General features: G+C 53.2%; 5 protein-coding genes across 9 annotated transcripts; 3 read left to right on the top strand and 2 right to left on the bottom strand.

Moving 5' to 3' along the window:
- Positions 1-12,832: 12,832 nt before the first annotated feature.
- On the top strand, positions 12,833-22,847 carry SRRM2 (serine/arginine repetitive matrix 2). Of its 2 annotated transcripts, XR_001883793.1 has the most exons (12): positions 12,833-13,910; positions 17,399-17,670; positions 18,539-18,646; positions 18,842-19,006; positions 19,527-19,604; positions 20,033-20,095; positions 20,188-20,220; positions 20,404-20,454; positions 20,621-20,713; positions 20,799-21,060; positions 21,355-21,553; positions 22,602-22,847. XR_001883793.1 is itself a non-coding variant. In XM_017863866.1 (10 exons), the coding sequence occupies exons 2-10, from the start codon at positions 17,429-17,431 to the stop codon at positions 20,839-20,841; spliced, it is 876 nt and encodes a 291-aa protein (XP_017719355.1). In that variant the 5' UTR covers positions 12,833-13,910; positions 17,399-17,428; the 3' UTR covers positions 20,842-21,891. The 2 variants fall into 2 exon arrangements, 1 of the variants encoding a protein (XP_017719355.1); XM_017863866.1 differs by lacking the exon at positions 22,602-22,847 and having other exon boundaries at positions 20,799-21,891.
- A 5,345-nt stretch (positions 22,848-28,192) lies between these two features.
- Positions 28,193-32,448, top strand: LOC108523333 (serine/arginine repetitive matrix protein 2-like). Of its 2 annotated transcripts, none has more exons than XM_017863868.1 (5): positions 28,193-29,312; positions 30,044-30,331; positions 30,669-31,506; positions 31,640-31,750; positions 31,897-32,448. In XM_017863868.1, the coding sequence occupies exons 1-3, from the start codon at positions 29,056-29,058 to the stop codon at positions 30,925-30,927; spliced, it is 804 nt and encodes a 267-aa protein (XP_017719357.1). In that variant the 5' UTR covers positions 28,193-29,055; the 3' UTR covers positions 30,928-31,506; positions 31,640-31,750; positions 31,897-32,448. The 2 variants fall into 2 exon arrangements, with proteins under 2 accessions (XP_017719357.1, XP_017719356.1); XM_017863867.1 differs by having other exon boundaries at positions 31,637-31,750.
- A 1-nt stretch (position 32,449) lies between these two features.
- Positions 32,450-38,911, bottom strand: ELOB (elongin B). Its single transcript, XM_017863852.1, has 3 exons — positions 38,669-38,911; positions 37,129-37,234; positions 32,450-33,127 (listed from the first exon to the last, which is right to left on the bottom strand). Exons 1-3 carry the CDS (start codon positions 38,909-38,911, stop codon positions 33,015-33,017), a joined length of 462 nt encoding a protein of 153 aa, XP_017719341.1. The 3' UTR covers positions 32,450-33,014.
- Positions 38,912-45,835: 6,924 nt separating this feature from the next.
- PRSS33 (serine protease 33) lies at positions 45,836-49,098 on the bottom strand. The gene is given in 6 exon segments (XM_017863865.1): positions 45,836-46,705; positions 46,910-47,079; positions 47,282-47,553; positions 47,706-47,868; positions 47,997-48,029; positions 48,394-49,098. Coding segments are annotated over 6 exon segments (930 nt in total). The 5' UTR covers positions 48,527-49,098; the 3' UTR covers positions 45,836-46,546.
- A 1,752-nt stretch (positions 49,099-50,850) lies between these two features.
- On the top strand, positions 50,851-60,334 carry PRSS41 (serine protease 41). Of its 3 annotated transcripts, XM_017863861.1 has the most exons (6): positions 50,851-51,835; positions 51,925-51,951; positions 52,220-52,385; positions 52,546-52,829; positions 59,391-59,548; positions 59,922-60,334. In XM_017863861.1, exons 1-6 carry the CDS (start codon positions 51,772-51,774, stop codon positions 60,138-60,140), a joined length of 918 nt encoding a protein of 305 aa, XP_017719350.1. In that variant the 5' UTR covers positions 50,851-51,771; the 3' UTR covers positions 60,141-60,334. The 3 variants fall into 3 exon arrangements, with proteins under 3 accessions (XP_017719350.1, XP_017719351.1, XP_017719349.1); XM_017863860.1 differs by lacking the exon at positions 50,851-51,835 and having other exon boundaries at positions 51,882-51,951; positions 52,034-52,385; XM_017863862.1 differs by lacking the exon at positions 50,851-51,835 and having other exon boundaries at positions 51,868-52,385; positions 59,885-60,013.
- The last annotated feature ends 7,003 nt before the right edge of the window (positions 60,335-67,337 follow it).

Below are 67,337 nucleotides of genomic sequence, written 5' to 3'. Positions count from 1 at the left end.
GCTCAGCAGGGAGAACAGGCCCTGAGCCAGGCCCCAACCCCCTCTGCCGGGACCTCCTGGTGACCTCAGGGCGGTGACTTTGCCTCTCTGAGCCCTACTTCCTACAGTCCATGGGGACCGCACCCTCCAACCCTAGGCTGGCCGGAGGAGCCAGGGGTACACGTGGAGGCTCCCAGAGCAGGACCAGCTAGCTGGTGGGGGCCTCACAATGCAAGCCAGGCACAGAGGGAGCTCCAGGGTCTGGCGAACAGTGTTTCTCTGAGTTCCCTGAAATTGCTTCCACCAGGCCTCTGTTCTCCCCAGCAGGGGAACAGAGACTGAGGGGCCCTCCAGGTTCCCTGAGAGCTCTAAGCATGTAGCCGGGGTCCCCCCATCTCTGGTGTCCTGGAATCTCAGCCCAGGGGGAAGCATTTTCATCCCCATGCCTTCTCACAGGGGCATGTTTTTCTTATGTAATCTGGAGCCCCCTGCCCACAGGGGAAATAGCCACTGTCCTGCTCCTGTCCCGGGGCCTGGTGGCTGGAAGTAGTCAGGGCCCAGCTGGTTGTAAGGTGAGATCTTGACCTTCACCCTAAGGCCCCTAAGGACAGGTCCTCTGAGTGTCTGCATGTCCTTACAGTGACAGCTCAGCCACACCGGGAAGAAAGCCCAAGACATCTTCCTTTCCTCACATCTGCAATCTTGGCAGGTCCCAATCTTGCAAGGAACACAGCTGGAGGGGTCACCTGGGACCTGAGCCTCCAGGGAGGGTAGCCCAAAGCCTTCTGGCTGCCCCCCAGCCCCTTCTCCTTTTGTCTGGGGAGCCTCCCCTTGGCCTCAGCTCCTCAACCATCAGAAGTTGCCTCTGCAGGCCTCGGGGAAGCTGCTCCAAGGCCCCTCACGACCAAGTGCTGGGGGCCATCATCTCCCAGCTTCCAGCCCTTCCCAGGCCACCTTCCCATCCCCAGGGCCCCTCGCCCCAGGCTGCAGCACATCAGGGGCCATCACAGAGGCTGTCCTTCACCTGCCCCTCCCACATCTTGCTCTCTGATGGCTCTGATGCATGAGGCAGCCACAGAAGGCTGGGGCTGAGACCAGGGAAGGCAGCCAGTCCTATCTGGCCCGACCTAGCCAGTGGCTGCAGTCCCTGAGTGCCAGCTTGTCTTACTCCTTCCAGCGTCAGCCCTGCCTGGACTCCTCCCAGGGCTCCTCTGGACCTGGGGGATGGCAACCACTCTCTCTGGAGTCAGGCCCTGAGCCTTCTCAGCCCTCCTGACTCCCTGTCACCTGATCTACCTTGCAAACAGTCTGTCCTCTGTGAGTACCTGCTGCAACTACCAGACCCTAGGCCCTCTTCACTGCCCCTGCTGTCCCCCTTAGCCTCTACAGCTGCCCCCATACTGAGCCCCAAGCCTTGGCCCCTTAACCCTCTCCTCCACTCCCTGGGCCCTCAGAAAACAGCTGTCAGTCTCCCAACCCCCATTCTTGTCCGCAGCCCATTTCCTCTGTGGCCCAGGGTCCTGACCTCACCACTCCCTGCTTCTGCAGAGCCCAAGGCAGGACCCGTGGGTGCTGAGGACCTGTTGTGGGACAAGCCAGGACAAGCCTGAGGCGCCTGTCCTCCTGCAGGGGACAGTGGAGCAGAGCCAGGGCCACCCCGGGGGGAGCTGGGTGCAGGGAAAGGGGCGGACTGGCCCTCACCCTGCTCTTGGCCACTGCCTCTCCAGGATCCCTTCCCGGGTCCCCTCCAGCCTCACCTTCCTTACCTGCCCTTTCCAGGGGCTGTCCTTGCCCTCTCCCTTTGGTCCCTGTGGCCCTTTCTAGAAGGAAAGCTTGATTTCCTCCCTCCAAACAATTCCCTGCTGCACTTAGGCCTGCCCTTAACTGAGAACCCCATGCCTCAGTCTCCATCCCCAGAGACTCCTCATCCTCGCTGACTAACCCGGCTGCTCAGCCCCGACCATGCACCACCTGTGCTGTCCCTGCTGGAGCAGCTCACCCACCTGGGGCCCCTGGTGGTCTCCACACGCTTGCCCTGGGCAGGAGGCTCCCTCTGTTCCATCACTGGCCCCCATACACTCTGGCTTAAGTCAGCCTGGAGGGGCTGGATAGCAGCTGTTTCCTGGCCCCACCCTTCTCTATGCCAGGAATAGCTTCATAGCGAAGGTGTGGCTTCTCTGGAAACACGTGATACGGGCCTACGCCGAACTTCCTTCTCAGGTGATCATGATATTTCATTTTATTTTGTGTATTTTTTTACCTGCTGTGACATCGAAGAGGAGAGAATGCTCCTGGTTCTGAGGTTAAGGGACAGAGTGCTGGCCGCTGGGCAGGCCTTCCTTGTGGCTGGTGGGGAAGGAACTTAGTGGAGTCCCAGGTGGCAGGGGCAGTACCAGGGACAGAGAGGAGGGGGCATCCAAGACCCCACAATGTCACCAACCAGGAACGTTAAGAGGAGTCCAAGCTTGTTGTGTGAACCCAGTTTCAGGTCCAGCCCCGCACCAACCTCCGTCTCAGGGTCTGCAGTCCTCTCCAAACTCATCATTATCGCTGCACCCGTGACTTTTGGTGGAACAGCCTTCCCTTGGGAGTTTTGTGTCTGGGGCCAGCAGTCCTGGGAGGCTTTCTGGAGGAGGCGAGACTTGGACCTGGGAGGGTAATGACCACAGGGCAGCCTAGGAAGGGCCCCTTGAGGGAAGATCTGGGAGGTTTGGGGTCAGGCTTCTCAGAGCTCAGGACGAGGTTCCTCTGCCCCCTTGCAGGCCAGGGACAGCAGGAGGGGGAAACCTCAGGGACCCAAGTGAGTTTGTCCCAAGGACTGGGGACCACATCGTGACAGAAAAGCAAAGGAAGCTGCCAGCCAATGCCCTCAAGCTCAGACGAAGCCACCTGCTCCCTAACCTAACCCTGACTCTAGCTCCTAGCAGGTGGGTCCCAGGTGGAGCCTCTTGGTGCGGAGAAGTAAACAGTGACACCACAGCAATGGACCTAGTGGTCACCCCTCACACCATAAGCCAAGCGACATGCCCGCGGCTGTTCCATCAACAGAGAAGTTTGAGCTGCCTGGGAATGCTGTGTGGCCACAGCCTCCACCGTGCTGGCTCTAGGCACAAAATGAAGCTGCCGAGTTCTTAGAACCACATGGTGAAACCCCATCTCTACTAAAAACACAAAAATTACGGCTGGGCGCGGTGGCTCACACCTGTAATCCCAGTACTTTGGGAGGCTGAGGTAGGCGGATCATGAGGTCAGGAGATGGAGACCATCCTGGCCAACATGGTGAAACCCCATCTCTACTAAAAATACAAAAATTAGCTGGGTGTGGTGGTGTGTGCCTATAGTCCCAGCTACTCAGGAGGCTGAGGTTGCAGTGAGCTGAGATCGCACCATTGCACTCCAGCCTAGCGACAGAGCCAGACTCTGTCTTAAAAAAAAAAAAGAAAAATTAGCTGGGTTGGTGGTGCACCTGTATTTCCAGCTACTCAGGAGGCTGAGGCAGGAGAATCACTTGAACCCAGGAGGTGGAGGTTGCAGTGAGCTGAGATTACACCACTGCACTCCTGCCTGGGTGACACAGTGAGACTCCATCTCAAGAAAAAAAAAAAGATTCCTCAGATCCATGAGGCAGACACTGGCAGCAGGGAGTCCATCCCATGGAGCTCATGGAGCTGCTGGCCTGGGCTTAGCAGGTGCCATGTCCACACCAGACTCTAAAGGGCTGGATCATGGGCCTTGGCAGAGGGCTGGGACACCTGGCATGGGGGGAGGGCACCATAATCTAATCCTCACAAAGATGCCATTGGAGTGGGGGCCAGGAGACCCAGGGCCTGGATAGACTAGAGCAGTGAGCAGAGGTCTTGGACAGGCTGGCCTGGACCCTCACGATGGCCCTGTCCCACTGAGTACAGGCTCCATACCAGATTCTGCCCTCTCTGCCCTTTGCAGGGACCTGCTGGTGGCCTCTGGGCAGGGACTTTGCCCCTCTGAGTTCTATCTCCCAGAGGCCTTAGGACCCCACCCTCTACCCCTGGGTTGGTGGGAGGAGCCAGGGGGAGACACGAAGTCTCTCATAGCAGAAGTGGCCAGTGTAGACCTCACTGTGAGGGCCAGGCATGCCGCACACGGGTCTAGGCTCTGGGGTACAAGGTCCCAGAGAGTCCCCCAGCACTGTTCCTGCTGGGCTTGGGATACCAGCCCAGGGATGGTGCCTGAGGGGTCCACAGACGCCTTTCTCATGGAAGGGAGGCTTTGCATTTTCTGTGCTGGAGATTATCCTTCATTCTAGAGCTGTGCAGCAGCCAAAGCTAGGGTATGGGGTGGCTGTGTTAGGAGGGAGGAGATGATTTCACTGTAAGTATGTAACTTATTTAGGAAAAGTATAAAGCGTCCTCGAAACCTTGCCGGCCAGCTGGACGCTGCGGGACGCTCTGCTTCTCCAGGCAAGGCTATGGCAATGCCTGACAGGACCGCAGGCCTTCTCCTGAGGCGCGTGGTTCTGCCACCAGCACGTCCACAGGCCTTCGCAGAATGGAGGCCCAGGGTGCACGGAGCAGGGAAAGTGCTGCTGGCCACAGCCCCTTGGCCAGGATACCCCCACCCCAGCAGTCTGTGGGTGTCTGGACCAGGATCTGCCCCTCAGAGGACCCCCACTGGGCTCCCGCCCTGATGCTCTGAAATCTGCTCCCTCCTGTACGACCCTGTGACCCTGTCACAGGACTTCATCCCAAGTCACCTCACCCTGGCTCCTCCACCATTAAGGTCCATGGTGTCCCCATGGGCTGCCAGAAGTCATTCAGGTGGTGGGGCATCTGGGGAGTGTTGGGAAAGCCGGGCCCCGTCCTCATACCTCACCAGGTGCCAGCAATGGATACAGATGGAAACATCCAGAGTGGCCATCCAGTGGAGGAAAATCTGGATGGATTCCTTTCTAGTTTGGGAGTGGGGAAGGCTTCCTAAGCACGGTGCAAAGCCAAGATGATTGCTTTCACTACTTATGAACTGAAATCTTCTGCAACAAAAAAAACAAACATCATTGGTAAAGTGTAAACGGATGCTGTCAACTGGAAATAAACATTTGGCAGGTCGCATGACAAACAGACCCAGTTTCCTGGGTATTTGCAGGCCTTTTGGAAAAAGAGAAGAGGAAGGCCAAAGACCCCAAATAAACAGAGTGAAGGGACCTGCGGCAGGGAGATTCCCTTGTGAACGCCACTACCCCCTGGTGAAGGGGAATCGAGGTAGAATGGAGGATGCTACTGCTGGTTTTCAGATGCGGAGAGTGTCCTGAGGATCTGGGGCCCCAGTGTGATCACAAGGGCCTTGAAATGTGCAAGGTCAGGCAGGAGCCTCAGAGCATGGAGAGGCAATAGGGGAGAGTCGTGTCCGCCACTACTGGCTTTGGGGATGAAGGCAGCTGTGAGATAAGGGTCTCAGGCAGCATTTGAAGCTGAAGGCAAGGAGATGGCTTCTGAGAGTCTCCAGGAAGCAACGCAGTCCTGGGGCACATGTGTTCCAGCTGGTGAGACCCCTGTTGGACTTCTAGCCCCAGAACTGTCAGGTCCGATGTTGGAGTTGTTTATGGCCACTTGGTTTGTGGGAATTGGCTGCGGCAACCACAGGAATCTCACGTGGGGGCTGCACACACAGTTCATAGGAAAGGAAAGTAAAACGACCTCTCTTGTACAGAGGATCCTCAACCTCACTTATTACAGGGAAACGTAAACTTCTTGGGGAGAGGGGCAAAAAGCAACACGCCCTGAACTAGTCATGGTGACTCATGCCTGTAATCCCAGCACTTTGGGAGGCCGAGGTGGGTGGATCACTTGAGGTCAGGAGTTTGAGACCAGCCTGGCCAATATGGTGAAACCCTGTCTCTATTAAAAATACAAAAATTAGCCAGGTGTGGTAGCATGTGCCTGTAATTCCAGCTACTTAGGAGGCTGAGGCATGAGAATTGCTTGAACCCGGGAGGCAGAGGTTGCAGTGAGCCAAGATCGCGCCACTGCACTCCAGCCTGGGCAACAGAGTGAGACTCAATCTCAAAAAAAAAAGCAACACACTCTGGTAGCAAAGTTTTGTTGAACAGGCATCTGGGCACCACAGGCAGGGAACAATTAGTACTATCTGTGGAGGGCAGAGTGACCCCATTAACCAGATCACAGATGTAATTATGCTGTGACAGAGATGTCCCTCCTGGCCAGGGCAGTGCAGCATGCTCCTGACACAGCTTGGCCTGTGCCATAAGGAAGGCAGCCAGCCACAGAGGAGTTTGTCCAAAGATACACAAGGCATGGGAGAAACCAACCCCAGGCTGACCTCCTGTGGTGAGATGGGTAAGGGGGAAGGGCAGCAAGCCAGACTCCTCCCAACACACTTTGTATTTTGAACTATTTGGAGTCACTCCCTATTAGAACATTTTGTGCTCAAAACACAGTGACTAGTCTGTCATCAAGTAAGGGTATTGGGGCCAGCCTTCTCTGGGGGCAGCAGATTGGGCCACTCAGGAGTTCACAAGCCCTCCTCAGCTCCGCAGGCACCTGCCTGGAGGGGTCTCTGCACATGGCATTCCTGCGTGGGCAAAATCAGCCACACTGGCCTGGAGGGAAGCTGGGGCTGGAAGAGGCAGGAATGGCAGCTTTGTATCACCGAGGAGGACATGAGCACTGACCACTGGAGCTGACCTGGAAGGTGCATGGGGCTCTGGGGTAGACCCAGCCCTGACACACAGGGCTTCAGGCACTGGAGATCTCACCTAGCAAACCTCGCACAGCACAGATGGAGAGGGAGTCTTTAGTGTACAATGGCCGATGAGACTCCTGCAGGAGAGGGACTGCATTTTGGCCTCCCTTGTGTCTCAGCCCCCTACTTCCTGCCCCTGCCTGGCAGTGCAAGCTCTCCTCTCCCCACATCTGCCTCCCACTGCTCCTACACCCCAGGTATGGAAAGGTCCCCTCTCCAGGGCCCCTGACGACTAGAATCCACACTCGCACCTACAGCCTTGAGTGGTGCTGTGCATGCAGCCCACTAGACGATCTTCCTCCCACGTTTAGGCACCTTGGGCACCCAATCCTGCAGACAGCAGCATGCTGAGCTGGGGGAGTGAGGACTCCCCTGAGGCTGTGGGTGCTTGTCACTTGCAGAAGGGCACTTGGAGGGATGGGCATGTGCCTCCTTAACAGGCCCATAGGTGCGGATTTGTGTGTTGGGACCATAAGCTCTGACTGCAGACAAACAGAATTTTAAAAACCGCGCTCACAGAGAGCTAAGCTGACAGCTTCCTAGCTCCTAGAAAGAAAAGCTGAACTGTGTGAAGGCTTCAGGCACTGTGCTGAGCGCTGTCCCTGCCAAGGGGAAGTGCATCGTACCCTGGCCCATGAGCCAAACCTGAGTCACAAAGGTTTCCACAGGCTCCTGGTGCAGCATCGAGGGGAGGGGGTGTCTGGCTGCAGTCACCAAGATGGAGCAGGGAAGCCGTCAGGGCTCCTGGGCGCTGCCTGGATGTGTCTGCCATCCACCTGCCCCTGGATCTCTGCACCCACCTACCAGCCTGATGACAATGCAGCCTGACATGGTGCGTTGAGCACCAGGAGAATGCAGAGCTCCCTTTTTTTTTTTTTTTTTTTGAGACACAGTCTCGCTCTGTAGCCCAGGCTGGAGTGCACTGGCATGATCTCGGCTCATTGCAGTCTCCACCTCCCACGTTCAAGAGATTCTCCTGCCTCAGCCTCCAGAGTAGATGGGATTATAGGCGCTCACCACCATGCCCAGATAATTTTTGTAATTTTAATAGAGATGGGGTTTCACTATGTTGCTCAGGCTGGTCTCCAACGCCTGACCTCAGGTGATCCACCTGCCTTGGCTTCCCAAAGTGCTGGGACTACAGGCATGAGCCACCACACTCAGCCGCAGAGCTCCTCTTTATTCTGTGATTCGTAAGATAATCATGTCATCATCCAGGTGGGCCCAATTTCATAATTAATGAATTTCAAATGAATTTAACTCATTTCCTGTAGATGGGCATTAGGCTTTTTTTCTGGGGGGGGGCGGGGACAGAGTCTCACTCTGTCACCCAGGCTGGAGTGCAGCAGCATGATCACGGCTCACTGCAGCCTCAACCTCCCAAGGCTCAGGTGATTCTCCTGCCTCAGCCTCCCAAGTAGCTGGGACTATAGATGCATACCACCATGCTTGGGTACTTTTTGTATTTTTAGTAGAGATGGGTTTCGCCATGTTGGCCAGGCTGCAATTTTTTTTTTTTCTTTTAGATGGGGAGTTTTACTCTTGTTGCCCAGACTGGAGTGTAATGGCGTGATCTCAACTCACTGCAACGTCCTGGGTTCAAGCGATTCTCCCGCCTCAGCCTCCTGAGTAGCTGGGATCACAGGCACGCGCCACCACGCCCTGCTAATTTTGTATTTTTAGTTGAGATGGGGTTTCTCCATGTTGGTCAGGCTGGTATCGAACTCCAAACCTTAGGTGATCTGCCCGCCTTGGCCTCCCAAAGTGCTGGGATTACAGGTGTGAGCCACCGCGCCCAACCTGCATTTTAAAAATCTGATGGGCCGGGCGCGGTGGCTCAAGCCTGTAATCCCAGCACTTTGGGAGGCCGAGATGGGCGGATCACGAGGTCAGGAGATCGAGACCATCCTGGCTAACACGGTGAAACCCCGTCTCTACTAAAAATACAAAAACTAGCCGGGCGAGGTGGCGGGCGCCTGTAGTCCCAGCTACTCGGGAGGCTGAGGCAGGAGAATGGCGTAAATCCGGGAGGCGGAGCTTGCAGTGAGCTGAGATCCGGCCACTGCACTCCAGCCCGGGCGACAGAGCGAGACTCCGCCTCAAAACAACAACAACAGCAACAACAAAATCTGATGAAGTTGTGCCAATAGTGCACGAACACGGACATATCTGAGTGGCTCCAGTCCTGCAGGGACACTCTGAGGAGGCTGCACTGCCGGGCGCTCTGCAGAGTGGGCCGAGACATCAGGCAGTTGAGGAAACATGTCTTTATATATCCATTACTTTATAACTTTTAAGTGATGGGTTTGTCTGATACATTTTTTATGTGTTTTTTTTTAAAGAGGTAGTTTTACATACAAAAGTGCCAAGCTTGGCAGTCATAATTCAGTTGGATTTTCGTAATTTACTTACTTTTCGTAGTGATGGGGTTTTGCTATTTTGCCTAGGCTGGTCTCGAACTCACTGGCTCAATCAAGCGATTCTCCAGCCTCAGCCTCCCCAGCAGCTGGGATCACAGGTGTGCTATTGTGCTAGGCTGTGAAATTTTGTAAACTTCACTTTGGGAGGCTGAGGTGGGCGGATCATGAGGTGAGGAGATGGAGACCATCCTGGCTAACATGGTGAAACCCCGTCTGTACTAAAATAAATACAAAAAATTAGCCGGGTGTGGTGGCAAGCACCTGTAGTCCCAGCTACTCGGGAGGCTGAGGCAAGAGAATGGCGTGAACCGGAAGGGCAGAGCTTGCAGTGAGCCAAGATAGCGCCACTGCACTCCAGCCCAGGAGACAGAGCAAGACTCCGTCTCAAAAAACAAAAACAAAAACAAAGAAATTTTGTGAATTTATGACTGTAACCTCTTTGAAGAGACTAGGAATCTTTTTTGTTGTTGTTGTTGTTGAGACGGAGTCTTGCTCTGTCGCCCAGGCTGAAGTGCAGTGGCCGGATCTCAGCTCACTGCAAGCTCCGCCTCCTGGGTTTTTACGCCATTCTCCTGCCTCAGCCTCCCAAGTAGCTGGGACTAGGAATCTTAAGAAAATGAGTGCTTTCTCTGTTTTTTTAGAGATGGAGGGGTGGGGAGAGTCTCACTATGTTGCCTGGGCCTCAAGCATCCCAAAGTGCTGGGATGACAGGCATGAGCCACCACACCTGGCCCCAATTAGTGCTTTGAACGCTGTCTAAATCCTTACATCACAGAGAACATCCCTCCTCCCCCCGCAGGAAAGAAAGAAAGTGGCTGGACGGTATCGACCTCACCAGGTGTGCTACATCAAGGCCAGAAAGAGCCGCTGAAGAAGGTGGTGCCCACAGGGCTTGGACACGGGCCATGCCAGCTGCACATGGAAGGCCATTTCTCACAGCACTCTGCTTGTCCTGGGCACAGGAACCAGATGTTTCAGGGGCTCAGAGCCAAGTACTTTTGGGGTCTGAGTACTGCACAGAGAGGGCCCAGGCACTTGTTCTGCTTGCCGTGTACCCCACCATGCCTGCGCTGAGGACCAGCCTCAGTCCATCCTGCCCAGAGGGGTGGGAGCACACATTGGGCCTGGAAGCCAGAAGCCCTCTCAGAGACACTGCTTGCAGCCCTGTGGGAAGGGTTGGATGGGGGCTAGGGTCTCCAGATAAAACGGTAATTCGAGAAACCCTCCCAGACAGCTGGGAGGTGGGAGGCTATGGCATTAACCCCAGGAAACTGTCCTTCCTGAAGGTCTGGACTCCCTCTGGAGGGCAGGATGCTTTTGTAGATATGGTCCTCAACCCTCTACTCTGTTCCCACCCTCCCTGGCACCTGTTCTGGCTGGTAATTGTCTAGTTATTTGTAATGTAAGCTCCCGGAAGTCAGTGTGCAAATGGGAAGGGCTCCACTCACCAAAGGCTTCCCAGTCCTGGGCCCCAGACCAGGCGGGTCTGGAGAAAGGCTTGCACCACAGGGTCCCTCACCAGGCCATGGAACTGGAAGCTGAAGGCCCACACAAGGCCACTGCCTGGGAGAACAAGCATAGGCAAGTGTGCCCGTCATGGATTGTCACAGAGCGGAGGGAAAAGAAGCCATGGGAAGGATCAGCCCTGGAAGACCCGATAAAGGAGTTGTGATGTCAACCTGAAGGTGTCTGGAAGAGTTTTAAGCAGTTCAGAAGTTTGCATTTCAGGAATATTAGTCCGAGGTGACAGCCACTAGGATGTCAACGATGGCTGTCTCTGGGGGTGGTGCCCCTGTGCGCTTTTTTCTTTTTGCTGATCTGTGTGTTTTCTGCAGTGAACGTAGTTTACCTGTGCATGTCACTTTCCTAGGACTACCATAACAAGTCACCACGAACTTGGTGGCTTCAAACCACAAAAGTGTTCCCCCACAGCTCTGGGGCCCAGAAGGTGGAGACCAAGGTGTGGACAGGGCTGTGCCCCCTCCGAAGGCTCTGGGAGAGGATCTGCAGGGCCTCTTCCAGCTTCTGGCTCCTCCTGAAGATCCCTGGCATGGGCACCGCTCCAATCTCTGCCTGGGTCTCCTACGGCCTTTCCCCGGGTGTCTGTGTCCTCTCGTCTTCTTGTAAGAATGTCAGTCATTGGATTTAGGAACTACCCTAAATTCATGATGATTTCATCTTCAGATCTTTAACTCAACTATATCTGCAAAATCCCTTATTCCAAATAAGGTCACCTTCTGAGTATCTAGGTGGTTGTGAAGTTTTGGGGCACCACCGTCCACTGCACTACAATGAATAATACAAATAAAGTTTAAAGGGAAATTAAAAAATCATTCTAGGGCTGGGTGCCATGGCTCACACCTGTAATCCCAGCACTTTGGGAGGGTAAGGCAGGAGGATAGTTTGAGACCAGGAGTTCGAGACCAGCCTGGGCAACACAGGGAGACACAATTTCTACAAAAAACTCCACCCACCTCTATCAAAAATACAAAAATTAGCTGGGTGGTGGCATGTACCTGTAATCCCAGCTACTTGGGAGGCTGAGGCACAAGAATTGTAGTGCGTGGAGATCGTGCCACTGCACTCCAGCCCGGGTTAGGAGTGAGACTGTCCCCAAAAAAGAAAAAAAAAAAAAAAAAAATAGACAAAAGAGACGAAGAGAAATTTCTCCAAAGAAGATGTACAAATGGCCAACAAGCACATGAAAAGATTCTCAGCATCGTCATCCATTAGGATACTGCAAACCATGTTTTGTCACTATTCACGGGCATTAAATGTGCTGATGCACGCACGAAACAGTTCATAAAAGGTATCAGTGGGGATACAGGAAAGGGTCTCATTGGAGGTGCTGGGGTCTTTAACCAGAAAGGCAAAGCCTTTGCCACTTTGCTACGCCACTCCCAAGGTGCCTCCGGCTTACAGAAGCACCGTCCACAGATGCAGAGTTCAGGCACTCAAACCAGCGATCAGAGCTCCTGCAGGAGATGGGGGTGGAGGGGGGAGGGTCTCCCGGCTCTAGCACCTGACATGAGTACATCCTCCTACAGGCAAGTGAAAAACAAAACTTAACGCCGGATGTGGGTCGGGCGTGGTGGCTCACGCCTGTAATATCAGCACTTTGGGAGGCTGAGGAGGGCAGATCACCTGAGGTCAGGAAACTGAGACAAGCCTGGCCAATATAGTGAAACCCCGTCTTTACTAAAATTTACAAAAATTAGCCGGGCATGGTGGCACACGCCTGTAATCCCAGCTATTCGGGAGACGGAGGCAGGAGAATCACTTGAAGCTGGGAGACAGAGGTTGCCTTGAGCCGAGATCACGCCGTTGCACTCCTGCCTGGGTGACAAGAGTGAAACTACGTCCAAAAAAAAAAAAAAAAAAAAAGCAACAAAAAAACAATTGCCAGATAGAGTGTTGTGCACTGGTAGTCCCAGCTACTTGGGAGGCTGAAGTCGGAGGATCGCTTGAGCTCCCAATTCGAGAACAGCCTGGGCAAGACCCTGCCTCTTATAATCACGCCCAAATCGTAATATCAAACATAAATCTTTGCACTCAAATGGACAGTTCATTACGTGGCACCGCGTCCTGTTGCGGATCAAGGCCACCTGAGTTGGTTAGGACAGCTAAGCCCACGTCTTGGGCTGTTCGCCACCGGTGGGGCTAGATATGATTTTGTGCCGGAGCGGCCCAGCGTCTTACAACTCTGCTGTGAGGGACGGGAGCTGATTATCAGGTCCAGAATCACGAGTTTAGAAACATTAACAGGAAGTACGGTACCATAAAGTGGAAACTTTAAGGTGCTTATTATTTTTCTCCTGACTTGTTCCTCTATGTGCCGCTCCAGGGGTATCACGTCCCGGGACCGGTGGGACCCTGGCCTGGCTGCCCTACCGGAAGCGAAGAGAACTCCACCCCCCAGGAGCAGCCGTCGGGCCTCAGCCCCGTCTACAGCGGGAGAGCGTGGCCCATGCCACAGGCAGCTGGTTGGGCCCCTGGTGCAAGTCTAGGGCCTGCAGCCAGTCTCGGGGGCTCCGGGGGTGCCCGCTGGCTGGGGTCAGAGGCGGCTTCTCTCGGGTACGGGAAGGCGGACTGCTGTGCAGCCGCGGGCTCGCTCGGGAAACCCACACTCACACAAAAGCGGCAGCACCACTGCGCCTAGGCTATCGTCTCCCAACATGGGGAGACAAAATGGCCGCCGCGCCCAGAGCCGAAATTACATCCGGGCTCCGCGACACGTCCGAACCACAACTCCCAGAATGCTCTGCCTCGACGGCGGGAGACGAGACGCGCTCGGGCGCCGCTTAGGTGGCGCTAGGCCCTGTGGCTCCTCCCTGCAGCGGAAGGCCTCCGAAAACGCGGCGTCTTAGGTCGCTTCCTCCATTCTTCGTTGCACTGGCCAACGGGACGCTTAGTCTTTTGGCAACGGGGTGAAACCTGCCTTGTGCCTGAAGAAACGATACTTCCCGGTGTGGCTTCGGCGCCTGCGCAAAAGCCTGCGGGACGCACTCCAGTTCCCGGCAGGCCCCGCGACGCGAGTTTGCGTGCTGACGCACGGAGTTAGTCGTGCTGACGTGCAGCGCGGCCCAGGCGGGGTGCGAGTGGCGCAGTCGGAGCCCGCTGCGGCCCCTGAGGAAGCCAGGAGGCGTCGGCGTCGGCTGAGGCGGGCGGACCGGCGAGGCGAGGCGGCGGTCTCAGACCCCGAGGGACTCGGGAGCTCGAGCAGCGGCGGCGGCAAGACCTCTCCCCCTCGGAGGCGGCGGGCGGAGGCGGCGGGTGAGAGGGTGAGGGAGCCAGCGAGCCGGGTGGGGGAGGGGCGGCGGCCTCGGCGCGAGGCCAAAGCGCGCGGAGAACGGCGCAGGCCGCCGAGCTCTTCCGCGCGCACGCGCACTCTCCGCCCTTCACTGGCGCGGACACCTTCGCCTCCCTTCCCCCTTCCCGCCGTTCTTGTCGCGCGCGGGCTTCGATCCCCCGTCCCTCCCCCATGACAACGGCGCTCGCGGCCGCCTGTACTGGGGTTCGCGAGCGCCCTTGGCGAGGTGGAAGCGCGCGCGCCTCGGCTTCACTCCTCCCCACCACACGTGCGGCCGAGGTGGCCTTCCCGCAACTGCCGCTTTCGGCCCTTAAGTAGCGGGGAAGCGGCGGCGGCGGGGGACGTGCTCCCGGACCTTTGCCCCAGGCTGCCGATCTCTTGTCCTCGGGCTTCTCTTCAGCGTTGGGCTGCCCGTGCCAGGGGCCTCCCAGACTGCGGGACGCCGCGCAGCCCCTCCCCATTCCGCAAGGCCGAAAATAGGCCCCGGCGCTGCGGGGAGGGCCTTGAACTCCGGGGCCGGATTTAAATGGTTTGGACTGCGCTATCAAGCCTTTGAGTTGTTAGTGGCGGGGAGAAACCCCAGATCTTAAAAATTGTGAAGAAAGTGAAGGCATTCAGTTTACATTTGTAAGGTAGACGGTTTCCTTTTTTCTTACACTTTTTTAACGTTTCCCGAGAATTCGTGTTAAAACTAAGGAGGCTTTTGGAGACCTTCGTTGGGAAGAAAACGCCGGAGTCGTATTTAAGTTTTCTGGTTGGTTTCAGGCGTTATTTGGCACATAGCTCTTCTGAAGCTTGGTTTCCACTCGGCTTCAGTTAGGACGAATCTGGATCAAAATTTCAGAGTGTTTTGTTGCCTTTCATTCTAAGTGCGTGGGCTTAGGGCTCTTCTAAAGCTGCTATTTTAGCTTTCTGGGTTCTTTGTGTCCACTCAGCCGCCCTGGAGCGCCCCGGTGCTGAGCTGGCTGTGCTTCCTGATGTCCATTTTCTTGGACAACCCTTGTCTCCCCTTTTGGTACCGTTTCCTTTTTTGCAAATTTTAATGTTGAATTTAAGGATATCTTTCTACTTCCTTGTTAGCTTGGCACTCTGATAGTTTCCCAACAGAAAAGGGTCTTTTTGTCTTCCTTTGTACCTTTTATTTTTTGCTTTTATCTTGGGTAACTTTTGCATATCCACTGTGGCCCCCGCTTTAAGAGTTTTATAAAATCGTTTGGTGATTTGTCTGTGGTGTTGATGTTCCTAATTTCCGTGTCTTAGCACCCCATTAGATGCTGTGGGGTCGTCGTATTTTTTTGTGGGGTAGGGGTGGCTCATTCCCTAAAAGTTCTCCGAAACATTGTGACCTAATATCCTTTGCTTAGCACCTACTGGTTTTCCTTCTTTTTTTTTTTTTCTTTTTTTTTTTTTTTGAGACGGAGTCTAGCTCTGTTGCCATTCTGGAGTGCAGTGGCGCGATCTCAGCTCACTGCATGCAACCTTCCGTCTCCCGGGTTCAAGCGATTCTTCTGCCTCAGCCGACGAAGTGGCTGGGATTACAGGAACGCGCCGCCGCCCAGCTAATTTTTGTATTTTTAGTAGAGACGGGGTTTCACCCTGTTGGCCAGGCTGGTGTCAATCTCCTGACCTGGTAATCCGCCCACCTCGGCCTCCCAAAGTGCTGGCTTTACAGGCGTGAGCCACGTTACCCGGCCTGGGTTTCCCTTCGGTTTTCCCTTCTTAGGGAGTGGGAGGATTTTTGTGTGAGGTGGTATGAAAGTGTGGGTGAATGGTTGAGCTGAAGAATTAATTGCAGGTCAAAAACATGCTGCAAAGGAAGCAGAAATTTGGTAGGGTAGGGAGAGGCAAAGAAGGACCTAGTTTTAAACTGGGGAGGATTGGAGCTAGGAGATGAAAATGAGGATTGGGATGTAGAGAAATTGATTTTTTGAGTTATAATGTTTTTCATTTTTTCCTGGATTTCTGCTTGCCTTTTCCAGGTTTAGCTTCTGTCACCTTGTACTTTCGATATTGGGTCTGCTACTGGGATTGGGTAGGGACCCATCCTTAGTCTAGGGTGAGGAGGTATGGGCTAGCACCCTTCTATATACTCTGTGTGCGTGCATGCAGTAGTATATTTTTCCAAACATTTGTATGATGCTTCTTCATTCTGGAATTTTCTAAATGCATCCTTCCCTTTTATCCAGTTCTTTTATGTCTTTGATTACTCTCTCCACTTTGCCTATTCCGTAGGGTTTTTTCTGAGTAGTTTTTCCTCATACATGTATGTTCTAGGAAATTATCTTGGAGAGGATGAGGATGAGAGAGTTTATGTAGCCAAGGAATCTCACTAGAAAACTGGGACTTGAGAATTTTCAGAGTCACATCAGGGTTGGGACTAGTTGAAAGGCTAGAACCTGGGACAAGGCATGGGGTTAACACAGGAAAGAAGGAAGCGGCAGGGCTGGGAGAAAAAAACTAGGAAGTGCTATCCAGGGGATTGGTGGGGAAGGCTAACAGTTGGACATTAATGAAAGTGGGGTGTAGAGAGGGTTTCTAGATTTAGAGCAAGGTATATGGAGAAAGTATGGGAACGGTTGGAACAGAGACTGGTTTGATGTGTTTAAATAGAGCAGAGTTGAAAGCAGATAATATTTGACAGCTGGCAAGACTTGGAGGAACTGCAAATTGTAAATCCTATTGAGAGGAAAGAAATTGGAGGAATAAAATATCAGGATGGTTGATAGGATCTTTAAATATTTGGAATCAAGGAAATGGCCCTTACCTGGGAGGTGAAGTATACGAAGATTATCCAAGGTTCATGTGTGTTTCTGATGCGCGTGCCGGCCTTTAGTTGGGGTGTGAGGCTGCACATTCTGAACCAACTAGTCTGCTGTTCAGATACCTAGGGGCTGTGTAGTTTATTTCGTATTTATATAGGGTGGTCTGAAATCCTTAGGTCAGTTTTTGGGAGAGTCTTTGGACATGGACTAGAGGCCCTTGGGTGCCACAGATCTGTGTCTGGTATTTGTTTTGCCCAGGAGGCCTTGGTTGGTTACTAGAGGTTAGAAATTAGAGTAGTTGGTAAGATGCCACTCGTGCATTTTGGGGCCAAAGGAGAATGAAAAGGGACAGTGTGGAGAGGTTTTAGAGGAACAAGATCCTTGTTTGCCTAGGGTGGAAAAAGAAGAAAATCTAGGTGCAGGGAGGGATTATTTAGAATTCTGTGCGAGGGCATTTAGAGAGAAAGGTGGTAAGAACTGGGCTGTGATTTGGTAGAAAGGAAATTTGGAAGGACGACGAAGTGGTTTTTTTGGGAGACCAGGAGGATGGTGGAGCATTATATAGCGAAGACTTAGTGTGAAGATAAATGTTGAAATAGGGACGAAGGAGAGCAGGGACTTGGGTGTGGGGCGGTAAGTGGTTAGTTTGGGGCCAGGGGCCTGACCCGTGTCTCCCCGCTCCCCCTCAGGAGCGGTGGTGCCCCCCCGGGCACGGGGCCATGTACAACGGGATCGGGCTGCCGACGCCCCGGGGCAGCGGCACCAACGGCTACGTCCAGCGCAACCTGTCCCTGGTGCGGGGCCGCCGGGGTGAGCGGCCTGACTACAAGGGAGAGGAGGAACTGCGGCGCCTGGAGGCTGCCCTGGTGAAGCGGCCTAATCCTGACATCCTGGACCACGAGCGCAAGCGGCGCGTCGAGCTGCGATGCCTCGAGCTGGAGGAGATGATGGAAGAGCAGGGGTGAGGGAGAGCTGGGGGAGAGTCAAGCACTGAATGAGTGCAGAGCTGGGGGTGTTAGGTGGGATGTAGGGAGCTTAGGGTGGTTGAAAAGAGGCCTGGCAAGGAGTTGTGGTAGGGGAGGAGGCAAATGAGCTCTAGAGAATTGAAAACAGTTAAGGGACAGTGCAGAGTGGGAAATGAGAAGGCTGTGTGTCTGAGGCGTAGATGGGAGCCTGAGGGATTAAATGGAGGCACATGGGAGAAGGGAGGGGCCGTTGAGGAACAAAAATGTGTTTCAAGGGAGAGATGGGAAAGCAGAGACCAGGTAGAGGAGCTAGGTAAGCTGATAGGTGTTGTCATTGGTAGAAAAGAAGAATGGATGTAAGGATTGAGACCTTGGAAAGTAGCATGGGCAGGAAAAGAGGAATTAGAAGAACATTTGAAGAAGAGGGAATCATGGGCTGGGAAGGGAAATTTTGGAAAAGGAGCACATTAAGGCAGAAAACTCTTTTAGAGCAGTGGTTTTAAACTTCAGCAATGGTGACCTTTTTATACAGTATCCCTCACTTTGGAATCCCAGGAAATGAAAGGCCCGTTCTTGTTGAAGTTGGGGAGGAGCACTTGAAACCCTGCTTGCTTAATTTTTTTCTTTGGCCCCTTAAGTGTAGCATATATAAAATCCACTGTTCTAGCGGGAGTAGTAAGTAGAGGGAAGAAAGATAATGGGAAAAGATTAGACTGAAGAGAAGGGACTTTTGGGTGACAGCGAGTGAAAAGTTCTGTGTGTGCATGGAGAGGGAAGGGCCCCTTTTGGGAATGAGGGAAATGGAAACCTGGGACTGGGGAAAGTGTCCTGTCAAGCTTAACCCTGAAGGGATTTGTTCTTCAGGTACGAGGAACAGCAAATTCAGGAGAAAGTGGCGACCTTTCGACTCATGTTGCTGGAGAAGGATGTGAACCCTGGGGGCAAGGAGGAGACCCCAGGGCAGAGGCCAGCGTGAGTGTTGCACTCCCCCTCGATGACTGGACTCTACTCTGGCTGCTGGCTGCCGCTCCTGTCCTTTTCCTTACGTGGGACTTCCTGCTTTCGTCTGCATTTCCCATGCCTTATTTGGCTCCTGCTTATACTTTGGTTCTGAATATGGCTCTGTCCTTTATATTTCCTTCAGACTTTTGCCCTTCTTTTCTCTAGGGTCACGGAGACTCACCAGTTGGCAGAATTGAATGAGAAGAAGAATGAAAGACTCCGTGCTGCCTTTGGCATCAGTGATTCTTACGTAGATGGCAGCTCTTTTGATCCTCAGCGTCGTGCCCGAGAAGCTAAACAGCCAGCTCCTGAGCCTCCCAAACCTTACAGGTATACAAGGGCAAGAAACCACTGTCAGCTTCTTTTCTTGATTGTAAGATCCTTGCTCTGTTTTTTTCGTTTTGTGGACTGATTTCTTCCCAGACTCTTCAGATTTTGTTTTTCTGAAGTTGAGGTGTCCAAGAAAATTTGTCCAAGGGCTAGCCACAGTGGGTCACGCCTGTAATTCCAGCATTTTGGGAAGCTCAGGCAGGAGATGACTTGAGGCCAGGAGTTTGAGACAAGCCTGGGCGATATAGTGAGACCCCATTTCTACAAAAAGAAAAAAAGCTGGGTGGTGGCACATGCCTGTAGTCCAAGCTACTTAGAGAGGTGGAGGCAGGAGGGTCTCTTGAGCCCACGAGTTGGAGGTTACAGTGTGAGCTATGATGCTGCCACTACACCCCAGCTGAGGCAACAGGGCGACACTATTTTTAAAATTTTTTAAAATATTTTTTTGAGACTGTCTTTTAAAGAAAAGAAAGGAACGTTTGCCCTAACACCCATCTCTGCTGCTTTTTATCTTTCCCAGCCTTGTTCGGGAGTCTAGCAGTTCTCGCTCACCAACCCCAAAGCAGAAGAAGAAAAAAAAGAAGAAAGATAGAGGACGGTAAGTTAGTTAGAAATTTACTTTGCTAGCCAGAGGACGAATCCTGTGTTCCACTCTCTCTCTGGAAGTGGACAGTTCTGGCTTCCACAAAGCAGGAGATAGTTGTCAGGGAGCGGGGACTTACCATTGAGGCCTCATCTTAAAGGAATATCTGAGTTTTGCAGTGGGGAAGTGTTGAAATTGCAATGCTGCCAATTAAGATCAGCCAGCAGCATTTTGGATTCTGGAATTTTCTTTCATTTTGAGGTTTGTTGACTTAAGGAGTTACTTGCTAGAGAAGGAAGAAAGGAGTCCTGGGCTTAGGTCTGGGGCATTACTGCTATTAGGATGTTCAGGTGTTTTAGAAACCTTTTTAGGGGAGAGATTGTAAGTGGGAGGGCCAGGAAAGAAGCCAAGCAGAATGATCTTGCTTCTGAATCCATCTTTAGCAGGTCAGAGAGCAGCTCTCCTCGACGGGAGAGAAAGAAAAGCTCAAAGAAGAAGAAGCACAGGTACGAGGTGTGAGTACTTGAGTGATTGGAGAAGGCTTGCTGAATTCAGGCAGAGGTGTTTTTTATGTTTTTTCTTCTCTTTTTTCCGACAGGTCAGAATCTGAGTCCAAGAAACGTAAGCATAGGTAAGAGCTCTTTAACTCATTGGGGGCACAGTGGCATGTAGAGTGGTGATTTCTTTTTCTTGGAGTGAAGCTCAATACCTTGATCTTTCTCCTGTTAACATTCCCTAACTCTTTCCATTTCACTTTTGGTTTTGTTTCCTTTTTTAAAAAAGTTACTTGTAACAACCTTTCCTTATTTCCCAGGTCTCCCACTCCAAAGAGCAAACGTAAATCTAAGGACAAAAAGCGAAAGCGGTAAGTGAATTTGTGGGGAATTTGCTTAGGAAGTAAGTGAACGCCACCTTAGTGGGAAGGGGTTGAATCAGTTATGTCCCTGACTGGTAAAGGGTTGAGGGGTAGGTGAGGAAAATCCAGGGCAGGTACAGCAGTACCCTGAGCTGTGGCGGTGGTCTTCCTTCAGGTCTCGAAGTACAACACCAGCCCCCAAGAGCCGCCGGGCCCACCGTTCAACTTCTGCTGACTCTGCTTCCTCCTCTGATACTTCCCGCAGTCGGTAAGGGGTAGTCCAGGAGGAAGGGAGGGAGAGGGAATGATGGGTTAATTAATTTAATATTTATTGAGCGCCCACGGTGTGCTAGGCGCTGCACAGACCATTCGGAAGACACGGTCCCTGCCCTCTAGGAGCTGACAGGCTAAAGCAACAGGATGGACAGACATATACATTTCCCCTTCTCTTTTTTTTTTGTTTTTGTTTATTTGTTATTTTTTGTTTCGTTCTGATGTATATGGACTGCCAGAATAGGGGGGGTGGTGGTTTGTTCGTGGTGTCTGGGGGAGGAAGGAATCCTTACCCTGGCTTCCTTAATCGGGGAAGGCTTCCTGAAGGAGGTGGGCTCAGAGGTGAGTTGTGAATGAAGTGGGTAGGGAGTGGGCTGGGTGGATGGTTTGGGGATGTTTGGGGGAGGTGAGTGAAGGGGTAGAGGGAGAACACTCTTTGGGATTGTGTTGGGAAGAGAAGAACCAAAGTGGACTGTACTTGCATTTCAGTGAATGATTTGAGTTACGCGACTAAGCAGGCTTTTTGGAAGAGGGTTGTACAGTTAGGAAAGGTGGATGGGAGTTGGGGAGGGGGTTTCCTATTCTCCCTTTGAGCTGATTTCCTTCCTCTCCCCCATCCTCAATTAACTCCTGTAGGTCTCGAAGTGCTGCAGCTAAAACTCATACAACTGCATTGACTGGGCGAAGTCCTTCCCCTACTTCAGGGCGGCGAGGGGAGGGAGATGCACCTTTCAGTGAACCAGGTACTACCAACGCACAACGGCCTAGTAGCCCGGAGCCTGCTACAAAACAGCCTAGCAGCCCTTATGAAGACAAAGATAAAGACAAGAAGGAGGTATGTTACTGAGTTGGTGATGTTCATTGGATTGCAAGTGTATAGATTTAGGATAAACTTGTGACGTGAAAGGGAGACGTAGTAACTTACTAAAATAAATTCAGTTATTTTTTTCTGCATTGATCTCCCAGTTCTCTTACTGTATCTGCAGAACTTTTAGTATTGTTACTAGACTGAATTGTGAACCCTTTAGAATCAAATCCTATTGGATATTAATAGGTTTTATATTGTGTCTTGTTTATACATAGAACTGGAACAAAAGTTGTATTTTATCTGTGTACGCCGTGTAATGCCTCTACTTTCTTTTCTTTTTTCATTAAATGCTAGTTATGTCTCACTAAAACTGTTTAATCCATTGGGTTGCCACCAATAGTTTGAATGAAACACTGGAATAGTTTTCTTTTCTAATTTTAAGCATTAATCTTTTCCTCTTGCTTTAGTGATTACAGTGTAAATTCTTGGCCTCTCTCATCAATTTTCCATGTCATCCAGGGTTACCTTTCCAAATTACAAGTTGGTTGACCTTGGAAACTTAACTGCTTCCTTACTGCTTTTGAATTATGTTTAAGGCTTTTAATAATCTGGTCTTTTTCTCATTTCCTGTACTCTACCCATCCTGGTCTGCTTTTTTACTCTTCAAACAAATCATGTTCTCACATCTTTATTCATGCTGTTTCTTTTCTTTTAATAGAGTTATTCTTCAAAGGTGAAGTTGCCATTCGCTATAGGAAACTGCTTATTTTTCCATTTAAAGATAGTTTTTTCCGCTTTCATAACATTTTGTAGTGGTATTTGTTGTTAAATGTAGTAGTGCGTTAGTTATTTGCATTTTGTGTTTCTTTCAGTTTTAAGATTCTCAGACTATCCATGTCTTCATATGTTTTCCCCACTGTCCTTTATATGATTCATTGTTATTGAATGAAAGTGATCGCTTGTGGTCAGGGGATGTGTAAAAGAAAAGTTAGTGGAAAGGGTGTTGGGATCTTAGGAGTGATGTGAAGTTTTGGCGTTTATGAATACCTATCCCTACTCTTTCTTTCACTCTTAGAAATCTGCAACTCGACCTAGCCCCTCTCCGGAAAGGAGCAGCACAGGCCCAGAACCACCTGCTCCCACTCCGCTCCTTGCTGAGCGACATGGCGGCTCCCCACAACTCCTTGCAACAACCCCCTTAAGCCAGGAGCCAGTGAACCCCCCATCTGAGGCCTCTCCCACTCGGGGCCGTTCACCACCTAAGTCTCCTGAGAAACTTCCCCAGTCTTCTTCCTCAGAGAGCAGCCCACCATCCCCTCAACCTACCAAAGTTTCTCGGCATGCCAGCTCTTCCCCAGAAAGTCCTAAACCTGCTCCAGCTCTGGGGTCCCACCGAGAAATTTCTTCTTCTCCCACATCCAAGAATCGCTCACATGGCCGAGCAAAACGGGATAAATCACATTCTCATACCCCTTCCCGTAGGATGGGGAGGTCCCGTAGCCCTGCCACCACTAAGAGAGGGCGATCTCGGTCTCGAACCCCTACAAAGAGAGGTCATTCTCGATCCCGATCTCCCCAGTGGCGTAGGTCCAGGTCTGCACAGAGGTGGGGAAGATCTAGAAGCCCCCAGCGACGTGGCCGCTCTAGGTCTCCTCAGCGACCAGGCTGGTCTAGGAGCAGAAATACCCAGAGAAGAGGCAGGTCTAGGTCAGCAAGGCGAGGGAGGTCCCACTCTAGATCCCCAGCCACTCGGGGCAGATCTCGTTCTAGAACACCAGCCCGGCGGGGCAGGTCACGCTCTAGAACACCTGCCAGGCGGAGATCACGATCCAGAACACCCACCAGGCGTAGGTCTCGGTCTAGAACACCAGCCCGGAGGGGCAGGTCTCGGTCTAGAACACCTGCTAGGCGCAGATCTAGGACCCGATCGCCAGTACGACGGAGGTCTCGTAGTAGATCACCAGCCAGGAGAAGTGGCAGGTCACGCTCTAGAACCCCAGCTAGACGTGGCCGCTCACGCTCCAGAACCCCAGCCAGACGTGGCCGCTCACGCTCTAGAACCCCAGCTAGACGCAGTGGTCGCTCACGCTCCAGAACACCAGCCAGGAGAGGGAGGTCTCGATCTAGGACACCAAGACGAGGAAGATCCCGCAGTAGAAGCTTAGTTAGACGTGGAAGATCTCACTCTAGATCACCTCAAAGAAGAGGTAGGTCTGGCTCATCTTCAGACCGGAAGAACAAATCCAGAACATCTCAGAGAAGAAGCAGGTCCAATTCAAGCCCAGAAATGAAGAAATCACGCATTTCTTCAAGGCGGAGCAGATCTCTGTCTTCACCACGGTCCAAAGCAAAATCTCGCTTGTCTTTGAGGCGCAGCCTTTCAGGGTCTTCCCCATGTCCTAAACAAAAGTCACAGACGCCACCCAGGCGCAGTCGCTCTGGATCCTCCCAACGTAAAGCTAAATCTAGAACGCCACCTAGACGCAGTCGCTCCAGTTCTTCTCCGCCACCTAAACAGAAATCTAAAACACCATCAAGACAAAGTCATTCCAGTTCATCTCCTCATTCTAAAGTGAAATCTGGAACACCACCGAGGCAAGGGTCCATAACAAGTCCCCAGGCCAATGAGCAATCTGTAACGCCACAAAGACGGAGCTGTTTTGAATCATCACCTGACCCTGAGTTGAAATCTAGGACCCCTTCTAGACATAGTTGCTCAGGGTCCTCTCCTCCTAGAGTGAAATCTAGCACACCTCCCAGACAGAGCCCATCTAGGTCATCATCTCCACAACCCAAAGTGAAGGCGGTAATATCACCAAGGCAAAGAAGCCATTCTGGCTCTTCTTCTCCAAGTCCTAGTAGGGTGACATCGAGAACAACTCCACGGCGAAGCAGATCAGTATCTCCCTGCTCCAACGTGGAATCCAGATTGTTGCCAAGATACAGTCATTCTAGGTCCTCCTCACCGGATACCAAAGTGAAAGCTGAAACACCGCCAAGACAGAGTCACTCAGGGTCTATTTCACCACACCCCAAAGTAAAGGCCCAAACTCCACCAGGGCCAAGTCTTTCTGGATCAAAGTCGCCATGTCCCCAAGAGAAGTCTAAAGACTCACTAGTTCAAAGTTGCCCTGGATCCTTCTCTCTGTGTGCAGGAGCAAAATCTAGCACACCACCAGGCGAGAGCTATTTTGGACTCTCATCTCTGCAGCTGAAAGGACAATCTCAAACTTCACCAGACCACGGATCTGATACTTCAAGTCCAGAAGTGAGACAGAGTCACTCAGAATCACCATCTCTGCAGAGCAAATCTCAAACATCGCCTAAGGGAGGGCAGTCCAGGTCTTCATCTCCAGTCACTGAGCTGGCATCCAGATCTCCAATAAGACAAGATAGAGGTGAGTTGTCAGCTAGTCCTACATTGAAATCCGGAATGTCTCCTGAGCTGAGCAGGTTCCAGTCTGATTCTTCTTCATATCCTACAGTGGACTCGAATTCTCTCTTGGGGCAGAGTAGATTGGAGACTTCTGAATCAAAAGAAAAAATGGCCTTACTCCCTCAGGAGGATGCTACTGCCTCACCTCCTAGACAAAGAGACAAATTTAGTCCCTTTCCAGTACAGGATAGACCTGAGTCTTCACTAGTGTTCAAAGACACACCTAGAACCCTGTCAAGGGAAAGAAGTGGTGCTGGATCATCTCCAGAAACAAAAGAGCAAAATAGTGCATTGCCTACATCAAGCCAAGATGAAGAGTTAATGGAGGTGGTAGAGAAGTCTGAAGAACCCACAAGCCAAGTCCTGTCTCATTTGTCTTCAGAACTTAAAGAAATGTCTGCAAGTAACTTTGAATCATCTCCTGAAGTAGAAGAAAGGCCTGCTGTGTCTTTGACTCTTGATCAGAGCCAGTCACAGGCTTCTTTGGAAGCAGTAGAAATTCCTGCAATGGCCTCATCTTGGGGTGGGCCACAGTTTTCTCCAGAACATAAACAACTGTCTAACTCCCCACTCAGGGAGAACAGCTTTGATTCATCTTTAGAATTTAGAAACTCAGGCCCACTTGGTACAGAAATGAATACTGGATTTTCTTCCGAGGTTAAAGAAGATTTGAATGGACCTTTTCTTAATCAGCTGGAAACAGATCCATCTCTAGACATGAAAGAACAATCGACAAGATCCTCTAGACGCAGCAGTTCTGAGTTATCCCCAGATGCAGTGGAAAAGGCAGGGATGTCTTCAAATCAGAGCGTCTCTTCACCTGTGCTTGATGCTGTACCGAGAACACCCTCGAGAGAAAGAAGTAGTTCTGCATCTTCTCCTGAAATGAAAGATGGTTTACCCAGAACTCCATCAAGGAGAAGCAGGTCTGGGTCTTCTCCAGGACTTAGAGATGGGTCTGGGACTCCCTCGAGGCACAGCCTGTCTGGGTCCTCTCCTGGAATGAAAGATATACCTAGAACACCATCCAGAGGGAGAAGCGAATGTGATTCTTCGCCAGAACCGAAAGCTTTGCCTCAGACTCCTAGGCCGAGGAGTCGTTCTCCATCATCCCCAGAGCTCAACAACAAGTGTCTTACCCCCCAGAGAGAAAGAAGTGGGTCAGAATCATCAGTTGATCAGAAACCTGTGGCTCGGACTCCCTTGGGGCAGAGAAGTCGTTCGGCATCCTCTCAAGAACTTGATGTGAAACCCAGTGCATCCCCTCAGGAAAGAAGTGAGTCAGACTCTTCTCCAGATTCTAAAGCCAAGACTCGAACCCCACTTCGGCAGAGGAGTCGCTCTGGATCATCTCCAGAGGTTGACAGCAAATCTCGACCTTCTCCTCGGCGCAGTAGGTCTGGTTCCTCCCCTGAAGTGAAAGATAAGCCAAGAGCAGCACCGAGGGCACAGAGTGGTTCTGATTCCTCTCCTGAACCTAAAGCTCCAGCCCCTCGGGCCCTTCCCAGACGAAGCAGATCAGGTTCGTCAAGCAAAGGTAGGGGCCCTTCTCCTGAAGGAAGCAGCAGTACCGAGTCCTCTCCTGAACATCCGCCCAAATCCAGAACTGCTCGCAGAGGTTCCAGGTCATCACCAGAGCCCAAGACCAAGTCTCGTACACCACCTCGACGTCGCAGCTCTCGATCATCTCCTGAGCTAACGAGGAAGGCCAGACTCTCCCGTAGAAGCCGTTCTGCCTCATCCTCACCAGAAACTCGCTCTCGAACTCCCCCAAGGCGCCGGAGAAGTCCTTCAGTGTCTTCCCCGGAGCCAGTCGAAAAGTCGAGGTCTTCACGCCGACGGCGCTCAGCTTCATCTCCACGCACTAAGACAACCTCAAGGAGAGGCCGCTCTCCTTCACCAAAGCCTCGTGGACTACAGAGGTCCCGTTCCCGCTCAAGGAGAGAGAAAACCAGAACAACCCGACGTCGAGATAGGTCTGGATCTTCTCAGTCAACCTCTCGGCGAAGACAGCGGAGCCGGTCAAGGTCACGGGTTACTCGGCGACGGAGGGGAGGCTCTGGTTATCACTCAAGGTCCCCTGCCCGGCAGGAAAGTTCCCGGACCTCCTCTCGACGCCGAAGAGGCCGCTCTCGGACACCCCCAACCAGTCGGAAGCGTTCTCGCTCACGGACATCACCAGCCCCGTGGAAACGCTCTAGATCTCGAGCCTCTCCAGCCACTCACCGGCGATCCAGGTCCAGAACCCCCCTGATAAGCCGACGTAGGTCTAGGTCTCGAACTTCACCAGTCAGCCGGAGACGGTCAAGGTCCAGGACTTCAGTGACTCGACGAAGATCCCGGTCAAGAGCATCCCCAGTGAGCAGAAGGCGATCCAGATCCAGAACACCCCCAGTAACCCGTCGTCGTTCAAGGTCCAGAACACCAACAACACGCCGGCGCTCCCGTTCTAGAACTCCACCAGTGACACGCAGAAGGTCCAGATCTAGGACTCCACCAGTAACCAGGAGGCGATCTCGAAGCAGAACTTCACCTATCACTCGCAGAAGATCAAGATCCAGAACATCGCCGGTCACCCGAAGGAGGTCTCGATCTCGCACATCTCCAGTAACTCGAAGAAGGTCCCGCTCTCGAACCTCACCAGTGACACGCCGCCGCTCTAGGTCCCGGACACCTGCAGCTATTCGGCGCCGCTCTAGGTCTCGAACGCCGCTGTTGCCACGCAAACGTTCTCGAAGTCGCTCACCACTTGCTATCCGCCGCCGCTCCAGATCCCGTACTCCACGAACAGCTCGGGGCAAACGGTCATTGACAAGATCTCCTCCAGCCATCCGCAGGCGTTCTGCATCTGGAAGTAGTTCTGATCGTTCACGGTCTGCTACTCCTCCAGCAACAAGAAATCATTCTGGTTCGCGGACACCTCCAGTAGCACTCAACAGCTCCAGAATGAGCTGCTTTAGTCGTCCTAGCATGTCCCCAACACCTCTTGACCGCTGCAGATCACCTGGAATGCTTGAACCCCTTGGCAGCTCTAGAACACCCATGTCTGTCCTGCAGCAAGCCGGTGGCTCCATGATGGATGGTCCAGGTCCCCGAATACCTGACCACCAGAGAACATCTGTGCCAGAAAATCATGCTCAGTCCAGGATTGCACTTGCCCTGACCGCTATCAGTCTTGGCACTGCTCGGCCTCCTCCGTCCATGTCTGCTGCTGGCCTTGCTGCAAGAATGTCCCAGGTTCCAGCCCCAGTGCCTCTCATGAGTCTCAGAACCGCCCCAGCAGCCAACCTTGCCAGCAGGATTCCTGCAGCCTCTGCGGCAGCCATGAACCTAGCCAGCGCTAGGACACCTGCCATCCCAACAGCAGTGAACTTGGCTGACACTCGAACGCCAGCTGCAGCAGCGGCCATGAACTTGGCCAGCCCCAGAACAGCGGTGGCACCTTCGGCTGTGAACCTGGCTGACCCTCGCACTCCCACAGCCCCAGCTGTGAACCTAGCAGGGGCCAGAACCCCAGCTGCCTTGGCAGCTCTGAGTCTCACAGGCTCTGGCACCCCACCAACTGCTGCAAACTATCCCTCCAGCTCCAGAACACCACAGGCTCCAGCCTCTGCAAACCTGGTGGGTCCTCGGTCTGCACATGCCACAGCTCCTGTGAATATTGCTGGCTCCAGAACCGCTGCAGCCTTGGCCCCCGCAAGCTCCTCTCCAGTGTCTAGGATGGCTCCAACATTGTCTTTGGGTGCCCAAACCTCACCAGCCCAGGGTGCCCCTCTCTGGCCTACGAGCGGTGTCTAGTGGCAGAACCTCACCAGCCGCTCCTTGACCGAGCCAGTCCAGGAACACCACGTCTGCCCCAAGCCAGTCTAGAATGACCTCTGAACGCTCCTCCCTTATCCTCTAGGATGGGCCAGGGCTCCTTCACAGTCTCTTCTTCCTCCAGCACAGGATTCAGCCAAGGTCTCCTGTGCCTTCTGCTTTTTCAGACCAGTCCCGTTCTTTGATTGCCCAGACCACCCCCATAGCAGGGTCTCAGTCCCTTTCCTCTGGGGCAGTGGCAACGACCACGTCCTCTGCTGGTGACCACAATGGCATGCTCTCTGTCCCTGCCCCTGGGGTGCCCCACTCTGATGTGGGGGAGCCACCTGCCTCTACTGGGGCCCAGCAGCCTTCTGCATTAGCCGCCCTGCAGCCAGCAAAGGAGCGGCGGAGTTCCTCCTCCTCCTCCTCCTCGTCGAGCTCTTCTTCCTCCTCCTCCTCATCGTCGTCCTCGTCTTCCTCCTCTGGCTCCAGTTCTAGTGACTCGGAGGGCTCTAGCCTTCCTGTGCAACCTGAGGTGGCACTGAAGAGGTGAGGGAGCTTGACTTTAGCATCCTTCAGTGGGGAGGTATTGGGGATGGGTTGGGAGTGGGGAGGGAGAAACCGTGTCACAGGTGCTTGACTCTTGGAGGAGGTATGGGGATCTTGACCCTCAGGCTGGGGGTAGAAGAGAATGCTGGGGCGGGGGCGGAGGGTGGAGGAATGGGACAGATAAAAGTCTCCGAAGGTTCATTCTCTAGAGGATAATGATAAGTTTTCCGTCTCTACAGAGGACAGAACTAGAGGAAATGGACTTAATTTTACAGCAGGAGGGATGGCAGTTAGACCTCAAGAGGAACTCCCTGGGCTGGAAGGATCTTCAGAGGTCATCCCATCCCTCTCCCTGCCTCCAGGCAGGACGGCCCCTTCCCCAGCCAACCTGCACTCACAGGGGCCTCCCCAAGCTGCGGCTCTCCGAGGAAGGAGACTACCCAGCTTCAGCTTCCACACCTGAGCCCAGAGGCCTTATTCTTCCATCAGGGACATTCTTGAGGTTTAACCTTGATCCCTTATGCTGCGGGCCCCAGCCTGTTGCTTCTGTTAGCAGAGGTTGGGTCAGCTCGCACCACTGCTCTCCAGAGAATTGCTGGCTCACAGGGCTTGGAGAGCTCCCAGCGCCTTTCTCAGGCACCCCTCCCCCCACTGCCGTTCCTCCAGGCCAAGGAAGGTAGGGTTGGGGCTGGGGCAGCTTGTCTCCTTGTGACACTCCTCTCCTCCCACAGGGTCCCCAGCCCCACCCCAGCCCCAAAGGAGGCTGTTCGAGAGGGACGTCCTCCGGAGCCAACCCCAGCCAAACGGAAGAGGCGCTCTAGCAGTTCCAGTTCCAGCTCCTCCTCTTCATCCTCCTCCTCCTCCTCCTCCTCTTCTTCTTCGTCCTCCTCTTCCTCTTCTTCCTCTTCCTCCTCCTCTTCCTCCTCCTCCTCTTCTTCCTCCCCTTCCCCTGCTAAGCCTGGCCCTCAGGCCTTGCCCAAACCTGCAAGCCCCAAGAAGCCACCCCCTGGCGAGCGGAGGTGAGTGCTGCCTTGCCTGAGATGGAAGGAGGGTGGGGGAGTGACTTATCCAGAGACGGGGCCCTGGGGTGTGAGCTCCCCGCTGGGTGTCTCACGTGACCTTGGGCATCTGGTCGTGGGGGAAGAGGCACTTGTTCTCTCCCCCGCTCATTGCACCTTGTTCTGGCGAAGGGCTGCGCCATCCACGGGCGCTCAGGCCAGGACTGGGGGGTCCTTGGTTTCTTCCTCTCCCTCTCTCAACACATAGCCTGGTCCCAGGGTTCTAGCTTTGTCTCCCTGTTGCTACTGCCAGGGCTCTGGTCTGGCCACCATCATCTTCTCCCGACTCTGTCCACAGCCTCCTCCCTGTCTCCCCGCCTCCACGCCATTCTCTTCCACATGTAGCCAGAGGGACCTTTCTAAAACGCACATCTGGCTACTTCCCTCCACTCCACAAATCCTTCAGGACGCCCTGTGGCCTGCAGGACAAAGCCCCACCTCTGCGGGAGTGGCGTGTGAGGCTCTTCACCAACGGGCCTTGCCCGCCCTGTGTTCTCCTCCTGCCCGCCCCCACACATGCCCTGTGCTCCAGCCACACCCAGCGCCTTGCAGTCTAAGGAGAGCCCATGCCTTTGGACATGCTGTTCCTTCTGCCTGGAATTTCCTTGTCCGCCTGGTGAACTCCTCGTTCTGCAAGACTCCGCTCAAACAGCACCTTCGAGAAGACTGCCCTGCCCCTTCCCTGCCCTGCCCCATGTCCCCTTTCCTTGGGTCCCCAGAGCCACGCACATCCAGCCCTGCTTCCCACACACGGGGCCGTGCGTGCCTGCCTTCACCACTGAGCTCCTTCAAGGGCAGGGACTGTCTTTTATCTTTGCATCCCCCGCTGCACCCTGTGCCTGCCCACTGGGCACTCGGTGGATGGTGTGCGGGCGGATGGGTGAGTGAGCGGACAAAGGTGGGTCTGAGGCCGGCCCTGTGTGGTGTGAGGTTTGGTGGTCAGGACCTGGGCGGGTGGTCCTGAGTGCTGGCCGGTGTGCTTGAAAGGGCGTGGTGCTATTGGATCCTACTGTGTTCCCCAGGTCCCGCAGTCCCCGGAAGCCAATAGACTCCCTTAGGGACTCTCGGTCCCTCAGCTACTCGCCTGTGGAGCGTCGCCGTCCCTCGCCCCAGCCCTCGCCACGGGACCAGCAGAGGTAAGGCCAGCTGCAGGTGTCAGCACCCAGCCTTGTCTGGCTGCCACTGCTTTCTACCAAGAAAACTTTGTGGATCTGTGGTGCCTGAGGTGGTGCCACTTTGTGGCCTGATGTCTGTCCTGTGTTGCAGCAGCAGCAGTGAGCGGGGTTCCCGGAGAGGCCAGCGTGGGGACAGCCGATCCCCCAGCCACAAGCGCAGGAGGGAGACACCTAGCCCTCGGCCCATGAGACACCGCTCCTCCAGGTGCGCATCCTCCTGGAAGGCTGAGGCCGCCTTCTGGGAGCCAGTTGTGGTGGTGGTGGGTGGCAGCCCCATTTTGGGAGTGGCCCAGAAGCTGGCCTTGAGGACTAGGGTCAGAACTCCCTTTTGACCCGGATTTTCTGTTGCAGGTCTCCATAAATTGTCTTTGGGGGATTCCACCAGACCCCAATGCTCTGGAGCCACAGGGAGTGTCCCTTCTTCCCCAGCAGAGCCGTGGGAGGGTCCTTGTCTGCTCTCCTTTAAACCTTAGCAGCCCTCGGATGAAGGGCTTCCTTTCCCTCTCCTTTTTTTTCTTTGTTCCTGTGAAATGTTAATCTCTGTGAGTTCTTCCTGGTTCACGTGTTCTGGGGGGTTTGGGGTGGGAGGGAATGCAGATGGGAGTTGGGGGAGGGGAGGATACAGTTCAGGACACCCCAGCCTGGAGTCAGGGCCTGGGAGGCATGGCCCCAGTTGTATCCAAAAGTTCCCAGGGGTGACTGTGATGGTGGTTGGGACTGGAGGTTGTATAAGGTGTTCTTGGAAGGAAGGGGCAGGAGTTGGAATTAGTTGGTCCCTCCTGCCCCCCATGAGGTTGTGTACCCCTCCCCCCAACTTTTCACGTTTCTTAAAGGCATTTTGGTTTTTTAAAATCTGTACAGCAAGAGCAACTTTTCTGTCAAATAAAATGAGAAATGCAGGAACTGGGTCTGTAGACTGTTTATTAAAGGTGTGGTAAGGGGGCAGCCACCTCCCTCCCTGATTACAGCCCCCAGTGTGGGTGGACCTGTGTGGGTCCGCTTTGGGGTTCCCTCATTGAACGTACTGTCAAACCAGGACACAGGCTCCAGCTTGTATTTCTGCTCTTGGCCATTGTCCTCAGGACAAGAGGCCCCTGGAAGTGGACATGCAGAGTGTGGGGTGGGGTCACTTAGAAGGAAAAAGGCCTAAAACTGGAATCTGTTGTCCCTGAGGCTTCCTGTGGTCTTTGTGTCCCTCCCCCTGGAGTGGTTGGTGTGGCTGGCTAACTGCTAACAATGGCTTGGGTCTCAAGGCAACCCAGGTACCCATGGTGTCTTTAAGCAGCAGGCTGGGCCAAGTTCTCAGCCAGGATCTGGGAGACAGGACAGCACAGGAACTGCCAAGCACAAGCCCCAAAAGGAGCCCACAGGGAGTGGGACCCATCCCAGGGAGGGTCGGGAAAAAGAGGCAGCAACCAGGAAGACTCCCAAATCTCTTTTATTGGGGGGAATGGGCCTCTTGGGGATCCTCACTGCACGGCTTGTTCATTGGCACTGCTTCCCGAGTCCTGGGGCTTCATCACATCGGGCAGCTCAGGTGGGCTGGAGAACGGCTCGATGCACAGGGCCTCAAAGGTGTCATCTGTGGAGGAAGGAGCAGAGCTGGAAGGAAATACCCCAATTCTTGCCCCAACTGGGGCCTTGGTGTTCATGGGTGATCATCTGCAGCTTTGGGGATCTCCATGCGAACACTTGTCCACACAGCTGGTCTCCAGAGAGCTGACCTCCGTGTTCCAGCTGCCCCGTGGCCCCATGGCAATGTCTCCTACCCCTGTAGGCCCAACCTGAAGGTCCCCAGCCCTTCCCACTGACCATGCTGAGGCCCCTTTCCTCATCTTCCATGTCCACTAGTGAGTCTGAGAGCTGACCACCTGCAGCCAGCATCACCCTTCACCCAGAATGTATATCCTTGTTTCCTTCACACACTTTGGGAGGAGCTCGAGGCCATCCTGGCTAACACTAAACCCCGTCTCTACTAAAAATACGGAAAAAATTAGCCAGGCATGGTGGCGGGCGCCTGTAATCCCAGCACTTTGGGAGGACGAGGTGGGCGGATCACAAGGTCAGAAGATGGAGACCATTCTGGCTAACACGGTGAAACCCCGTCTCTACTAAAAATACAAAAAAAGTAGCCGGGTGTGGTGGCAGGTGACTATAGTCCCAGCTACTCGGGAGGCTGAGGCAAGAGAATGACGTGAACCCGGGAGGCGGAGCTCGCAGTGAGCCGAGATCGGCCACTGCATTCCAACCTGGGCGACACAGCAAGACTCCGTTTCAAAAACAAAAACAAAAAACTAGACTATTCCTCCCCTGCTTAAAACCTTCAGGCCGGGCGCGGTGGCTCAAGCCTGTAATCCCAGCACTTTGGGAGGCCGAGACGGGCGGATCACGAGGTCAGGAGATCGAGACCATCCTGGCTAACACGGTGAAACCCCGTCTCTACTAAAATACACAAAAAACTAGCCGGGCGAGGTGGCAGGCGCCTGTAGTCCCAGCTACTCGGGAGGCTGAGGCAGGAGAATGGCGTAAACCCGGGAGGCGGAGCTTGCAGTGAGCTGAGATCCAGCCACTGCACTTCAGCCTGGGCGACAGAGCGAGACTCCGTCTCAAAAAAAAAAAAAAAAAAAACCTTCCAGTGGCTTCCCATCATGCCCTGAACACCATCAAGTCCTTGCTGTCTGTCTCTCCCTCTGCCTCCCATGCTCTCAGGCTCTGGCTCTCGATTCTTTCCTAACTCAGACCTTCGCACTTGATGGTCCCAGCACTCGGAATGGCTGGTTGTTTCTGGACTTTCAGGGTCCAACTCGGGTCCCCTCCTCAGATGAACCTCCAATCCACCCACCCCCAAAAGTCAAGACATCCTGACATCCTGGGCGTGGGGGCACTTACCACTGGACAAATTGCCCTTTTGACTGGCTCCAGGAAAGCAAAGGCCTTCCCTGTCTTGTCCCTACTGTCACCCCAACACACAGCAAACAAACCCACAGCTTTTCTCCTGTGCTCTCTTCCAGCTAGGAGACCCATCTCTGCTTGGCTCAGGGTTCTCAACTGATCAGGCATCACAGGGAAAGCTGGCATGCCTGATGACAGTTCTGCTGTCACAACTGGGGAGTTGGGGTGTTCCAACGCTATCTAGTGGGTAGAGGTCTGGGATACGGCTCCACATGCCATGGTGCACAAGGCAACCCACACAGTAATCCAGCCCAATGTGTCCACTGTGCCAAGGTTCAGAAACTGACGCAGCTTAATCTAATGCATCTTCCAAGCCACAAACCTGTGACCATTCGTGCCTTCACTACCTCCCTGTTTCGTGATGAGCCTGGACAATGCCCTTTAACATTTGATTTGAAACACTGTCTTATCTTCTTGAGTGGTAAGCTTGGGGGAGGGGAGAGGCGGAGGGTGGGGCACCCATTCAAGGCCTAGGAATAACATGATGATGGGTTGAGTTGCACCCAGGAAGTGTGTTTCTGCAAGCAGTCCATGGGGAAGCAAAGAGCTCACGGCCCATGCTGTACCCCTATCAAGATAGCCATCACCTGCAAGAGGGCTGATGTGACCTGGGATCCAGAGTCACCACCACATTCCATGCCATACTAAGGGTTGTGGGGGAAAAACAAGTCACCTTCCTTAGCCTTGATTTTCTCACCTGCAAAATGGGTCTATCAATATCTTCCAAGTCACAGCAAACCTCTAGCGTACCACTGTTCAAATTAGAGAAAGTGACACTTCTGGGGGAAGCAGACCAGATATGCTCTTGGCACTCACTTGCTGTCTTCAGAAAGGCACCCCTGGGCCAGGAGCCAAGGCTCAAGCCTCTAATCTCAGCACTCTGGGAGGCTGGGATGGACGATCACCTGAGGTCAGGAGTTTGAGACCAGGCTGACTTAACAAGGTGAAACCCCATCTCTACTAAAAATACAAAGATTAGCTGGGCGTGGTGGCGCATGCCTGTAATTCCAGCTACTCAGGCCACTGAGGCAGGAGAATCTCTTGAACCCGGGAGGTGGAGGCTGCAGTGGGCTGGGATGGCACCACTGCACTCCGGCCTAGCCAACAGAGCGAGACTCTGTCTCAGAAACAACAACAACAAAATGCACCCATGTACAGGGCACGACCTGTATGTCTGTGCCAGCCCTGCACCTAACTTTTTTTTTTTTTTTTTTTGAGGTGGAGTCTCGCTCTGTCGCCCAGACTGGAGTGCAGTGGCCGGATCTCAGCTCACTGCAAGCTCCGCCTCCCGGGTTCATGCCATTCTCCTGCCTCAGCCTCCGGAGTAGCTGGGACTACAGGCGCCCGCCACCACGCCCGGCTAGTTTTTTGTATTTCTTAGTAGAGACGGCGTTTCACCATGTTAGCCAGGATGGTCTCGATCTCCAGACCTCGTGATCCACCCGCCTCGGCCTCCCAAAGTGCTGGGATTACAGGCTTGAGCCACTGCGCCCGGCTGCACCTAACTCTTAACATCACCATCTGGGCAGAAAGAGCCCACAGAAAGGCTCTGAAGCTTCCTATCTGTTGGGCACTGGCAGCAGGCCAGACCTGGGGTGCATGAGGACTCATACCACCTTGCTGTGAAGCCAGTGTCATCACACCCCTTTAAGAAGGGAAAACCGGGGCCAGGAGGGCAAGGTAGCTGGCTAGAGGATATAGATGCTGAGACTGAGGCCTAGCCTGAACTTATGGAATGGAAAGGTGAAGCTAGGACTGTACTCTTCCTCTTCAACCTCTGCTATGTTTCCTTATAGGCAGAAAAATATTAATAATTCTTTATAACTTGGATAAAGTTTTCTCAGCCATCCACACAGCTGCTGGGTCCACAGCTGTGAAAACACAGCTCTATAACCTCTATTCAAGTTCCCAGAGACAAAACATTTAAAATCTCCCCTCCCTTTCTCTTGGATGGAAGAAGATACCCTGGCGAGTAGTAAACCACTCCCTAATCCCCAGGTTTCTAAAGCTTGGGCAGGGGTGGGGTATGGCTGATGGAAGCACAGGCTCTGGATCTCAATCCTAGATGTGGCAGTCCCAGCAGGTGACCTAACCTCCCAGGGCTCACTTCACTGAACCTGAAAACAGGCAAAATCCAAATCTCAACCACATAGAGATGCAGAGGGATTCAGTGATACACAGAATAGAGCTTGGCATGATGTCTGACTCCAGCAAGGGCCCGGCAGCCAGCATCCTAACCATGGCTCCCTGTGTGACTGCTGGTAAGCCTGTGTCCTCATCTGCAGAACAGGGATCATGGTATGTGGACCTCCCAGGGCCACTGAGAGGATGAGACAGGGCAGTGGAAGCCACACACAGAGCAACACACAGAGCACGGAGCCAGGAACTCAGCGCCTATAAATGTGAGCTGGCTTCGGGAAATAAGCTTCGGTTTCTGTAAGCATCTCATTTGGTTGCTTCTTTAAAAAAAAAAAAAATGAGGAAACAAACACATTGTGAAAGGATATTGCTAGCTCTTTAGGCACGAGGAAGACACTGCCCTGAAGGTTTCAACTCTAGGTTCCCTGATGACCCTCTTTGGAACGGTGTCCCCAACCTGCTTGGCTGCCACCCAGCCCAGTCCCCTCTCACCTGCCCGGAAGGCCAGCCCCACTGTGGCTGGGGCCTGTGGCCGTGCTGTTTGACTGGTGAAGCCACACTCGCCCAGGGTCTTGCCATCATCCAAGAGTTGGTCATCCTAAGGAGAGAAGCAGGATCTTGGGAGAGGTCCCATGTCGGGCAAGTCCCAAAGACCTCTGACCAGCAACTACACAGGAAGTCCAAGGAGGAAGAGAGTTCCCTCAGTGTGGCCCAGGACCACCGCTCTGCTTGTCAAATACACAGATTCCAGGGTTATATCCAAGAACTTCTAAGTCAGAACCTCCCAGGGTAGGGCTTTTAGAATCCGGTTTTATCCAAATTCTCCAGGCAAATCTAATTTGAGGAGCTAAGCTAATCTGGAGATAGGCAGACCTGGGTTTCAATCCCAGCTCTGACACCTTGGACAAGGCATTCGAACATTTTTTTTATTTTAGAGACAGGGTCTCGCTATGTTGCCCAGGCGTATAGTGGCACAGACCCTACATAAGTGCTATCATAGCACCCTCCAGCTTGGAACTCCTGGGCTCAAGCAATTCTGCCTCAGCCTTCAGAGTAGCTGGGACTACAGGACCATGCCACCGCTCCTGGCTGGTAGTTGAGCCTTCTGATGCAAAGTTTCCTCATCTGTAAACTAGGAATTACCAGAATTCTCAATTCATAGGGCCACCAGAGGGTTTCAATGAGCTCGGAAGGAACATAAAGCACTAAGTAGACATGTGGCACATGGGACATGCACAGGCAACGGCCATTTAATATTCGCTAAGTGCCAGTAGTTATCAGTGAGGAAAGGCCTTTGGAGACCATGAGAGCTGAGGCTCTGAGCCTGGAGCTAAAAGTCAGTTTCCCAGTTTCCAGCTCTAGAATCTGATCAATGCACTTAGGCGACAACCTCACAATGTTGGGAGGCGTAAATCAGAGGCTGATGCATCTGATTTCCCAATGCAGACCCCAAACCCCAAGCCATTCTAACTGAATAATCTCAGTTCGTTTGCAAGGGGAAAGGGGGTCTTCTAGAACATCAGCAGGAGGTCGGGAGGTAATAACAAACGGTTGCTTGGTGAAGAACGAGTGGGACCAGACTTTCTTTGCATTAACTGAGTCCGCCACCCTCCACCCCAAGGAGTGTCCCGGGGGACAGCGTGATTCCGATGGGCCTGCGAAGAAAGCTGGGAATTAAGGGGTCGTGGTTCGAACCCTGGCGCTGCCAATGACCTTCGGCTAACGGGTTAAGAGACCAAGCCGAACCTCAATTTCGTCAACTGCACGGCGCGGGCGATACCGTTGCAGGGGTTGGATGCCACGGTGCCCTCGGAGCCCAGGGTCCAGCACGAGGTCTAAACATCGCCCCTGGACCGGAGATCCCCGCGGCGAGCGCAGCTCGCGCTTCACCCGCACAACGGATGTCCCAGCCCGCAGCTCGGGCGCCCGCAGGCGTCGCCGGCCGCCACTGTTTACATCGCAGACAGCGTCGGCATCAGCCCCGTGCCCGGCGCTGGGTACCCGCTCCCCTAGGCCCGCCCGCGAGACCCACCTTGTACAGCCGCTGCTCGTCAGGAGGCCGCTTGAGGATGCCCTCGACGATGCGCTTCAGCTCGAACACCGTGCTGGATTCCTTGGCGTCCGTGAAGATGGTGGTCTTGTGGCGCCGGATCATGAGGAACACGTCCTGGGGGCGGCGGGCCGGCGTGAGCAAGAAGCCCAGGCCCCCCGCGCGCCAGCCGCCCCCCGCCGCCGGCCCGGCCCGGCCGCCCCTCCCCCACGCCCGCTCACACATCGGCGCGGCTGCCTTCCCCTCGACGCGCGGCGTCGGCTCCGCGCACCGCCCCCGTTCCCGGCAGCCCGCGCGTGCCCCGGCATGCCCCGCGCCGCCCCGCCTTCCCCGGCGCTGCTCCGCCCCGTGCCACCCCGCAGCCGCCGCCATTTTAAGTGATCTGGAAGCGGGCGGTTCCTAGGGTCGTGCGTCCGCCATCTCCACCCCGGGGATAGCCGTCGGAGGCGGTGGCGCCCTCTCGGGAGTGGCCGAGGCGAGGTCTCCGTGTTGGTGCGGTTCGGCGGGCTCCAGGCTCCGGCACAGCGAGCCCGGGGCCGCCTTGTCGCCTGATAGTCGTGGCCGCCATCTTGGGCAGGCTCCGCATTTTGGGCCTCTGCCGCCGTGCTGGAGACAGTCGCCCCCGCTCCCTGCCCCGACCTGGATGCGAGGACTGTCGCGGCTCAGAGGGGCTTATGACCTGTGAGGAGCCCTGGGGGCTGCTGTTGGGCTTAGGGGTGGCCCGGGCGAACTCCTTGGGCTAGGAGGCACGGGAGCGGTTGGCTACCGCTTTCCCCAGGAGGAGGGAAGGGGCAGCTCCTTGCCCCAGGAGTCCTGGGCGCCTGTCCGCCTTCCCGCTCGGCTGCGTTTCGGCTCTGAAAAGACCTAGAGACTTGATTTTCCTGGCTGGCCGCTCTTTCCACCAAGGCCCCCTTTCCTGAATGCTGGACACTATCCTGCATCGCCCCAAGTTGCATTTATATGAGAGCTAGGGTCCCCCACTTGACCTCTCCCTTGCAGAGAGACACCCCAGGCTGGGTCGTGCTGGGCTGGTGTCGGAGGCGGCGTTCGAGAGATGAGCCAGAGGGTGACCCTGGACGCCAAACCGCCCTGCAGTCCGAGCTGCGCTTTGACGGCTGTTGAGAGTGGGCGGAACGTGGGGGGTGCCGCTGCTGCCTCGGCATCTAGAGTGGCTAAGGAGCGTCACTGGGTTCCGCTGCTGATTGCCGCCATGGGCCGTTAACCTCATCGAAGCCCAGTTTCCTCTTCTTCTGGATGGGAGAGGAACAGTTTGTGAACTGCGTAGAATCTCAGCAAGTCTTAGCGCTGCATGTTTGTTTTCTAAGCTGTAGTTCTAGTTATTGTTACTTTTGACTTGTGGCCTCTGGGTCCTCCCTGGGGAGTCCCCCAAAGTCCCTTCCCTCCTGTAACTTCACTGCGCTTCACTGCAGCCCCTACCCCTGCTCCCAGGGTCCTCAGCATCCCAGTCCCTGCAGAACCTGTCTTGCTCCATTACTTGTGTCCTGAGGCATTGGACAGATAATTGTTGGGAAGAGCTCTTGGCCAGGCTAAAAAGATTTATTTTGGCCGGGCGCAGTGGCTCATGCCTGTAATCCAGCACTTTGGGAGGCCAAGGCGAGTGGATCACGAGGTCAGGAGATCGAGACCATCCTGGCTAACACGGTGAAACCCCGTCAGTACTAAAAATACAAAAAATTAGCGGGGCGAGGTGGCGGGCGCCTGTAGTCCCAGCTACTCCGGAGGCTGAGGCAGGAGAATGGCGTGAACCCGGGAGGCGGAGCTTGCAGTGAGCTGAGATTGCGCCACTGCACTCCAGCCTGGGCGATGGAGCGAGACTCCGTCTCAAAAAAAAAAAAAAAAAAAAAAAAGATGTATTTCTTAGTCCCAGTGTCTGGCTGGGCGTGGTGGCTCACGCCTGTAATCCCAGCAGTTTGGGAGGCTGAGGGAGGTGGATCACTTGAGCCCAGAAGTTCAAGACCAGCTTGACCAACAAGGTGAAACCCCGTGTGCACTAAAAATACAAACAAAATTAGGTGGGCGTGGTGGCGCACGCCTGTTGTCCCAGCTACTCAGGAGGCTGAGGCAGGAGGGTTGCTTAAACCTGGAGGCACAGGTTGCAGTGAGCTGAGATCGCGCCACTGCACACCATCCTGGCCACAGAGTGAGACGCTGTCTCCAATTAATCCCAGTGTCTTTATGTACATAGAACTGGCAACTTTAAATCCTGTACCTCTGTGGAGGGAGAGTGAAGGAAGGGTGTGGATAGTGGGGGCCAGGAAGTTCTCAGGTAGCCCAGCAGCCCACCCAGTAGTCAAAGGGTGTAGGTACAGGAGGGGCCCTCTCCACAGGGAGACGCCTGGATCCCTACTCCATCCAGGCTTCATCGGCAGAGACCAGGGGTGGACACCTCACCTGTGGGGGCCGTCACAGCTGATGCCCCAGCTCAGGATGTCCACCAGAAACCAGGGGTCCCTTGGAGTCACCATCCTCTTAAGGATGTTGCCTGTCCTCCAGAGAGCAGAACACTGGGTTCAAACCCCAGCTCCTACTGGCAAAGCCGGGGGCCTCCAGTTGGTTGTTGCCATCCGTGAAGTGGGGATACACAGCGTGGAGCCCTTAGGACGTTGGGGAGTGTGCCTCTACTCGCCGCACATCAGCTCATAAATATAACAACAATTGCATTCATGTGCTGATGCTCAGTGAGCAGTGGCACGGTTCTGTAGCTGGCGCGGTGAATGGTGCCTGTCTGCTGTCAGAGATCACCTGGACCCAGCATGAGTCCTTGCCCCCAGAGGGGGTCTCCGCACACCCCATGACGCTGTCCTCCCTGTGGACTAACTACATGAGGAGATGACAGGCCTTGGTGTTATTCAGTGCAGTGGGAATGGGGTCAGGAGGGATTTTCCGGGAGCAGAGCCACTCACTGGCCTAGCCTGGGGTCTCCACTTTTGGAAGTGTGGTCTTGTGGGGTCCAGGTTCTCCTTCCTTAAGGGCCTTTACAAGGAATGGTAGTGTCCAGTGGTGGAGAGGAGCTGGCTGGCTGCGCCTGCTGCTCCACACAGGAGTGTCCTCCTGGGCTCCTTTCCTCAACTGGCCTTCACCTCTCCGCCTCACAGACTTCACTCGGAGAATCCGCCTTGTAGCCTGTCTTCTGCTCCCTCCCATCTACCTTTTGTTTTTTTTTTTTTTTTTGAGACGGAGTCTTGCCCTGTCGCCCAGGCTGGAGTGCAGTGGTGTGATCGTGGCTCACTGCAGTTCCCGCCTCCTGGATTCTCCTGCCTCAGCGTCCTGAGTAGCTGGGATTACAGGCATACACCACCATGCCCGGCTAATTTTTTTGTATATTTTGTAGTGACGGGGTTTCACCATGTTGACTAGTCTCAAACCCCTGGGCTTGTGATCCTCCTGCCTCAGCCTTCCAAAATGCTGGGATTACAGGCGTGAGCCACCATGCCCAGCATCCGTCTGCCTTCTATCTCCTTCACTCCCCACCCCAGACAGGGTGTTGTGTTATGATGGGGAAGGCCCTTGTGTCTTTCAGGTGTGTGAGATAGACCAGGGAAACAATCTGTCTTCTTTCACGTGCCCCCAAGCAGGACTCGAATCTTCCCTGGGCCTTTCTGATTGGGAGTCTTAAGACTCTCCCCAGAGAGGGCCCCGCCCTATTCCCTGGGAAAAGAATGCTGACAAAACCCTACAGGACAGAGTTTGGAGAGTTTCTCCATAGCTCAACTCGTGTGGTCCCCAGAGGGTGACACTGCAGGGATGAATGGGAGCTCTGGGCCCCTCCCCAGCACCTCAACCTGCTCTTTGCTTCATCTCGATGCTTTGTAACATCCTTTATGATAAACCAGTGAGTGTGTTTCCCTGAGTTCTCTGAGTCGCTCTAACAAATTAATTGAAAAGAGTCATGGGAACACCAACCTGAAGCCAGTTGGTCAAAAGTTCCGAAGCCCAAACTTGCAGCTGGGGAATGGGGAGGCAGTCCTGTGAGCCCCAACCTGTGGGACCTGAGGCTGGCGCTGGGCAGATAGTGTTGGAATTGAATTGAGGACACCCTGCTGGTGTGCAGTGCTTAGTCGGGGGGGGAACCCCACAACTGTTTGTCACAGGAGTCTTCTGTGTTGATAATTGTGGTTTTGGTATGAGAGTGTTGGGGACCTCTGCTTACCAGGCCTCTGGTTTAATAAAACAACTAGAGTGATCCATCTTAAAATGTGTAGCTAAGCACTCACACGGCATCTATAAGGCTCCTGCTGTCTGAAAATAGCCACATTCTTTTTGAGACAGGGTCTCCCTCTGTCATCCAGACTGGAGTGCAGTAGCCTGATACTGGCTCAAACAATCCTCCCACCTCAGCCCCTGGAGTAGCTGGGACTACAGGCATGCACCACCACATCCGGCTAATTTTTGCAGTTTTTGTAGGGATGGGGTTTCGCCATGTTGCCCAGGCTGGTGTCAAACAGCTCAAGCAATCCTCCTGCCTCAGCCTCCCAAAGTGCTGGGACTACAGGCGGGAACCACCACATCCGGCCTAAAATGACCACCTCCTAAGCTGGCCACCAATTAAGATTATGAAATGTTTATGGCCATACAGGACATCTCCCACAAGGCCCTAGAAAGTGCACACGTCCTGAGAATGCAACCTGCTCTACTAGGATAGCGTCGGTAAGCAGGCTAAGGCAGAGGATGCACAGTCACCGATGGCAGCAAAAGCCCCGACCTTCAGTGAGCACATCTGCACATTCCAGGTTTATTTACCATTTCTTGTAGTTTCTCTCTCTTTATTTTTTTTTTTGGAGACAAAAGTCTCACTCTGTTGCCCAGGCTGGAGTGCAATGGCGTGATCTTGGCTCACTGCAACCTCCGCCTCCTGAGTTCAAGTGATTCTCCTGCCTCAGCCTCCTGAGTAGCTGGGATTACAGGTGTGTGCCACCACACCTGGCTAATTTTTATATTTTTAGTAGAAACGGGATTTTACCATGTTAGCCAGGCTGGTCTCGAACTCCTGACCTCAGGTGATCCCCCCACTCCTCAGCTTCCCAAAGTGCTGGGATTACAGGCTTGAGCCACCATGCCCGGACTGTAGTTTCTTATAAGCAGAGACACTAACCAAAGATGGTGAGTTCTTCCCCCTGCTCTCTGAGCACGCCTGCTCTGTGATGGAGTCCTTTCTAATCAACTTGCTTCTCACTGTGCTCTGTGGCTCACCTTGAATTCCTTCCCACGTGAGATCCAAGAACCCTCTCTTGAGGTCTGGATCGGGACCTTCTTTTCAGGCAACAGGAGTAGAGGAAAAACATGATTTGAGAGAGATTTTCCCTACACACAGATCTTGCTCTGTAGCCCAGGCTGGAGTGCAGTGGCGTGATCATTACGGCAGCCTTGAAATCCTGGGTTCAGGCGATCCCACCTCACCCTCCCAAGTAACTGAGACTACAGGCACGGGCCACCATGCCTGGCTAATTTAATTTTTTGTAGAGATGGGGGTTTCACTGTGTTGCCCAGGCTGGTCTCAATTTTCTGGCCTCAAGCAATCATCCTGCCTTGGTCTACCAAAACACGGATTACAAGCATGAACCACTGTGCCTGGCCTACTTTTCTTGTTTTTGTGTTAATACATAGTAGTTATTCATGACCACTAGTTAGCAATGTGCCTTATTTGTAGAGTGTTTTATAGCTACTTTTGTCCCCAAAAGGGATGTGACATAACTGTTAGTGTGGGATTTGAGTTCAAATGTGGCTCCGCTACTTAGCAGCTGTGGGCCGGTGGCCATGTTACCTAACCTGTCTGGGCCTGTTTCCCTCCTGTGAGATGAGTGTCTCCTTCGAGGGCTCTCAGGTCTGCTGAGAGCATGTACATACCTGGCACAGTGCACACACTCAGCAGGCATAACAGTCACCGCCTTGGCCGACATCTGGACCGCTAGCAGCCATGGGAGAGCAGGTGTTATCAGGTCAGATTACGGAGGGGGACACGGGCCCCATCCTGTGGGGTCAGTGGCACAGGGCTGACAAGAGCTGCCGCCCGTCTGGTACCGCAGGCTGTTGTGCCAGGAGCAGGCCAGAAGGAGGGGTGTGGGGAGGCTGCCCTGTTGGGGTGGGAGGGAGCGGAGAGAGTGGAGGACCTCTGCTTTTCCCAGAATCAGACCGCCTGGGCTGGAGTCCCAGTCTACCAACCTTGCCGGCGGTGTGACTTTTCGGACTTGTTTTTCTCATCTGACAAATGGGGACAAGCCACCTCACAGAGCCTCCTGTGGTAATTCAATGAGGTGATGGAATAAAGCCCTCCCTCTGCATGATGTCTGGTGAGGGCTTGATGAGGGGCTGTGATTTTTTCTCTTTAATGATCCTCCCTTCCCTGCCCAGCTCCACTCCCTTCTGCCTCCTTAGCTGGGCCTGCAGGCTGGCCTGCCATAGCCATGCCCTGTCGTCCTGGGCACCTGGTCCCTCATGACCCCACCAACAGTGGCCAATATGTACTACAGTGTGGCCTGTTCTCCACCTGGGGGACAGAGCAGCCTTGAGCACCCTTCCTGCCCCACTTGGCCTGGCCTACCCATGACCATCTAGTACAGCCCACTTCCCCGGCTCCCCAGGAGAAAAGAAGAGGGAGGCAATGCTCAGGCCTGTGCCTGGACCTAAAGGGGCTGCGCCTTTGAAGTTTGCCTTCCCTTGTTTTCTCTTCTGCCGACAGCCGCTGTCAGCTCCAGAGTAGGTTTTGAGTTTTCCAGGTTTTGTTTCTTTCTGCAGCTGTGGAAACTGACCTCTATTGGAATGGGTGGTCCTGGCTCTGGAGACAAGGACATGGCAGAGAGGGGACAGGATGCCAGGCACCAGGCTGCAAGGGGACCCCACGGGTGGGCAAGGCCGTCGGCGTCCGGATGCAGGTGTCAGTAGGGTGACCTGGGCCCCAGGGTCACCCTGGGAGTGAATGGTGGCCAGAAACAATGAGAACAGAATCTGGGCCTGCCCCAGGGCTCCTGACTCCTCCTCAGCTGAGGATTTGATGCCAAATGCCCAGCCTCTTGGAGTACGTGGGGAGGTGGCCACGCTGGCCAACCCACCTTTCCCACTGGGACACCTCCATCACAGTGGAGCAAAATCTGTATTAGTTTTTATTGCTGTATAAATGTCAGCACAAATGGAGCAGCTTAAAACACACGTTTATTAAGTCACAACTTTGTAGGTCAGGAGTCCGGGTGGCTCAGCTAGGTTCTCTGCCTAGGGTCTTTTTAGGTTGAAATGAAGGAGTTGGACAGTGGGGCTCTTATCTGGTGGCTGGTGAAGAACTTACTTCCCAGCTCTTTCAGGGTGCTGCCAGAATCCAGTGCCTTGCGGCTGTGGGTCTGAGGGTTCCGATTCCCTGCCGGCTGTCGGCAGGGGCTGCTCTCTGCTCCTAGAGGCTGCTCATGGGCTGTGTTCCCCGTGTCCTCAAAGCCAGCTATGGAGGATCTCCCTGGTGTCAAATCTCTGTCATGCTGTGAATATGACTTTCTCCAGAAAAAGATGGACACACAGGCCAGATGGGCAGCAGTTGGTCTGCCCACCGCTGCGTGCCTTGCACCCAGCCCTGGCCAGGGCCGAGAAAAGTCAATACAAGCCAGGAAGGGAGGGGGAAGTGTCACCCTCTGGGACTCATGGCAGATCCCTGGAAGAGGGTTGGTGGAGTCAGATCTGGTGAGCCCCAAAGAGGAGAGGAGGCAGGAGGTGGGGAGTGGGGGTTGGGGGTGGCCTTTAGCTTTATTAGGCATCTTGGCCTCAAGGCAGAAGAGATGTGGGGTATGGGCAGATCCTCGGATGAACCAGGAGACTGAGGGACCCCAGCAGCTGGCTCCAGGTCAGCCTCACTGGCTAGCATTAGAAGCTTACGTGAGCCTGAATCCAGGGGCTGTATGTGGCCACGTTGGTGTAGACACCTGGACGGTTGGGCAGGGCACAACCCTTGCCCCAGCTCACCGTGCCCACCAGGACCCAGGTCCCAGACTGCAGGCAGGTCAGGGGTCCCCCAGAATCACCCTGCAGGAGAAAGAGGAGCCTAAGTCTCAGCCCTCCCAGGACCTCAGAACAGTTCTCAGGGTTCCAAACCCCTGGGGTGGTGCCTCTGGGTTGGGGTCCAGGACCCTGAGCCTGAGTTGGTATGTCCTGGGTCCTGGAGTTTAGGGAGGCAGGGTGCTAGGCACAGGGATGGGACTCTGGAGGCTGGGGAGGTGGGGTGCACACCTGGCAGGTGTCCTTGTGGCCCTGGGGGTAGCTGGCACACAGGCTCCCAGGCAGCACAATGGGCTCTGCCAGGGGCACCTCTGCGCCCACGTGGTAGAGGTGGTTGCAGGTGGGCTAGTCCAGCAGCAGCACCCTTACTCCCTGTAGCAGTTGCCACTCTGGGAGGGGCACTGGGGGAAGAGGAGGAACCTCTGAAAGGAAGGCGTGGAGCCAGGGTCAGTGGGAGAAGCTGAGTTCTGAGTGAGAGGAGGTTTGGTTCCCGAGAAGCTGCGCTGGGTCTTGGATTGGGGCAGTGAGGGACTGGGATTTCCAGTCAGTTGGAGGAGGAGATGGGGGCTCCCCATGCCTCGGAGCCCCGCCCTCCTGCCTTACCACCTGGGCGGAGGCTGCCCCAGCCACTGACCCAGCATGGTGTGCCGGGCGGCGGGCGGGCGCCGGGCATGGGTAGGCAGACGGGCTGGACGCAAGCGCTCAGGGGCACCGGGCGACGCAGCTGCAGCAGTGTCAGGTTGCCGTGGGCCCCGTCCTCGTAGTAGTCTGGGGGCAGCAGCACCCGTCGCACGGGCACCGAGAGTGTGCGGGGTAAGGTGGGGCCCAGATGCAGCGCCCCCAGGCGCACGCGGTACTCAGCTGGCAGTGCCCTCCTGTAGGACAGGAGCGGGGGGCTACTTCCAGCACCCGGTCCTCGACCCCCTCCAGCCCGCTTCGACCCCAACGCCTCTGCCAGGCCACGCCCGGTTCTCCACGGGCCTTGCCTTCCTTGCACACCCCGCCTGGGCCCTCGGTGAGTGCTGACCTGGAGAAGGAGTGCGCTGCTGTCAGCACCCACTGGGGGGCGATGAGCGACCCCCCGCACACGTGTGCCCCACGATGCTGGATGCTCGCCTGCCACGGCCACTCTCCGTCCCGGGTATCCCGGCCCCCTACGATCCGACTGGACACGCGGGGCTGCCCGCAGGCTACAAAAGGAGCAGGGGCGGTGAGGGTTGGCTGAGGACCTGGAGCCTGGGAGGCTGGTGTGTTGGGGGAGACATGGGGCCAAGGCCCGGGATGGGGCTGACTCGGGTGGACTCCGAGGCTTCCTCACCTGCAGACTTCCTTCCCTGAGTCCCAGCAGCTCCTGGAGGAGGAAGCAGGGAAGGGACCAGATTATAGATTTGGTGTCAAATAACGGGGTTGGAAGGGAGGCCAGAGATGAGGAAGGAGGGTGAAACATAATGTTGCCCTGACCTTGTGCCAGGCTTTCATGCCGTCTATTATTTAACCCTTCCCAGAGCACTGTGAAGGTGCAGGGGGGAAGGGAGTATGAGCATGACACCGACAAGCACATCGAGGTGTGGTGAGGTCAAGGTCAGTGGCAGAGAGGATTGAGCCCTTGGAATCAAGATTAGAAAGCCCAAGAGTGCTCCAGGGAGCAATGAGATGGGAGAACTGGGAGCCAAGGTATCTGCGGCCCTTACCCCCAAGTCCGTGTCCCCACTCACCCAGCACCAGAAGGAGCAGGATCTGGAGATAGGAAGCCCCTCTCATTCTGTCTTCAGGGCTGGGCTGAGTAAGGGTGGCACTGCCCAGGGCTTGGACTCTGCTCTGGAGCCAGCAGGGAGAAGAGAGGAGCATCTGAAAGGTTGGGGAGTTTGTGAGGAGTGGAAAAATCTGAGGAGTCAGGAAGGGTCACTGCATCCCATCTCCCTGACGCCCCAGGCTGATGGCTCTTCTTTTTTGCCTGCACAGCCTCTGTAAGGCCCGGATCCAGACAGCAAGGGCCACGACTGCCCCTTAGCAGGGCAGAGAGGGTGCCTGCCATCTCTGTGGTCAGAGAAAGACAGCAGAGGCATTAGTTCTTCCTGCTGAGAATCTGGGATCTCCCCCAGCTGCTTTACATCTTTGAATAAAAAGTTTTCCCCTCAAGACTCAGGCACCCTCGGCCCGCCTCCAGCCTGCTGGGCCCCAGGTGGAGAGGTGAGTGGCAAGGGGGCAGGTGGGGTGTGCTTGGCAAAGGAGCCTCCCATCAGGCCCTGGGGTCTGCAGCTCCCTGCCCTACCCATGCAGGTCTTCTTTTCTGTCTCTTGGGAGACACTCCCATCCTGATGCCCTGTGGCCTCATTGTAACTAATTGCATCTGCAAAGCCTGTGTTCAAAATCAGGTTAATTCTGATGTTCCAGGTAGACACGAATTTCGGGGACATGTATTCAAACCACTCCATGCCACTTTTCTTTTCTTTTTTTTTTTTTTTTTTTTTTTTTGGAGACGGAGTCTCTATCTGTCGCCCAGGCTGGAGTGCAGTGGTATGATCTTGACTCACTGCAACCTCCTCCTCCCAGGTTCACTCCATTCTTCTGCCAAATGGCTGGGACTACAGGCCCCTGCCACAACGCCCGGCTAATTTTTTTGTGTTTTTGGTAGAGATGGGGTTTCACTCTGTTAGCCAGAATGGTCTCGATCTCCTGACCTCATGATCCGCCCGCCTCGGCCTCTCAAAGTGCTGGGATTATAGGCGTGAGCCACCATGCCCAGCCCAAGGAGGCTATTTCTCATAAAGGGTTGCAGGCAGGACGGGATGGCTCACGCCTGTAATCCCAGCACTTTGGGAGTCTGAGGTGGGCGGATCACTTGAGGTCAGGAGTTCAAGACCAGCCTGGCCAACATGGTGAAACCCCGTCTCCACAAAAATTAGCTGGGCGTGGTGGTGTGCACCTGTAATCCCAGCTACTTGGGAGGCTGAAGCAGGAGAATCGCTTGAAACCTGGGAGACAGAGGTTGCAGTGAGCCAAGATGGTGCTACTGCACTCCAGCATGGGTGACACAGCAAGGCTTTTGTCTCAAAATAAAAATAAATAAATAAACAAATGGTTGCAGCCTGCAGGCTGGCCATTCCTCAGGCCATAAGTGCAGCATCCGGCAGAGACTGTTAACAGGTACTTCAAGGGAGGAGGGGATAAGACAAGAATTTATTCTGAAGCAGTTGCCACATACACATACTCAACAGGATATAGGAGGAACTATATTTATGAAAGAGAGTTGCACGCAGTTGTGACAAGCAAGCACGCATGTTGCATTCATCCCATGTTCACGCTGGGGTGGCAACTTAACATTTAAATGCATTACATTAAGTCCTATATATCAAAAGGTATTTTCAGGACATCAAAGCACTCAAGTGCACAGCCTCTGGAAACCAGTCAGAACCAACCCTTGACTGGAGGCCTCTTATCAGGAGAAAGTGACTGAAATCAGTTTCTTGTCCAATCAAAGCTGAAGTTGTGGCTTGTGGAACAGGGAAGTCAGTTATCTAGTGTCTGTCAATGGATGATTTATAATTGTTTTAATATTGCTTATCTCTAGGCCAGCACTTGCTTAACTGCCAGAGAAAAAGAAAAACCTTGTTGCAGTTAGAACATAGTTTATATAGTTTATTCTTTATTTTTTTTGAGACGGAGTTTTTGCTTTGTCACCCAGGCTGGAGTGCAGTAGCACCATCTTGGCTCACTGCAACCTCTGCCTCCTGAGTTCAAGCGATTCTCCTTCCTCAGCCTCCCAAGTAGCTGGGATTACAGGCGCCCACCACCATGCTTGGCTAATTTTTTAGTAGAGACAGGATTTCACCATGTTGGCCAGGCTGGTCTTGAACTCCTGAGCCCAAGTGATCTGCCCACCTCAGCCTCCCAAAGTGCTGAGATTACAGGCGTGAGCCCACTGCGCCTAGCGCAGCCATGCTATTATTTGCATTCCTAGTCATGGAAACTCAGAAAAATATGATCCTTTTGCTATAAGAGCCACGGGGTAGCCTTACAGCAGACAGTTAACTCAATAGACTTGGGGTGTTCAGATGCTACACATCCAAACCTCTAAGATCTTGAATGTCTTGCCTGATAAGAATGCCTCTGCATAGGATCCCTGGGCCCCGCCAGACAGCTGATGCTCACAACATGACTGATGGCGGGGCCTCTGGAGGGGCTGGAGGCTGACTGACTAGCATCAGTCATGCAGCTGCTCCAGGCACCGCCAACCTCCAGTAAAACCGTGCTGCCAAGGCTCAGGCCAGCGTCCCTGGTTGTCACACTTGCATGCTAGGAGAATGACGGGCATTCATAGGCCTCCCCTGGAGTGCTCACTGCAGCCTTCCTCCTGGTCTCTCCTGCACTCTGCCTTCTGTGCCTTTTCCTTTGCTGATTTTAACCTAAGTCCTTTCACTCTAAACTCTAAACCCTTATCATGAGTGTGATGGTTTTTCCGAGTAGCGGGAGCCCTGCAGGAGGTCTTACGCACCTGGACTCAGTGGCCCATTCACATCTAGTACTGTAGGGCCTGCTTGGTTGCCTTGGTTCTGTGAAACATCTCCCACAAGGCGGGAGACCCCTGCGGTGGGCTCCAGGTAGCTGTGTGGGCCTGCAGGGCAGCGGGCAGGGAGTGGGGCCGAGAGCCCGGGCGGTGCACAGTCTGCGGGTCTGTACAGGATGAGCACTGCCAGCAGCAGGTTCCACGCTGCCAGGCCCCACCCCGCCCTCAGGAAGGCCTTGCCTGCCTGCTTTAAGGGGACTCTCGGCTCAGGGCCAGACCCTTGGTGCTGGAGGAAGTCATGGGTGGAGGACAGGGGGCACTAAGCGGGCAGCCAGGACCCCCAGGCTGCAGACAAGAAAGGGACTGTGGGGTCACCAGGTCTGGGCCACATCAAGGAATGTGGTTGAAGACCCGCCCGTAGGAGCTGAAAGCCAGGGCGCTGCCAGGCCTGAGAGTCCCCAAACAGCCCTTGGGCCCGGTTTGGGAGGATGAAGCTGGAGCTGCCACCCCGCCCTGCCCCCAGGGGGCGGCCCGGGGCGGGAGCGAGAGGAGGCAGAGGGGGCGCCAGGCCGCGGGAGAGGAGGCTATGGGCGTGCACGGGGCGCTGCTGCTGGCGCTGCTGCTGGCGCGGGCTGGACTCGGGAAGCCGGGTGAGGTCGGGCCGCTGCTGGCGGGACGGGGGGCAGCGGGGAGGACGCGAGGTGGAGGCCGCGGGGGGCTCACTTCTTGTCTTCTGCAGAGTCGGATGAGGCGGAGCTGTTGTCAGGTAAGGCGCCCGGGACGCGCTATGCTTGCCAGGGTGGCTGGGCCCGGGTGCACCGGGGCCCATCTACTGCTCTCTGTTCCAGGTCCCAAGAACGTGATGCTCAAGTAACTAATGGCCCCTGGGGGTGGGACCGTCCCCAGCGTCACCTTCTTGGCGCGCGGTTCCCCAGGGAGCCCCTCGCTGCGCGCACCCTGGGGCAAGGCCGGGCGGGGCGAGCCTGCCCACCCCTATCCCTCGCAGCTCAGCCGCGTCCGTCTGTCCATCCCAGAGGCCTGCGGCCACCGGGAAATTCACTCGCTGGTGGCGGGCGGAGTGGAGTCCGCGCGCGGGCGCTGGCCATGGCAGGCCAGCCTGCGCCTGAGGAGACGCCACCGATGTGGAGGGAGCCTGCTTAGCCGCCACTGGGTGCTCACGGCTGCGCACTGCTTCCGAAAGTGAGTCTGGGGGCCGTCGGGGCCTCAGACTTGCTAATGGCCTCCGGGATGAGCAAACAGTAGCCACTCCGCAGCTTGGCCTCAGGGACTGGGCCTCCAGCGTGCTCAGGCGGCCAGCTCCCAGTTCCAGGGCTCCCTGCCCTCTCTCCTTTTCTGCCAGGCACTACTATCCTTCCGAGTGGACGGTCCAGTTGGGCGAGCTGACTTCCAGGCCAACTCCTTGGAACCTGCGGGCCTACAGCAATCGTTACAAAGTGCAGGACATCATTGTGAACCCTGACGCCCTTGGGGTTCTACACAATGACATTGCCCTGCTGAGACTGGCCTCCTCTGTCGCCTACAATGTGTACATCCAGCCCATTTGCATTGAGTCCTCCACCTTCACCTTCGTGCACCGGCCGGACTGCTGGGTGACCGGCTGGGGGTTAATCAGCCCCAGTGGCAGTGAGGCTGGGGATACACCGGGTGGGGCGATGGGGGTCTGGGGTGGGCATTACCCTCTACCCCTCTTCCCGCTACACAAGCACAGCAGCCCCTCCCTGGTCAGGGGGTGCAACTGCACCCCTCCTGCTCTCCTTCTCTCCTCACCTGCTTTTCTGCTCTCACTGCCACCTGCCAGGGCAGGGATCAAACTCCCAGTTCTCCCTGCTTCCAGGGACTGTGGGGGCCAGCAGGACAGTGTGAGAGGGAGGCCAGCTTGCCCCGGGCCTGAAGGAGAGAGGGGGAGTTCGGGAGGACCCGGTGACAGAAACCTCAGGCAATGATTTTTAAAAATTGAGACAACTCACAAACCATAAAATGTTCAAGTGTTCAGTGTTGAAGTACACAATTCAGTGATTTTTAGCCTACAGTCCTGTGTCACTTAATGACCAGGGTATGTTCTGAGATATGCATCATGAGGCAGTTTCATTATTGTGTCAACATCATGGAGTGTAGTTACACAAACCTGGATGGCAGAGCCTACTACACACCCAGACTGTATGGTCTAGCCCATTGCTCCTGGGCTACAAACCTGTGCAACTTGTTACTGCGCTGAATACCAGAGCAGTTGTAACACACTGGTAAGTACTTACGTACTTAAGCGTATCTAAACAGAGAAGAGGCGCAGTAAAAATATGGCATAAAAGATAAAAACCAGGCTGGGCAGATGGGCCTGTAATCCCAGTACTTTGGGAGGCCGAGGCAGGTGAATCACCTGAGGTCAGGAGTTCGAGACCAGCCTGACCAATATGGTGAAACCCTGTCTGTACCAAAAATACAAAAATTAGCCGGGTGTGATGGCGGGTGCCTGTAATCTCAGTTCCTCGGGAGGCTGAGGCAGGAGAATCGCTTAAACCCGTGAGGGGCAGAGGTTTCAGTGAGCCAAGATAGCGCCACTGCATTCCAGCCTGGGTGACAGAGGGAGACTCCATCTCAAAAAAAAAAAAAGGTAAAAAACAGTATGCCTGTGCCCTAGGCACTTACCATTAGTGGAGCTTGCCAGACTGGATGTGGCTGTTGGTAAGGGAATGAATGGTGAGTGAATGTGAAGGTCTAGGACATGACTCCACACTACTATAGACTTTATAAACACTGTACACTGAGGCTACACTAAATTTACCCCAAAACCTGTTCTTTCTTTAATAGCAAGTGAAACTTAGCTTACTGTAAACTTTTTACTCTTTAAAAATTATTACTATTTTAACTTTTTTACTATTTTTTAATAGCAGCTACCTTATTTCAAGACACAAACAAGTTGTATAGCTATATGAAAATATTTTCTTTCTTTATATCCTTTTTCTATGAGCTTTTTTTCTGTTCCATACACACGGAACATACAACATATGATTTTTTAGGGGTCTAGATTCTTTGATATAACATAGTGTCTCCAAGATTCATTTTGTGGGATGTATCAATATAGGGTTTCACTATGTTGGCCAGGCTGGTCTCGAACTCCTGACTTCTGGTGATCTACCCCCTTTGGCCTCCGAAAGTGCTGGGATTACAGATGTGAGCCACCACGCCCGGCTTCCAGCTAATTTATTATTTTTTTGGGGGGGATGGGTAGAGATGGGGGTCTCACTTTGTTGCTCAGAGTGGTCAATTTTTTTTTTCTGAAACAGAGTTTCACTCTTGTCACCCAGGCTAGAGTGCAATGGCACGATCTCAGGTCACTGCAACCTCCTCCTCCTGTGTTCAAGCAATTCACCTGTCTCAGTCTCCCAAGTGGCTGGGACTACAGGCATGCACCACCATGTCTGGCTAATTTTTATATTTTTAGTAGTGACAGGGTTTCACCATGTTGGCCAGGCTGGTCTGGAACACCTGACCTCAGGTGATCTACCTGCCTCTGCCTCCCACAGTGCTGGGATTACAGGCATGAGCCACTGTGCTCAGCCTGAGTTTTTGTGTTTTTTTTTTTTTTTTGGTCGTCTTGATTTTTAGATGTTAATTTTGCATATTGCAACTGCTGGGTTTCTTCATTGGTTCTAACAGTTTTGTGGAATCTTTAGTGATTTCTACAAAAAGAATCATGTCATCTGTGAACAATGGTAATTTTACTTCTTTTTAAATTCAGAAGACTTTTATTTTTTACCTTGCCTAATTGCTATGGGTGGGACTTCCAGTGCTATGTTGAATAGCAGTGGTAAAAGTGGGTGTCCTTGACTTGTTTCTGATCTTGAAGGAAAAGCTTTCAGTTTTTCACCGTTGAGTATGATTTTTGCTATGGGGTTTTCTTTTCTTTTCTTTTGAGGAGCAGTCTTGCTGTTCGCCCAGGCTGGAGTGCAGTGGCACCATCTCGGTTCACTGCAAGCTCTGCCTCCTGGGTTCATGCCATTCTCCTGCCTCAGCCTCCTGAGTAGCTGGGACCACGGGCGCCCGCCACCATGCCTGGCTAATTTTTTGTATTTTTAGTAGAGACAGGGTTTCACCGTGTTAGCCAGGATGGTCTCGACCTCCTGACCTCATTATCCGCTTACCTCAGCATCCCAAAGTGCTGGGATTACAGGCGTGAGCCACCATACCTGGCCCCATGTGGGCTTTTCTTATATGGTCTCTATTACATTGAGTTAGTTTCCTTCTATTCCTAGTTTGCCAAACGTTTTCATCATCAAAGCGTGTTGAGTATTGTGACATGCTTTTTCTGTGTCAATGGAGATGATTGTGTGGCTTTTCCTTCCTTCTGTTAATGTAGTATTCCTTATCAACTGATTTTAAAATGTTGGACTACCCTGCCCTTGTGGGATGAGTATTACTTGGTCATGGTATACAGTTCCCTTAATATGCTGCTGGATTTGGTTTGCCCTATTTTGTTGAGGATTTTTACATGCATATTCATAAGAGATAGTGGTTTTTAGTTTTCCTTTGTGTGTGTGTGGTATCGTTGTCTGGCTTTGGTGTGCAGGATAATGCTGGCCTCATGGAATGTTTCCTGAAGTGTTTCCTTCTCTTCTATTTTTGGGAAGTGCTCAAGAAGGATTGCTGTTACTTCTTCATATGTTGGTAGAACTCAGCAGTGAAGCTACCTGATCCTAAGATTTTCTTTGTTGGGAGATTTTAAATTTCCAATTCAATCTTTTTACTTATCATAAGTCTGTGCAGATTTTCTGTTTCTTTTCTAGTTGGTTTTGGTAGTTTGTGTATCTCCAGGTAGGAATTTTTTCATTTCCTCTAGGTTATCTGATTTGTTGTTGTACAATTGCTCATAGTATTCCTTTATAGTCATTTTTATTTCTTTTTTTTTTTTTTTTTTTTTTGAGACAGAGTCTCGCTCTGTCACCCAGGCTGGAGTGCAGTGGCACGATCTCCACTCACTGCAAGCTCTGCCTCCCAGGTTCAAGCCATTCTCCTGCCTCAGCCTCCCGTGTAGCTGGGACTACAGGCGCCTGCCACCGCGCCTGGCTAGTTTTTGTATTTTTTTAGTAGAGACGGGGTTTCACCGTGTTAGCCAGGATGGTCTCGATCTCCTGACCTCGTGATCCGCCCATCTTGGCCTCCCGAAGTGCTGGGATTACAGGCGTGAGCCACCGCGCCCGGCCAGTCATTTTTATTTCTGTAAGGTCAGTAGTAATGTCCCCACTTAAACATGGTCAATTTTGTTGATCTCTCAAAGAATCAACTTTTGGTTTCATTGATTTCCTCTATTGTTTTTCTACCCTCTAGTTTGTCTTCCTCCATTCTGCTCTTTATTCCCTTCTTCCTTTTTTTTTTTTTTTTTGAGATGGAGTTTTGCTCTTGTCGCCCAGGGTAGAGTGCAATGGTGCCATCTCGGCTCACTGCAGCCTCCACCTCCTGGGTTCAAGCCATTCTCCTGCCTCGGCCTCTCTAGAAGCTGGGATTATAGGCACGTGCCACCATACCCAGCTAATTTATATATTTTTAGTACAGACAGAGTTTTGCCATGTTGGCCAGGCTGGTCTCGAACTCTTGACCTCAGGTGATCTGCCTGTCTCGGCCTCCTAAAGTGCTGGGATTACAGGCGTTAGCCACCACACCTGGACTATTCCCTTCTTTCTGCTAGCTTTGTATTTAGTTTCTTCTTTTTCTGGATCCTTAAAATGTAAAGTTACTGATTTGAGATTTTCCTTCTTTATTAATGTGGGCATTTATAGCTCATATTTCCTCCTGAGAACTGCTTTTGCTGCAACTCATAAGTTTTTATCTTTTGTGTTTTCATTTTCATTCATCTCAAAGTATTTTCTAAGTTTCCTTGTGATTTCTTATTTGGCCTATTGGTCATTCAAAAGTGTGTTGCTTAATTTCTATATATTTGTGAATTTTTCCTTGTTCATAGTTTCATTCCCTTGTGATCAGTGAAGATGTTTTGTATGATTTCAGCCTTGTCTAATTCTCTGCAACTTATTTTGTGACTTGACATATTGTCTATCCTGGAGAATGTTCTGCTTACACTTTGGAAGACTATATTCTACTATTGTTTGGGTGGCCTATTCTATCTGTTAGGAATGATTGATTTATGGTGCTGTTCTAGAGCTCTATTATTATTGATCTTCTCTCTGCTTGTTTTATCTATTATTATTATTATTATTATTATTATTATTATTATTTGAGACGGAGTCTCACTCTGTTGCCCAGGCTGGAGTGCAGTGGCTTGATCTCGGCTCACTGCAGCCTCGGCCTGGCAGGCTCAAGCGATTCTCCTGCCTCAGCCTCCTAAGTAGCTGGGATTACAGGCGCCTGCCACTATGCGCAGCTAATTTTTTGTATTTTTAGTAGAGACAGGGTTTCACCATCTTGGGCAGGCTGGTCTCGAACTCCTGTTCTTGTGATTTGCCTGCCTCGGCCTCCCAAAGTGCTGGGATTACAGTTGTGAGCCACTGTGCCCGGCTGTTTTATTAATTATTAATAGTGAGCTATTAACATCTCCAACTATTATTGTAGAACTGTCTATTTCTCCTGCCAATTCTGTCAATTTTGCTTTACATATTTTGGAAATCTGTTGTTAGGTATGAAGATACTTATGATTGGTGTATTTTCTTGATGATTTGATTGTTTTATCAATATGTAATGTTGTTCTTAGACTCTTATAACAAGTTTGTAATTAACTCTATTTTGTCTGGCATAGTATAGCAACCTCAGCTCTCTTTCGGTTACTATTTTTATGGAACTTTTTCCCAACCTTTCACTTTCAGCGTGTGCGTTTCACTGGATCTAAAGTGCATCTCTTATAAGGAGCACCGATCTAGATCCAGTGATATTTTTAAAAGCTGTTATATCAGTCTCTGTTTTTGATTTGGAGCATTCAAGTCCTTTACATTAAGAGCAATTAATTACTGATCTGCAAAGAATTACTTCTGCCATTTTGTTGTTTGGTTTTTAGATCTCATCATATATTTTTTCTATACCTATGTTTTATGTTTCTTTTGCTTCTTATCTCCTCATTTTTGTTTAACCGACTGTTTAGAGTACCATATTGATTCCCTTCTCATTTCCTTCTCTGTGTTTATTTTGCTTTGTTAGTGGTTGCTCTAGGGATTACAATTAACATCTAAACCTTATAACAACCTACTTTGAATTTATACCAACTTAGCTTCAATAGTCTTCACAAAATCTCCGTTCCTATACGGCTCCATTCTTCCACTTTGTGTTGTTATTGCCACAATTTACATCTTTATTCATTGTGTAACCTTTAACCTATATTTATAATTATTGTTTTATGTATTTGTCTTTTAAATTACGTAAGAAAAAGAGGAGTTACACACCAAAACTACAATAATACTGACTTTTATATTTGCCTGTGTAGTTATCTTAACCAGGGCTCTTTATTTGTTTGTCCGACTTTGAGTTACTTTCTAGTGTTCTTTCATTTTACCTGGAAGGATTCCGTTATCCACTTCTTGTAGGATAGGTCAACTAATGACAAATCTTCTCAGCTTTTGGTTATCTGAGAATGTCTTAATTTCTTCTTCATTTTTTTCCTGATATAAAATTCTTGGTTGACTGTTTCTGTTCATCTTGCTGAGGATCCTTTGTCCTTGATGAATCACTTCTCTCTTCCTGTTCATAAGATTCTCCCTTTATCTTTTGTTAGTTTTATTGTAACGTGTCTCAGGGTAAATCTCTTTGTGTTTAACCTATGTGGAATTTGCTCAGCTTCTTAAATCTGTGGGTTCACGTTTTTCATCAAATATGGTAAGTTTTGACCTGGATCCCACAGCTGTAGTGTGTTAATCATAAACATTCTCATCTACTGTAGCCCTTCTTCCTGCTGTGCTTTAGCTGAGAAATCTCTCTGCTGACTCAGGCAGGGGCTATTATCTCCATTCTACAGATAGAGAAACCAAGTTTCAGGAGCCCTGCAATAGCCTGGCCCACCCACTGGGTTATTCTGTGATATTGTTTATGGCTGTTGATGCACTGGGTGCTGGGGATTCAAGAGCAATGCTGGGTACTGTGGGTGTGTCAGGGATCCCCCACCACCACTATAACACATGTCCTTTCTCCTCTCCCTGCTCCAGATGGCAGAGGAGAGGTGAAGGGTGCTGCTTTTCTCTGTCCTATCTCCAGCACCTCTGCCACCTCCTTACAACCTCCGGGAAGTGCAGGTCACCATCTTAAACAACACCAGGTGTAATTACCTGTTTGAACAGCCCTCTAGCCCTAGGATGATCCAGGATTCCATGTTTTGTGCTGGTGCTGAGGATGGCAGTGTAGACACCTGCAAAGTGAGTGCCTCTACCCCACCAGGGAATCCCACCCTCTCCAGCTCCAAACCTGAGAGCAACTACCATTTCCTCCTCAACCACTCCCAACCCATTGCTTGGATTTCTTATGAGAAAACCAGTGCAGTCTTAGTTATTGAGCCTACAAAATATGCTTCTCATTTTTCATAAATTCTGCCTGCATTGATTAACCCACCAACCCTTGGAGGCTGTTGCCCCACTTTGAAAGTGTAGAAACTGCGACTTGATTGATTCTATGGGAAGGAGTAAGGTTTGCATTCAGTCTGCCTAGCCCCACAGCCCCTCCTGCTCTCATGGCCTGTCTGGTGCCCCACCCAGTCTTCCCCAGGCTGGGCTCACCCATGCTGCTCCCCAGGGTGACTCAGGTGGACCCTTGGTCTGTGACAAGGATGGACTGTGGTATCAGGTTGGAATCGTGAGCTGGGGAATGGACTGCGGTCAACCCAATCGGCCTGGTGTCTACACCAACATCAGTGTGTACTTCCAGTGGATCCGGAGGGTGATGTCCCACAGTACACCCAGGCCAAACCCCTCCCAGCTGTTGCTGCTCCTTGCTCTGCTATGGGCTCCCTGACTCCTGCAGCCCTTCTGAGTCCACCAGAAACTGTGAGGCTGCAGTGGGGACCACAGTATTGGCTCACTCCCCTGGGCAGTGGGCACTTCAGGGACAGGGTTGGGACTGCCTGCTGGATCAGATTCCTTTTGTCCCATTTGCTAATAAATATGTGTGCATGTTCAAGCTGACGCCTTGCAGAGCTTTCTGTGGACCTAAAGGGCTTCATGGACAACTCCCTCCTCTTCACTCATGTCCAGTCCAGGTCAAGACCCCACCCGAACTCCTAAATTGTTATCCAGGTTTTTGTTGCAAACAGCAGGACCCTCTGGTTATTTCAATCGGGAAGATAATTGATGGAAGAACAGTAGTACTTCAGTGTGTCAGAGGGGTGGGAAGACATGGATTGGGGTGCCAGGGAGGAAATGCTGCCAGTGCTGCCATCCCAGGGTTCCCAATCACACAAACGCCAGATGTTCCTGATCTTACTTTGGTCACTCCAACAGTTGACCTAAAACCAGGACATGGGTGCAGGTAGTTTATCTGGAAGGTGATCCCAGGAAGCAACGACGAGAAAGTGGAGAAACCAAGGCAGGAAAGGCACAAATGCCAATGAATTTGCTCAAACTGGGAGAAATTGAGCCACAATCCTATGGGGGCTTCAGCATTGGCCCACTGAGGACAAGGACACCAGGGGTGAGTATTTCTCTCTTGCCCCCTGACCCCACATGTTGAGGGAGGTCCTGGGGGCATGGCATGATGCTCCAGAGCTGTAGCAGCCCCTAGGTGAGGCTGTGGGCACCCAGGCAGCTGCTGTAGCAGCACCATAAGGTGGCTGACATGGGGGAGGGGAGTATGTCTTCCCCTTGCCTTGAGGTTCCTGACCCCAGCATCAGCTTGGCCAAGGAACCAGTCCAACAAGGTAGATGCTGCAGGCTCCCTGAACTGGGAAAGCTATCTGCATTTTCCAAGATCCAAAATGCTGTGAGCACAAGAAGGTGTGAGAAGCTCTGGCCTAGACTGCTCCTGATCTCATCCCCACCCCACAGCCTCTGTGCCTTTGAAAATGCATCCACTTGAAGCAAACTCTCCCTGCTCACCGTTAGCCTTGGGAGAAAGGCTGTAGAGGGGCTCTGGTTCCTCAAACCATGGAGGGTGGGCAGTCACAGGTGGTCCCTGCCTACAACGTTCTCCCACCCTTCAGGACCACATCACTCACCAGTGGGTGGCTGACCTATTAGCAAGTGGAATTGCCAGTCCTGCCAAATTGTAGAGGGAGTGTCATGATCCAGTGGACGTGCTATCCCCCTATCCCATGCATGCGTTGGGGTCAAGGGAGGCTCTTCCTGCTGAGGAGATCTGGCCTGTCCACATAGAAGAAGATGAGACTGGAAAAGGGTGGGCAGTTTCCAAGGTAGGAATGGAGTGGATGTAGCTGGTTCTGAGGGACAGGAAGTGAGTCCAGCCACGCCCTTTCTAAGTTTGAGGGTGTTCTGCAGGTGAGCAGGTCCATGCAAACCTATCCTTAAAGGCCAAGGGAGCCAACAGGACAAACAAAGAGGCTGACAAATCCAGTGTCTAAGAAACAAACATTTAATAATAAATTACAAACTGAAGTGATGTCTTGGTTGTCCATGAGATGGTGGATCTCCACACCTGCCCTGCAGAAAGTATTCTTTATATCACAAGTTTTTTGTTTTGTTTTGTTTTGTTTTGGTAAAACAATTGCAGTTGGTTATGCCTCAGACATTCTAGCAAAATCCTGACCACCGGGGGGGTGAGAGAGGCATCTTTCTGAGAAATTATCTGTGTGACAGGGACCACTTGGTATGCCTGAGCGAAACATGGTCATCATGGGGTTTTCACTTCAAGATGGCGTCACTCTTGCCATACAAAAGGCTGTTTTCCTATAGGTCTGGGGACATTCCAGTGAAGTTGAACAAGTGAAGTAGAGATGGACTTTTTTTTTGAGATGGAGTCTCGCACTGTTGCCTGGGCTGGAATACAAGGGCACCATCTTGGCTCACTGCAACCTCTACCTCCTGGTTCACATGATTCTCCTTCCTCAGCCTCCCAAGTAGCTGGGATTGCAGGTGCACACCACCACACCCGGCTAATTTTTTTGTTTTTTTGTTTTTTTAGTAGAAATGGGGTTTCCCTATGTTGGCCAGACTGGTCTGGAACTGCTGACCTCGTGATCTTCTCACCTTGGCCTCCCAAAGTGCTGGGATTACAGGCATGAGCCACTGTGCCTGGCCTAGAGATGGAGCTTGGCCAGAGGGAATGACTTCAGAGATAAAAGGCGATGTCCACATCCCAGAGTGGCCCATTGTGGGTGACAGCAGGGCCCCAGGGTTCCACTGCCATATGCTGGTGAGGCAAGAGGAAAGGTGAAGACTGAGAGTGGAACTGGAATTGGAGGAGCCACCTGGAAGGAGAGTGAGCTGGAACACCTTGGGGTGGGGTGACGGAATAAGGACAGGGTGGTATGGCTGCCTGTGAAAGAAGCAGAGGTCTGGGGGAATATGGGGAATGGGTAGGCAGGTTTGGACTTTGGGTAGGAAATCCACATGGGTTGGGGGACAGTCAGAGTCCAGAGGACTCAGAGCTCTTGCTACCATGGCCAAGCCCTGTTGGGATGCTGGCATCTGCCCTGCCCAGAACCGCACTCCCCACAGGCCATAGGAGACAGAGGCTACACCTCCAGGCATCAAATGAATAGACACCAAGGGTGATGGGCAGGGAGGGATCTGGAGAAATCGGGGGTGTCTTAGTGAATTCTTACATTGCTTTAAAGGAATACCTAAGGCTGGGTAATTTATACAGAAAAGGGGCTTATTTGGCTCATGGTTTGATTCTCCTGCCTCAGCCTCCGCAGTGACTGGGATTACAGGCACGTGCCACCATGCCTGGCTAATTTTTTGTATTTAGTAGAGACGGAGTTTCACCATGTTGATCAGGCTGGTCTTGAACTCCCGACTTCAGGTGATCCACCCCACCTTGGCCTCCCAAAGTACAGCTGGGAGCCACTGCACCCGGCCTCATTTAGTTTTCTTAAGATCATTATTTTGAATTTATTTCTGACAGTTCACTGATTTCCTTTTCCATTGGGGTCTGTTACTAGACAGTTATGTTTCTTTGGAGCCAGATTTTCTTGCTGCTTCATGTTTCCTGTGTCCTTGCACTGATGTTTGTACATCTGGTGGAACAATCACCTCTTCCAGAGTTTCTAGAGTGGCTTTCGTAGAGATAGACTTTTACCTGCAGTTGGGTCCTAGTGTGCTGGTTGGAAAGGGTGTGGCGACCGTGTTTCCAGATAGGTGCAGTGATATGGTCTCCGTGCAGCTCTTCAGCTGTGTTGAGCATCAGCAATAACTGTGGGTGCCTCGAGGCCCAGGCTGTAGAGATTTGTGGCAGTGGTTGTTAATGTCCTTGATGTCAAGGGCGTTTGGGATCCTCATATTCTTATTTTCCCCACAATGGGGATATGCAGCCAAAGGGCACCTTTTGGTGTCAAGTTTGACATGGCCTACAAGAAGATGCAGTGGTACTGGCTTTCATTTGCAGGTGCTTGGAGTAGCTGTGGAGCTGGGGTCCTAGGCTCAGGGCCTGGCGTACAAGTTGAGGCAAGGCCTGGGTCATTGGGTGTAGGTTTACTCTCTGTGGCAGGGTTGAATGTGCGTTGCCCACAGAGCCAAGATCTGTACCTCTGATGCACTCCCTAGCAGGTCATGCCCAGGGAGCTGGGTTGTAGCTGTGATTCTACCCTGTGGGACAGGGCAGAGCAGTGGCCCAGCTCTGGGGAAGATGTGGTGTTCTTCAGGTTTAAACCTGGGGATCAGGGTATGGCTGCCACTCCGGGACCTGAGCCAATAGGGCTCAGCGTAACTCAGAGTTCAGGGGCTCAGTATAACTCAGGGTGGGCTTCCACTGACTGATGTGCCAAGGTGAGGCCCCCAAAGTACCTCTGCTCCCACCCCTCTGCTCCCACCCCTCTGCTCCTCCCCTCTGCTCCCACCCCTCTGCTCCCACCCCCTGCACCACCCCTCTGCACCACCCGTCCAGCATTCCTCTGACTTTCAGGGGCAGCAAGGGCCAGGCACGGGGAGTGGGCAGCTGAGCCCGTCTCAGGAGGAGCCTCCTTCAGGGAGGTGGAGGTGGAAGAGGCCACGCTGTTGGCCAGCACAGCTCTCAGAGGGAGGAGCTTGGAGGTGGCACAAAGCGGGCTGTGTTCTAGCCCTAGCCCAGCCTGAGGGCCCCTTTCCATGGTTTGTTTTGTTTTGTTTTGTTTTGTTTTGTTTAAGACAGATTCTTGCCCTGTGGCCCAGGCTGGAGTGCAAGGGTGTGATCTCGGCTCAGCGCAACCTCTGCCTCCCGGGTTCAAATGATTCTCCTGCCTCAGCCTCCAGAGTAGCTGGAATTACAGGCACCCACCACCATGCCCAGCTATTTTTTTGTATTTTTAGTAGAGACGGGGTTTCACCATGTTGGCCAGGCTGGTCTCTAACTCCTGAACTTATGATCCACCCGCCTTGGCCTCCCAAAGTGCTGAGATTATAGGCACGAGCCACCGTGCCCGACCTGCCTTTCCATGTTTTGCTGGCAGTTCAGAGGCATGTTTTCTAACTCCAGGCTGACAGGGTTTGGCGCCCAGAAGGAGAGTCGTCTGGGCCAGGACTCCAGAAGCACCAGCTGGGATTGTGGGGACTTGGAGGAAGAGACAGTGCACACTGGAGGGGATGTTCAGATGGCGCGAACACAGGCATCACACATGCTCGTTCACACATGTGCAGCCAGACACACACGCCCGCCCAGACTCTCCTGCACACGGGGGGCATGCATACACGACACCCCTCTTCACCTGCATGCCTGACCTGGGGAAGAAGCCCACCTGGTAGGAGGCACCCCTCTCCCACTCTCCATCTGCCCTGGCCCAAGTGCTGGCCCTGAGCCCTCGTACAGGGAGAATCAACACAAGCCCTTTGTCCCTTGGGATCAGGGCCTCCAAGAGAGGGATTTACTGAGCATTTATTTCCTGCCCTGGGCACGCCCCAGTCCTCATTCTGCCAGGAGAGGGGAACAATGAGGCCTTCTCCTGCCTGCAGAGGTGGCCCCGGGCCGACTGGCCCTTGTGTGTCAGGAGTTGGGTTAGGGCCACAAGTCCCTGGCCTCCCTGCCCTTCAGGTGTGGGACTTGGGAAGACCCCTCTGTGGCTCTGCAACCTGAGGCACAGCAGAGAAGAGGGTCTCCATCTGCAGCCCATGCAGCGGCCAGGACCTCCCTGCAGCCCCTGGGCCAGGCTGAGCCTCTGCGGGAAGCCCCCAGCCTCACCGGAGGCAAGAACGCGAGTCTCTGGCTCAGATCTCTGGGTAGGACTGACCTGACTGAGACCCTGGGCAAAACCAGGAACTGACACCTTCTAGGGCCTCAGCGGATCCCTGGGGCTCAGGAACCAGAGGGAAGGTCCTGCTGGCTGGGGGAGGGGCAGGATCAGAAGCCCAGGGGTCTTTGCTCCAACCCCAGCAGGGCGACACCGGGCTGTGCCTGTGACTTGTCCTTGAGCGGCTGCTGCTGGGGAAGGAGGCCCTGAGGGAAGGCACTGCAGCCTTGTGCTCCTGAAACCCGAAACTCCCACACGCCTGCCTGCGCCCTCACTGAGTTCCTGTTGGTACCACACTCTGTGCTAAGCGTTTTATCTGCACTTTCCCCAGAGAAACTCAATAGTTTTATTGGAAAACCAGGACACGTAACCACACATTTTGCCTAATCTTTCATGTAATTCACCTTCCACTAGTGTTGAAAATAGAATGCACTATTCCCAAGTTTCAAGTTGATGGAGGCGGGATTGCCGGGTTCTGGTTTCTGCAGCATGCCCTGGTGCGTGTGTTGCTCCTTGGCGTCTGGGTCAGCTCAGGCTGCTGTAACACAAATCCCACGCCGTGGGGGGCTGGTAGACGATAGACGTTTGTTTCTCACAGTTCTGGAGGCTGGAAGTCCAGGATCTAAGTGCTGAGCGATGCGGCTGCTGGTGAGGGTTCCTTTCTGGCGTGCAGACGCCTATCTTCTCACCATGTCCTCTTTGGGGAGGGGTGAAGAGGAGAGTCCTGGTCTCCTTTTCTTATAAGGGCCCTAACCCATCGCTGGGGGTCCTGTGCTCATGGCCTCATCTCAACCTCATCAGCTTCAAAGGTCCTACCTCTGACACATATGCTTAGAGCTTCCACATATGAACTTTCGGGGACAAAGACAGCCCATAGCACCTGGTTAGCATCCCCCTGAATCTCTCCTGAGGCAGGCACGTGCTTAGAACCTGGGGCTTGCCTCACTCCCCTGACCTCCCCTCCTGGGAGCCAGGAAGTGCCCCACAGGGGCCCACCCTGTCCACGTCCGTGGCTGTACTCCAGCTGACTTGCTCGAGCCCTGTCCTGTGAGTGGAGGAAGGATGTCGGGCTCAGCCTCCGCACCTGCCCTGGTAGATTGCGTGATAAGTGACCTGAGCAGCCTGGCCCGGCACCACACTCCGACCCTGTTCCTGACTGCATCTCACGCAGCCACTCTCAGCCTCGGTTTCTCTGTCAATAAACAGGCCCCAGCACACCCCAGCGCCTGAGGCTGTTGGGAGGGAGGAGCGAGACAATGTTTGTGGCCGCCAGCCATCTGCTGGGGAAACCAGTCTGTGTTATTGAGGTGATATGGTTTGGCTGTGTCCCCACCCAAATCTCATCTTGAATTGTAGTTCCCATCATTCCCACATGTTGTGGGAGGGACCTGGTGAGAGGTAATTCAATCGTGGGCAGTGAGTTACCCCCATGCTGCTGTTCTCGTGATAGTGAATTCTCACCACATCTGATGGTTTTATACAGAGATGTTCCCCCTTTTGCCTGGCACTTCTCCTTACTGCCACCATGTGAAGAAGGACGTGTTTGCTTCCCTTTCTGCCATGATAGTAAGTTTCCTGAGGTCTCCCCAGCCATGCTGAACTGTGAGTCAATTAAGCCTCTTTCCTTTATAAAATACCTACACTCAGTTATGTCTTTATTAGCAGCGTGAGAATGGACTGATACATGAGGACCAGCCTGGATGAGGCCCTCGATGGTGTCAGGCACTAGGACAGCCTCAAACTGGTTTGAGTCAGTTGCTCATCTCCTTCCCAGGAGTGGTTGAGCCCTCCCTGGGAGGCTGCAGAGGGAGTAGCCCTGTGGGGCGGGAGGCCAGTTC

Source organism: Rhinopithecus bieti, unplaced genomic scaffold (genome assembly GCF_001698545.2).
Source record: "Rhinopithecus bieti isolate Rb0 unplaced genomic scaffold, ASM169854v2 scaffold_72735, whole genome shotgun sequence".
Taxonomy (NCBI): domain Eukaryota; kingdom Metazoa; phylum Chordata; class Mammalia; order Primates; family Cercopithecidae; genus Rhinopithecus; species Rhinopithecus bieti.
Note: the sequence above shows the minus strand (reverse complement) of the source record. Positions and strands in the feature narration are given on the sequence as shown.

Bases quoted from the DNA above. Each gene is read 5' to 3' on its own strand.
- SRRM2 (XM_017863866.1), top strand. From the start codon at position 17,429: ATGTACAACGGGATCGGGCTGCCGACGCCCCGGGGCAGCGGCACCAAC. The intron at 20,221-20,403 runs GTAAGAGCTCTT...CTTATTTCCCAG, and splicing joins TCCAAGAAACGTAAGCATAG to GTCTCCCACTCCAAAGAGCA. The intron at 20,714-20,798 runs GTAAGGGGTAGT...ACGGTGTGCTAG, and splicing joins TCTGATACTTCCCGCAGTCG to GCGCTGCACAGACCATTCGG.
- LOC108523333 (XM_017863868.1), top strand. From the start codon at position 29,056: ATGCTCTCTGTCCCTGCCCCTGGGGTGCCCCACTCTGATGTGGGGGAG. The intron at 29,313-30,043 runs GTGAGGGAGCTT...CTCCTCCCACAG, and splicing joins CCTGAGGTGGCACTGAAGAG to GGTCCCCAGCCCCACCCCAG. The intron at 30,332-30,668 runs GTGAGTGCTGCC...CTCTGTCCACAG, and splicing joins CCACCCCCTGGCGAGCGGAG to CCTCCTCCCTGTCTCCCCGC.
- ELOB (XM_017863852.1), bottom strand. From the start codon at position 38,911: ATGTGTGAGCGGGCGTGGGGGAGGGGCGGCCGGGCCGGGCCGGCGGCG. The intron at 37,235-38,668 runs GTGGGTCTCGCG...TTCTCTCCTTAG, and splicing joins ACGAGCAGCGGCTGTACAAG to GATGACCAACTCTTGGATGA. The intron at 33,128-37,128 runs GTGAGAGGGGAC...CTTCCTCCACAG, and splicing joins GGGGCTGGCCTTCCGGGCAG to ATGACACCTTTGAGGCCCTG.
- PRSS41 (XM_017863860.1), top strand. From the start codon at position 52,063: ATGGCCCCTGGGGGTGGGACCGTCCCCAGCGTCACCTTCTTGGCGCGC. The intron at 52,386-52,545 runs GTGAGTCTGGGG...CTTTTCTGCCAG, and splicing joins GCTGCGCACTGCTTCCGAAA to GCACTACTATCCTTCCGAGT. The intron at 59,549-59,921 runs GTGAGTGCCTCT...GCTGCTCCCCAG, and splicing joins GCAGTGTAGACACCTGCAAA to GGTGACTCAGGTGGACCCTT.